The sequence below is a fragment of the Lathamus discolor genome, chromosome Z, assembly GCF_037157495.1.
Source record: "Lathamus discolor isolate bLatDis1 chromosome Z, bLatDis1.hap1, whole genome shotgun sequence".
Taxonomy (NCBI): Eukaryota; Metazoa; Chordata; class Aves; order Psittaciformes; family Psittacidae; genus Lathamus; species Lathamus discolor.
The window spans coordinates 93,186,445-93,258,533 of NC_088909.1; the positions used below are offsets into that span (position 1 = coordinate 93,186,445).

Consider the following 72,089-nt stretch of genomic DNA (forward strand, 5'->3'; position numbering starts at 1 on the left):
CAGCATTGCCAAGGTCAAGTGTCCTGGATATATACATGCCGTGATTTTTAACTCAAACAAGTGAGCTTAAATAAGTAGTTTTTAATTGAGTTCTCTTTCTTTCCTATGTTCTGGTTTTGAGACGACAATCATGTTTTCAGTTCTTTCCACAGAATAATGACATTTTGCAAGCTGAGATTCTGGTATGATGTCTGGATTCCAGTAGCTGGTGTTTTAAGGACATCAAAAATGTCCTTGATAGAGACACTAGAATTTCCAACTACAAAATTCAGGTCTGCAAGGTATGGGGCCGTGCTGGCCTTGAAAGATGTGAAAGCACAATAGCAAAAGTGGCCTACTTTGTGGAAATACGACTGTCAGAGAAAGACACTTTTCTTCATATTAATTTACAGAAATTCAAGAGCTTTTGGAGCAGTGGGGGGAGCGAAGTGAAAGAAATATGGGGTAAATAATGGATTAATTAGAACCTTCAGAGAGAACATTAAAGTATAGAATAAAAAAACCAAACCAACATAAAACCAGACCCCAAACCTGAAATAAAAACCTTGTGCTATTGGTGTTCATGGTACTTTGGTAGAGGGAAAAAATAAAAGGATCTTGTCAGTAAACAGATAGTAAGGGAGGTTTTGAAAATCAACTTGAAAATATGAAGATACGTAATTTAAAACAATGTTCAGTGCTTGGACTAGATGATCTTAAGGTCCTTTCCAACCCTAGCTATTCTATGATTCTACTGCAGACTGACATATCTACAAGGAATTAATAAAAAAAGAGAGACCTCTTGAGGACTAAGGATGAATTCCATTAGCTCCACTCTTAGGCGTCTTTGATGTATGTGTAACTTGCTCACCTGTTGATAAAATGAAGGAACACAGAATAAAGAAAAGCATTCCTAAGACGTAAGTCAAAACTGATTTCACATCCTTTAGGTGGGAACATTCACAGCAAGGTAAATGCTTTACCCACAAAATTTTGAAGCATGCTTTAGTGACTTGCTACAAGTAAACCAAAAATCTTTAAAAGAATTCACTCTGAAGTATCTCAGAGAGGAAGACATAACAAATCTAGACAGTAAGAGAGTAATTTTTGCATCAGACTCTGCATGCTATTTGGCTTACACCGAAATATCCCAAAATTCAATACTGCAAGTGACTCTTTTGAGGGAAATAACAGCATACCAACAATGTAACTTGCAATGTCTGGAACCACTTACAAATGAAATAAATGTACTATTTTTAACCTGTCTTGTTTAAAGATGCACATAACTTTTAAGATCTTCCACCAGCCTCCTAAAAACTCTTCTTTCAGCTTCCTAAAAGCGGGCTTATCACTTTTATGCTGCAGCAGGACAGATGCAGATATTTTTTGTCTTTTGCTAGAATATTCTAACAAGTATAAGGGTGTTGATTGTATTAATCTTACTTAAAAAAAAAAAAAAAGATAAAAACTCCAAAATATTCTTGGAGCTTTCCAGAGATTAAATTATATTCTTTTTATGGAAAAGGGAGACCAAATCCCAGAGAGGTTCCAATCCGAAATTCAAAACCAGTAACAGCTCAACACAGAGATGAATGGTCACAAATGAAACTATGTCTGGGTGTAGCAAGAGAAGGTAGGTAGTTGGGGTTTATTTGCAATAAACTTTTTTCTTTAGCATTTTAGTATTTTGCTTAAAGTGTTAGGATATTTGTAATTCAATTACAGCAATGTCCTTTTAGATGCAAAATCGAGATTATCTTCAAATATGATCTCTTTTTTTTTTTTTTTTTTTTTGAGCATTTTGAGCATTCCTGTTCAGACGAGATGCACAGGTAGAGGTGATGCATGTTACCGACCCATCACTTTCTCAGTTACGTGGTTATCATGCATGGCCTGTTATTTCAGCCATAATCTTCTGCAAGAATTCATTTTTCTTAATGCTGTAATCATGCTTTATTTTCAAAAAAGTAATTCTTCTGTATGTTAGAGAAGAAGTGGCATAATTTAGAGCCTTCTTTGATTTAATGTCTTACAACTGGTCAAATTTTCTTGTTGCATTGGCAGCAACCCCAGACTGAGTTGTAGGGGCAGATTTGAAAGCTCAGAGACAGAGGCAGGGGAAAAAGATAACATTTAGGGGTTTTAAGCTTCATAAGTTGTTTCTGCAAGACAAAGCAGTGGTGCAAATTAGAGCCTTTACCCTTTTATTTGAACAGTGAAAATCAGCATTACACTGGGGTAGACCACACCATCCTGCCTGTAACTGCTGCCTGCTTAGACTTGTTCTTTAGGCATAACCCTCTAGTGGAACAGGATGGGATTTCAGTCGCACGTGGGAAATATCTCCAGTGTTTTCCAAACAGCATGTCACGAGGGCTGCACCACTCTGAAACCATCCTGATCCTATCCAAGATCTGATGCCCTGAGAGGTGCTGCAGGAAGACAGATGTTTAGAAGACAGCTATCTAGATGGGCATTAGTGCTGTGTTCCTTGAGGAAAATTCCCACCGAGTCCATGGGAACTTCGTGGTCTGAGGTCTATGAGATGTGCTGCGCTCTTCAATGTCCTGTTTCTTCTTGGGTAAGTCGTATCACCTCGAGGATTACACGTGCTTGCTCTAGATTCCCTCATGAAGCCTCACCTGCTTTGCTGTGGCCATTCTCCTTTTTGGAAAAAACAGAAATTAGCAAACTTTTATTAACCCGAATTCCTTGCAAAGTAAGTAAATAAAAGTCAGCTGCAGAGGTCCAGGGTGAAAGACAAATGGAAACTCTAGGGTGTTTTTTTAGGGAGGTGAGTGGAGGGACATCTTCAGGATCACAAAAGTGATTCCTTTTAAATTCATATTGTCAGTAGCTACTTCTTTTGTCTCCCTTCTCCATGAGTTTCACCAGATGACCTTTTCACACTATGATAACATCTTATTTTGTTCCTGGCTTCCTTTCCCCAGGTATCTGCTCTCAGGAAAGACAGAATTTGACGTACACACATCAGTTGCTTTCAGGAAATAATTGTTACCACTGACTGTGTATATTAGCTGCTGCCAGATTTAAAGGGATTATTCATCCCATAAGAAATAGTTGGGAACCAAAGAAACAGGTTTTAGTTCTTCAGGGTCTTAGGCAGTTAAGTATTTTGCAAGAATACCTTCAGGAATCCACTGCTAAAGCAATAAAATATTGGATATAAATGGACTGACATTGCACATGCAAGGTTAATTTGCGAAGGAGAAAGATGAATTTGGGGTTAATAAAAGAGCATAGTGGTTGGTCTTGTGTCATTCTGAGAAACTAATTTAATTTGTTTTGTTCTAGGTCACTGTAAATTTACGGTAATATACATGCATGTTGTAATCTGAGTACAATTATGAATGAAATATTTGGTCCTGGGCTATTTTGAAGCTTTGCTGTCAAACACAGAATGTGCACCAGGTAGCTGCAGGGAAAATGCAGCCACCAGTGCTGGGATTGCCTGTCTGATAACCTGGTCGAGGGAGGACCCACCTGTGCTCTGCGCTGGAGGTGGAACGGGAGCCTGCGGCTGGGGACGGGAGGGACATGCTGCCTGTCAATAGCACACCATCTCTGCTGTCACAGCCTAGCAGTTCTAGTGAAATGTGCTGAAATAGTGCACAAATGGCTTTTGCCTCATGGTTTTCCCCTCAGCTACTTGCCAACTGTGGGGCAGAAGGAAAGGGGAGAAAGACAGGTATCTGTGCAGGGGAAGTTACAAACCAAGCAAGTGGAGGCATGTAGTAACTTTCCTTGCTGCTCCTGAAATCAAGATCGACTGACTGTGCAAGCAGCTGCACCTCTGCTATTGATATTTTACTCCTGAACAGTTCAGTGCTAGCACCAGTCCTTACCTGTCCCAAGCCTCTGTTTGATTTACTTTTTCCTCTTCAGGCGGGATACTCATTCTAGTGTTGTTCAGGGCTTTGTTTCTCAATCTAACTTCTGTCAGTATTTTTAGGTTTCAAGGAAACCTGCAAAATACCTGTGCAATTTGTTCTTATTGTGTGGGGGATGTAGAACGAAAGACTTTGAATACCTGTGCTGTCATCCAAGAGTGAAGCTTCTGACATAAGTCACCCATTCTACAGGTAGGTCAGTAATTAAAGAAAAGGCAAGAATCTTAGTCAATGAACAGATTTTAAGATGCAATGTACAGTCAGGCATGGTGGTTAAAATTAACATTTCAACATGACCTAGCTACCTATATATTTCATTAAGCAAAACTTGTAAAGGGCCTTGTGGAAGCACCATCTGCTTATTCCCAATAAAACTGCAAATGCCGTGGAAACTTTCTGCTGTTTGTTCTATGTTGAAAATGGGCTCAGTCCTAAATGCTAAACTCAAGGCACTTCCAGCTTGGATTCAGATTCGAATCAGAATGAGTTGTTTATGTTGCTCTGTAGTTTATGGAGTGCTTTTCTTTACTATGTGAGTTAGAAGAAAAAAACTACTACAACCTGAACTTCTCCTCTGCTTTCCAGACCATGTGATGTATCATCTACAGGATTTTCCTGGTACTTTTAATAATGACTCTTCGTAATATTTATAAACATCCTAGGAGATTCCACTTCCTGATTACTTAGAAGATAATTATACAAAACCAAACCACCTAGGTCTAGTACAAGGCCAATATACAGTATGCCAGTTGTACACACTGGAGTCAAAGGCAGTGGCTTATTTACAGACCTGTTCTCCACAGTCATTTATAAATAAAAGGATAAAATATTGTCAAAGAAATAGTGGTTGAATGGATTTTTATAATACTTTCTAGGTAGAATGACATAGAATATGTTAAACCCAGAAAGCATGAAGGGGATATGGTATTTTACTATACTGAATTATGTGAGAAGAGCAAGTGCATCCTACTGCATTATCAGTTTTTTTTTTATGTGTGGACGACTCTACTTCATCTTACAGGATGTAATCTGAAGATCTCAAGAGCAGGACACACAGTGTACTTCAGCATTAATGAGAATACTGTAAGTAATGGTGAGAGCTGCTGCATAATGCTGTAGAAAAGTTTCACAGAGAAGGTAAAGCATGACTGTCTTCCTCAGACTACTTGATAAATAAAGTTTGTATGACTGCTAACATGAGGAGAGTGAGAAATATTTGACCCAGAATCTTATATATCAAATAGCTTTACATATTATTAACAATCTATAAAGTTGGACATAAAAATGTGACTTATTAATGCCAAACTCATGTCATGTGGAATAGGAAGAGAAAGAACAGTCTTACCTTTATGGTTTGTCAAGACCTTTTTCAATAAATTGGTAAGTGGCCCATGGTCGTAAGTGCATATTATAAATTAGCTTGAAGGCAGGTGTTTCTGTGCCTGCAGGAAAACTAGTGCCAGCATGTATTCACAGACTGTATCCACAATATTCACACTAAAAGTAAGTGCCAGTACTTGCAATAGATAACAAATGGAGGTAAGCTTACGATGCTGGAACAAATTTCCTAAATTTACTGAAACTAAAACTGCAACCATAAATACTACAGCTGGAAGATTATTTTTGATCTCTGCCACCATTAAGATAACCATCTCAGATGTTTTGCTTGTAATAGTTCTGTTTCAATATGTGCAAGCATAAAAGATAGCGATTTTTTCCTCTCTTTTATTTGTTCATCTCTGTCTCTCTCACACACGAAGATAAAGGGTAAAAGAAAGGAAAAAAGTGTCAGTTCTTTATCTGGGACACAGAAATGATGATGCTGAGTGGGCTGATGGCTGAGTGCAGTAGACTATCTCTGACAGAGATCACCTCTGCCAGAAGCCTATGAAAGGACTGAGAAACCCCAGGGCAGGCAAATACAGAATAATGTGACCACAGGGAAGATTCTTCATTGTGGTAGTCAGTTAGTGGTCAGCTCTGTGTCTGAAATGTGCACAAATGCTCTCGCTCTTACAGAGAGAGGGTCTGTTTGCCATATGTAACTGCAGCGGTTTTGACCTGTCACAGAGTCTAAGCCTTTTGAATCCCCATAAATGCTGTGCCTGGGTTTTTATCTTGTAGCAATGAGTTTAACACTTAAATAAGCAGGTCTTTTCATCACTCCTAAAAATAACTCCTATTTTGGTGGAAATGTGAATTAGAAACATGTAATTCAGGACCACAGCCATTTAGATTCTTATTTCTGATCATTTCCAGCATTGAATTCTCCAGAAAAGAGTGTGGAGAAAGATATGATGTATGACAGAAAATGTTTGGCGTACTAGTTGGAAACATTTGGAGCTCTATGCTTTGGTGCTGCTTCTTTGTCGCCATGAGATGCTTGGGGTGGCTGTGTGCCAAGGGAGGATCCTGGTGATGGTTGGAGGGAGTGGGGGAGCTTCAGCCTCACTTTCTGCACTGGCAATCCCTTGTAGTGTCCCAAGCAAACCAGAGAAAAGTAGAAAAGGGTCCTTTCCAAAGACAAGCTTGCTGTCCTCTTTGGCAGCCTGTGTTCATGTCAGGGTGGTGTCTGAAAATGTCACACGGTTGGGCTGCAGCAGGGCTGGGTGACATACTTGCTGAAAGGCAGCTTGCTCCCGTATCTGTTGACCTCCTGGGTGAGCAGAGAATGCTTCCCAGGGGTGCATGAGCCACCGAACTGCCACGCTTGCGGCCATGTTACAGGATCATTTCCTTTTAAATGGGTTGCTTTTTAAATTTAATTGTCTCCTTCTTGTTTTATGAGGATAAAGGGTATAAAAGATTATTTTTTGTTTGTTATGGAATTGCCAAGTGACCATCTGGGGGCCTTGTTGTGGTAGCCATTGTTCAGATTCTGAGTAATAGACAGTTCCCTGATTCTTGTGTCACAACATCTAGATAGACCAGACAGATGAAGTGTAAGAAAAATGTCAAGAAAATCACACAAAATCGGAGTATTCAGTTTACATCCTTCATAGTATTTTATTTGATGGTGTATGTTTTGCACTAAGGCTGCTAGTTTTTATATATTTCCAAGCTAAATAGTCCTAACAACTCAAGAGTATGGATTCCTTCTCACGGCTTTAACATGCTTGTCAGCTGTCTCCAATCACTTTTTGTTTCTCTTAAATCCTTGCTTAGGTGGAGTAATCAGAACAGAACATAATATTCAACATGAAGGCATACCATTGATTTGCATAACAGCATTCAGATATTTTCAGTATTTCTCCTTATTGCTTGCTGACCAAGGCAATTGGAACAGATGTTTCCTCCGAGCTGTACACAATGACATCTAGCTGTTTTTCTTGAGTGTATAAGCAATGCAGAAGTGGTTCAAATTATGCTTACCATTGTATATTACTTCCTGAATTAGTGTAGTAATATTATTTATTATCTGCTCATGCTCTGCCAAAAAAAAAAAAGAACAACCAACCAACCCACTTTTCACAATGGGCTATGTAAATGGGGGTGGTGGAAAGCTTTGTTTCTGTGAGACTGCAAAAATCATCCCTTTTTCATGAATATATTACTAAAACTTTTCTTTGCTGAATTTTTTGACAGGGAGAAGTTTCCAATAGCTGGGAATGGCTGTAGAGTGCCAAGACCTGGGAGGTTGTGTAATTACCACGCACTCCTCATATTTCATAAGACAGGCTTATCTACAAACTGCAATTCTGCATGAGCCGAATTGGTAACTGACTTCTGCTGCCTCCCTTTCTCTTTTCTGGAGCTCTGCCTGAAGGATAGCCAGCCACACTTTCTGTGGTGACTGCTAAGGGTGACTTTCTTCTGACCCTTTTTAAACAGACACCTCAAGAAGTTTTAAATGTAAATAATTTAATAGACTCTAGCCAGCAATTCCTAAGGCTAATGCAACCATAGCATCTTGTTTGTAAAATAACCAAGCCAAATGCATTCAGTCATGAGGTTTTTACCAGGATATGCACATGTGATTTAATGACGTCCCCCAGGAATGGTGCATAACAAAACAATTGCTAACATGTACTTGTGTACCTGCAGACATCTAGAATAAAGAGTTTCCCAAGTAGTGTAGCACAGATAACATTTGTTGTCACAATATTTGTGATTTTTTTTTTTTTTGAGAGAGTAATTTTGTGTGCGAGAAGGATTTATCAAGAAGGTGAATATTGTTGAGTTGTGCCTTATGCCTTATTGTCAAGTAACAGAAGCACATCAACTACTGCACCTGCACATACCCTTTATTTTATGTTTTGAGGCATGAAAAGGAACAATTCTGTGGTATCCCACATTGAGACGTATGGAGCTGCCTTCCAGGCAGTGCAGACCTGTATGAAATGAGAAAGTTTCTTTGTGAACTTTTATAGAGGATCAGAAGAAAGCTGTTTGGCACAGGTGTTTCTGTAATTGTGATACACTGGAAAAATTCAGCATGTTCAAGGGCACTTATGCTGTGGCTACAGCTGTTCTAACTCATACTCTGCATGGACTATGTGGTGTTTTAGTGTTAGCACACTTGGTTGTGTAATATAAAACAAGTAGGAAAGGGAACGTTAGTTAAAACAAGGTGGTACTTTTTTTTTTTTGTTGTTGTTTGTTATGTTTTGTTGTTGTTGTTGTTTTATGAGGTTTTATCCCGTATCATAGAAATGACACTGGCAAAAATTGTGTCATCACAAAGTGACTGGGGTGGAGAATGGCCAGATATTTCCTAACACTTCTGCTTCTCCCTGATGTTCATCTTCATGCACCAGTTGGTTTCCCTGGACTAGGAAGCATAAAGCAGTAATGCGGAGGGAGAAACCAGGATGGGGATGTTTTGAATCTCTCGGTCAGTGCTGATGTATGCCAGTGTAAGTTATTCTTTTGCTGTCTGGCTTGCAGTTTGCTTCTGTGCATTTAAAACAAAGGGGGTCTTGAACTCAAAGGGTTGGACAGAACTGGTTTCAAATCTATCAAGGCTGTACTGTGTGTATGTGGTGATCTGAATTAATTTCAAAACAGGCACTGACATTAACATTGCTGCTAGTATCTAACCTTTCTATATAAGGCAACAGGTCTATTTCACACAGAGAATGAGGATATGGTCCTTAACCTGCAGGAGAGTGCATTTATGCAGCCTATACTCTGAGCTTGCAGTCTGCTGCTGCTGCTGGGATGGGTGCTGGCTCAGGAAGACCTGTCTGAGTGGCAAGTTTGATCTTCTACCTATCTGGCTTCTCTGGATGATAGTGGGGTTACTCTTCAGCATATTAATCCCAAAATAAGGTTGTGCATCTGTAGCCACTTAGGCATTTCCCCAGCAGTTTGAGAGAAATTTAACAGCAGGTGGTAGACTTTATTCCTAGTAGGTCTATGAACAGTGAAGCTACTGAAATACATTTTCTTACAGAGCCGTATTTTGTGGTTATATTCCCTAGTGTCTAATAAGTTACAGACTCATACCACAAGTTTTCCATGGACACTGATAGGAGCTACTGTCTCATTTTGGCTATCTGTTTTCAGGAAGCTCATAGAAACTTGACGTGTTTGAGGGTAACTCCCTTCTGCCATGTTGGTTAATTAAACTGGGTAATAGCTTCAAAAGCTTTGAAGGATGGCCAGAGTCAGTGAGAGAGAAATACACTGATGCATAAGCATGCACACGGAAAAACACATGCACAGAATGCTCTCTGTAATTAGGCTAATAAGTTTAATTTTGCTAGGAAGAGAGGCTCAAAATATAAAAAGAGAATGAGGAACAAAGTTGGTGGAATTAATGAGGAAAATTCTGTAACAAACAAAAATTCAGCTTGAGTTAAATCTGATTTCCTGGTGTTTCTGGCTCTTTTTTTTTTTTTTTTTTTTTTATTAGTTCTGATGTTTTGATAATAATTTCAGTTTCATTTATTGCCTTATTCACTGTGCTGTAAGCGAACAATCAATCAGACCCAGTGGGACGAACAGAATATCTCTTCATAAGGGATTTCACTGTAACCATAAGTGGGCAGACATACTGCAAGGGTACATTTTTACTGGACAGTTTTAATATTCAATCCACTTTCATTTTGGAGGACGAGCCTTTTGCAGGAACTTCAGATGCCAGTTTATGTCAGACACCAAGCAAATGAAGAGCTTTAGCTTACCAGTTCTAGCACTCTCCTTGTTTATAATTTTCGTTATACCTACAGTGACACTTGACAGACTTCAGATGATGGTTGGAATTAATATCACCTGGCTTTTCTTTTAAAAATTTACATGTTTAGTATGCATTAGGTGGCTAGCCTCCCAGGGGAGACAAAGAGGAAGAGGGTAGTCATTTTACTGATGATTTTGGGATGGAAGAAATTGCACTTTTTAAGCAACCTAGACTAGAAACTCAAGTACACTGCACTTGAATTGCTAACATGTGGTAAGATGAATATTAGCAGAGCCTCTGCTGACATGCATGGACTATGTTGAAAAGGTTTTAACCAGAGATTACCATGCTTAATATGTCTTGAATCTTCTTACTACTTACAAAGTGTCTTCCTAGTATCATGAATTGCTTTTGTTGATGTTGGTTTCACTAGGAAAAAGTTTATGTCATTGATGTGTTCTTCTCGTGTATCTAAATCACCCTTCACAAGATATTCATAGTAGCCAAATATTTGTACAGTTTTGGGTACGAATAGCTGTGTATTACTTTTCCCATTGACCTGTTATAAAGTGGGGAAACTTTGAGAAACTTTTTTTGACACAATATTGTCTCTCCTTTAAACAATGTTGCTCATTAGATGGTTCCATCAATCTTCTTATAGAGGGGTGATAGTATCTTATCACAACACACAGAAGGTAACATCCAGTTCTGTCTCATGATTCATACCATTTGTATTCACAGTTTCAGTGAGGTTAGAGGTTGACAGATACAGAATTAGACTTTTTCTAAAAAGGCATCAAGTTTTGTTATTTAGATAGGACAGAATCATATTGTGTTTATTTAATAGGCATTTATTTTGTCAAATCTTCTGTATTTTCTCTTAAATGATCATGTAAGCAGGTACAATTGTAAGACCTCATACACAACTTACAATAACTTAGCAAAAGTTAAGAATAATAGCTTATCACTTATCAAGCCTGTAAAAAACACAGCAGACTGGTAATCTTACTGCTGATGACAAATTGAACTTTTCCATTTCTACTACTACACTAATAAAAAAGAAGAGTTAAGGACCAGACACTACATGGGCTGAAAATTTTACCCTTTCCTGAACAGGAAATATGTTATTTTCTATTCTTATTCCTTTAGCAGACATGCGTATAAAAAGGCTACCTCTTATTTTATGAAGGTATGGTTGGTGCACACATCTGTTCACTTAACTATACTGTTCTATTGTCCCACAGCTGTCTCTGGGGCACTACGTTAAAGCAAAATCAGTCCTGCAAAACCAGCTTACTCCATTTGCTTCTTTCCTCTCAGAGTTTTCTTCATGTTCTGTATCTATCTTCTAGACTTACTGGATTATTTAAGTTCATTCAAAGCTAAACTTTATTGTCAGATATTTTTCAGGCATCCCACAATAAAGGATCCTGGTGTATTTGACATCCATATGAATATGGCAAATCAGCATTTTATTTAGTACAGCAAAGTTCTTTGTTAGTTTTCCTAGAATGATTATTTTTTTAATTAAAAAAAGGAAAAAATTCAGAAATTGAACTTAATATCTTATCAGACAGTAAAATCAAAGCTAACTGGTCTGTAAGCAGGTTTGTGAGGATTCAGAGACCTATGTTGTAGATCCCAATCTAGTAAACAGTTACAATAGTACTAAGATATTTGCCCATGGGCATTTAAAAGAGGTGCAGATGTAGCTGACCTTCCTTTCTCCTCTTGTGTGCCATGACATTCTGGAAGAATCAATGAAGTGAGCAGTAGCAAAGCCAGAGAGCAGAAACCTGACCTCAGAGATGATAAGCATGCTATGAATGCTTTGATAGAAAGACAGAGAGGCAGACAGAGTTCAGATATAAAGAGTTTCATGGGCGGAAGGCTGCAGGCAAAACTGAAAAGAGAATCCAGAGAAGACAATTAGGAAGAAATGTTGTCAGCATTGACACTGAACGGAGAAGGAGAGACGCAATAGCTATGAGGAATGGAAGGGATACAAAATCCCAATGCTGCATATGAGATATTCAGATTAGGCTGTAAACTGGGAGACAGAGCCTGGATTATCAAAGAGTTCTAGCAATTGCAGCAGTGGTAGACGTTGGCAGTGGTTTTGCCAATGGTGTGTGAGTAAACAGGATGAAATGAAGGAAGACAAGTGATTCAGCTATCAGTAGGATTTAATAGTGAGGAAAGAATGTTTTTTTTCTTTTTCTTTAGGTGCACTGTTGACAAAACAGAAACCATTCAAACAACAACTACTGTTCAGAGACAGCTGGAGAAAGAGTGGGTGAAAATGTTATACTCCAAAAAGCCAGGTGATGGGGTATATTATGAACATCTTACTGAGCCATAAAGGAACACAGGTAGAAAGACATTCAGAAGGAACAAGCATAGATGAAGATAAAGTTTCTAAAAGAACAGCAAAGATTAAAATTACTATGATGCTTTGCCCTTAGAGCATACTGAGGTAAAGGTTTATGGTATGAATTGGGGTCTGAGGAGGAGCACTGTCTCTGAAGCTGCAAATTTCCTTCAGTGCCTGAGTTTACCTTGCTTCCAAGCTGCTGGGTCTCAAGTTGTATGTTCAGAAGCCCAGACTCATCTTGCCTAAACATGGGTAGGCAGTATTTGTGACAATGCCAAACTGAGGCTCTAAGTCAGGGATCCCATCAATTTGCATTCTCTTTTCAGTCAAAATAAATGAGAGATTACAGTTAATATAAATGGTAATGAATTAGGGCCAATGTCTCGGTTCTGTATGGAGGGGGCATGGACAAGACTTGATATTGTGCATTTGTCTGTCATTTATGTACAAGTCTTGAGATCATGCTTCTGCCTTTCATACTTTAAAGGAGATCTGGCTGTTTAAATATATCTTGTAGTGCGGTTTCACTATAATAATTGAGTTAGTTATACACTCTACTATAAGAAATTTTGGATCTATAATTTGTTAGAAATGACCAACAGACAATATGTCACTTCCCAAGTTCATAAAGGCTGGAAGGCGTTTTAAATCGAAATCAGCAGAAAAAGGGGAATAGGGGCAGAAACAGTGAGAAAACACCAAGAAATATTTCACAAAGAGGTAAGAAATAAACTCCTAGCCACATAGCTATGAAGACAATTCTGTCCATAGTGAATTACCAGGGTCCCACATTATTGTTGAAGGCAAGAAAGAATAACTCTAATATTACACAACACATTTGTTTTCACATATTTAATTAGATTTTGTAGAAATGGAAAAATAATTTGTTTTTATGGAACTACTATCAGTCTGTAACCCAAAACGTCTTTCAATATTTAAATGTTTTAATATAAACCATTCATGCTGGACTAAGTAAAAAAATATGTTCAAAATGGAAATAATCCAGATAATATGGTCTGCTTTCTTTTACAAGCCTCAAATAGCTTCCATTTTACTAACAGTTTTATATCTGTATAAATGTAGGTAGGAAATGTTTGTAACATAAAGATGTATGGCCACTTTTTACATTACTGAATAGGTTGTATGCCAGCAGTATGTTAGGCACATTATACTTCAATCTGACTGCCTGTAGTGTTGATTTCTTTGTAGAGTCATCAGAGAGTTACAGAAAGCCATCTTCTGAAAGCCATCGAGGATCACTTTGTCATCAGACCAGTTGGATCTCATCTGGGCTGCTTGTCATCAGCTCAGTGCAACATTTATTGTGTTGTCACAAGCACAGGCAACCTTTTCTGAGGTTTGGCCTTTAGCTGTTTGTAGCCTTCTCTGTTAATCCAGCAGAGGACTGAGAGAGGGCTGATCTGAACTGGTAAGCAGTTAGAGCTTTGTATTGAGGAGAATATCAGAAGCTAAGGATGCTCTAGGCACTATTTTGCAAAACATTAAAATGGGTTTCTTTGGAACCTGTCAAATCACAGGTCAAAATTTTTTAAAATGTTAATAAATTCACCCCACACTGAACATTACCTTATACTGAATGCAGTTCCATGGAAGCAAGTGATACTGTCTGTAGGGCCAAATGCAGGTACTTCAGGGCTGGTTGGTGGCAACTGTGCAATCACCTATATACTGTTTTATAAGGCCTCTGAGTTGGCTCACACGGGTCTTGTGGGTGACAATTGTATCTGAAATCACAGCATGCATGTGGATGCACATTGAAAATCATTCTTGGAGTCCTGAGTAATGTTTCAGAAAAAGGACTTCCTTCTCCTGAGCACAAACAGTATTTGTATTTTAAGACACATATCTGACTTCCTGGCAGAAGTCAGACTGGGTAAGCCTACCAAATGAATAGCTAGAGTAGACATTTTTTATTTGGAAGTACAGCTACTGTCTACTTGTCATACATTCCCTGGGCACCTAGAAGGCCCAAAAGTGCTGTCCCAAAATATATTTTTCTTGCCAGTCTAGACTGTCTTGATTATCCTTATCCTTACACAGTATACTAGTTTAACTTCTCATAAAAAATAATAGTATAAACCTGAGACATTGTTGTAAGACTGTAGGAGTCAACGATTATCCATACTGTGAAATATCACAATATATGAGGAACTCTACCTGAAAATACCCCATATTGTTAGGCAGGAGAAGCCAAAGGAAGTGTTTGGGTACATGAGAAGGAAAAGACATTTAAAAAACCTCTCCATAGAAGGAGCCTTTGGATTGCAGCCTTGACTGACTCTGGAGTCTCAAATAGTGATCACCAGTAGAAAAGGTCTCTGCCAGGTGTGCCTCAGCCCAGGAAGACTGTGGTAGTCCATGCAAGGTGCACACACCAAGAATGGGAGGGCCATCCAAACCAAGCCGATGACAGCGACAAATGCTTCTTAGGGATTCTGAATAGCTCTCAGATCTTGTGATATCCATATATTAGTACTACCTTCCATCATTCTTCTCTTCCCTTCAAACATTTCCCCCCCCCCCCCCCAAATGCATCTAATGGCAAATGTTAAACAACATTCTCTGCTTTTAAAGGTGGGGAAAGGTTAATGCCTCATGTATCTGATCAAAACAGAGTGGGTAGGAAGAACAAGCAAGCTGGAAGTATACAGTTTATACTACTCAATCGTTAAAATCAGCCTGGATGCAAAATTTACAGTTTTTTTACACTTTAACTTACATTTGCAACATCTTTTGAGGTCTTCAGCAACATATTTCTATTACAAATTATTTAAAGCCTAAACCTTGATACCATATTATTGCTACATTTGAAAGATCTTAGTTGTTTAGGAACAATTATTTGAGAAATACTTTTTTGGCTTTCAAGTAGAAGATAAGATTTTGTGGAAGATATTTCTTGAACTGCTGTATTATCTTCAGAAGTTTTGTTTTTCCTTGTCTATGTTTTCAGTGAGGGAGGGCAGGAAGTCAGAAATGATTCATACCATTTTGGGATGTGCTGCTTTCTCTGACGACGTATGATTACAAAGCTGGGCCCACTTGTTAGCAAGAACATCACAGAGGATGTTTTCAGCTCCATACTGTTATTAATCACTTCTTAGTTCTTGTAAATAATCTACGCAAGTACATCCTTAATACGTCATAGGCACTCTGATGAATAACTGGCAGTTCAGCTTTGAGAACTGTAGCCCAGAAATTTTTATAAGTACTTTCTCACCATTGTGGCCCTTTTCTTTCCATTCTATTTAATTCGTCTGAGGCAATTGTTTTGAATTTTAGAGCCTTGAGTCCAAACACTAATTTTTCTCACTTATTTTAAAATATATTTCCACCCCCAAAAGAGGGGTTTATGCAGAGAAGCAGACTTTTAAAAATCAGGAAATATGTATAAAAAGGAGATCTATTAAACAATGTTTGTCTGGGTTCCCATTGATATTTTTACTGCAATTTTTAGAAACTGTTGGTATTTTAATGAGTTTTTTTCCATCCATCTGCTTCTTCAGTTTGATTTTTGCAGAAAAGATATAAATCCCACATTTATGACATCACAATTTGTTGCCATGGAATTTACTTTACTATCACAAACACACTGTTATGATTACATGACAGTTTCAAATCAGAGGATAAAATACATTCCAAGTGAGAAAACATGTCTCTAATTCAAGAAAATATAAATGGGAGAAATAAATCTTCTGGGGTAGAGAGCACCAGTGTGATGGTACACAAGCACGGAATGAGCCTTTTGTTTTTTTCACTTCACAGATCTCCAAACCTGGTGCAGACAGAAGCATTACAGTGGTGGCCTGCAATATGCATGGCAGGAATATAGAGTTCAACCAGATATGATACCAACAGTTGTTGCAGGTGTGTTGGAGAAATGGGCTGGTGAGAAAGAGGTTGGAGAGCTACTGAAGTTAGAGGTACTTCATGCACTTCAGAAGCAAGGTGAGCTAAGAAAAAATAGGGTGAGCTCATATTTGCAAACACAAAGCTGTTCTATCAGCATGAACAAGTGACTGAAGTGTGGGATGTGCTTCCAGGGAGTTGGAGAGGGCGGGAAAGCAGTTGGAGGAGTCTGGGCAGGACAAAAAGCACTGAGAGTGGATATTAGGGCAGAGGTGTAACCACAGCTCTGTTATACAAACTTTGAAGGGCTGACTGCACCCTGGCACAGAAGGGGTTCTGATGAGTTCAAACGGATGAGCACTGCGTTCTTGAATAGTGAGGATAGGAAACGAGTCTGGGCAAATGAGAACAAAGAGAAAGAGGGTAAGAGAGAAAGATTGTGGAAGTCAGTGTGATGAGTGACTAAGGCACAAGTAAGGCTTCAGTGCTAGAAATGAGAAACGAAGGATAAATATTGGAAGAACATGAAGGAAAAACAATAAATTTTTTTTTCAGGAGTTTGTCTACAGAGGGAATTCAGGTAGAGATGCACAGAACGTGAGCCCTCTCATGCAGATGTAAGCAGAACTACAAAGGTATAAGCTTACTGAAGGCTTGGGATCCTGTCTGAGAATCCAAGAGAGTGGTAAAATAAGATACTGATTAAAATACTGGCAAGTGTGAAAGCAGTGGATGGAAAACTAAGGCAAGCTATATTGGAGATGGTAACCAGGAAATAGTCAGGGAGATGTCAGTGTGGCAATGCAGAGAAGTGGTAATGATGGGCAATTAGGAAAGGAGGTACCTGAGTATCTGGAAGAGGAGCTCTGGGCCCAGCTGCCCCCTCCAGGTGGATAGAGCATGATGTCTCTATCCGTGCCATTTTCTAGCTGGCACTACTATTATTATGGTGAGTTCAGCAATTCCCTTGGGAAACAGAGTTCCCAACTAGGGAGTTAAAAGTCTACTGTGTATTGACACAATTGAAAACAGAAGTGGCGGGACTGTACTGTACATTGCACATGCATTACATACAGATACACATGCCAGGCAGCAGGGTCTTTCTTCCCTCCTGTTCATAAGTAGGTTCATAATAAAGCTTCTTCTTCTGTGTCAGGAATTATTCACCTTGGTGCTAAACAACTTTTATTAGTGTGGAATGCTGAAACTATTTGCTAATACTTTTTATGCAGCTAATGCAGAAAGCTGTAAACATTTAGCATGAATAAACCAGGCTACTCTTGTTGAAAACCTCTGACTTGGTTCAAAGCACACAGACTGCTTTACAGTGTCAGACTTTCCCCAGCTTCATGTGGTAGTGGCACTGCCACAGCCATGTAGGGACAGCTCTTAGCTGCTGTGAGCTAATCGTTGGTTCAAGAAATTTAGCTACAGCTCTGCCAAGTCAAAAGAGGAAAGAATCAGATCTACCGTAACTATACATTTACAGATTTTGGTGATGGAACTGTGTATGCTTCCTCCACCCACCAGCTCTTGCAGTGGGAAGTGAATTTGCACACAGTGCTCAGTTCTTGTAGCCTCAGAGTTACCTTGAAAACTTACTGGACAAGATGCACAAAATTAACTTGCCTGTCCCCTGTTACCCCAAGGATGGTAACACATGAAAAAGAGTTGTGTTCTTTACTAGTGACATATAATCAGAGGCAAACATAATGTTTTGCAGGGCTATTGAAATACTTCTGTAATACCTTTTTTTTTAAAACAACAACAAAAAAGCATTTGCTATGCTTGGTCTCATGTTAGCAACACATTCAAATGCTGGCACAAATTATTATTAATTCCTTTGGTGTTTTTGTAACAATGTTAACCATGATGAATTCATTTGGTACCAATATGGATGTCATAAGTACTTTATCAGATTTCCAGCTCAATTCATGACTAGTTACCTTTACCATTATTTTAAGGAGTTAACCAGATGTGCTTATGATAGCATTAAGGTAAACAATGACTGATGCTCAGAGGTTATGATTAGAGCAGCTCTACACAATTTGACAAAACCTCATGTGCCTTTCAATATAAAGCACCTGCCAAACCACATGTGCACCAGATTTCTCAAATTCCTTGTCACTCATTAATGCAGATGTAGCCCATATTTTAAAAGTCAATTTGTAGAAAGGAGACTTTTTTTCCCAAGAACCCAGGCTGGCTTCCGCTTCAAAACCCACAAACTCTGTAACTGAAATTTTTAGTGTTTGCTGGTTGAAATACTGTTATATGATCTACATTTTTTTTCCCACCCACTTCAGTATACCACTTTAACGTAGAAATAACATGCCTAAGGATGTACTTTCACAAAATAGTACAATTTAAAAGCAAAGAAAAGCCTATTACCTCAAACTATCCAGCTTCCTGCCTTTGTCAGCTTGTTTCCTACTTTAAAGTCTCTAGGGTTTAGTAGGGTTAGTTCATTCCATTTTTGAAACTCTCCAAGGAGCCTAACCACTTCTCCAGGGGAACTATTCCAAAACCTAATACGTCACAATGTCAGTACATAATTCAGCCTAATTACTGCGTATTTGGTGTTTACATCCTTTGGATACTTGAAGACGTTTACTAGTGGTTGTTCTGCTTCTGATGTCTGCAGGCAAGTGGGTGGGAATTTTAATAAATAATTTAATAAATATCAGACAATTTTGTTTACAAACTATCTGGGGAACATCTGATACCTTTTGCTAACTACGTATTTGGGTTATGTGGTGGAAGAAGGCCAGGGTGTGTGTGCGTTTGCAGGGGGAAGATTACTGGGGGTAGAATGACCAGTTTGCTACAGTTAAAAGGGTGTATCCAGCTCATCAAAGAGTGAGGAGGAGAAAAAGCTTCTGTGTTTACTTTCAGCTTTAGTCCTGGATTTCAAAGGTGTAGGAAGTCTAGACTTTGCAGGCTGCCTAACTTGAAAGGACTGTGAACACAGCCCATCTAGAAACCTGGCCATCATTCTCATTTTGTGCTGCCATGCACCTTCTATTATGAGAAGTGAGACATGAAGAATTAGGTGGTTTTTAAGCACCTAAATGCTGATCATGTGCGATAGAAAAAAATTTGTCTGACTAATAAAAACTGCAGTCCTGATCAATAGTCAGTGGGACCATATGGTGATCCAGGGCTTCACCTGCATTTTAACATATATAATTTCTGCTCACAAAATTAGTAGCGTAATTTCTTGCATCTAAAGTCTTTAGGTGATTGAGGTATCTATTTTATCCATGCTCAGAATACCTGCAAGGCACTTTTCCTCTTTGATAGTGCCTTGTACAAAACCATTGAATCACATAATTACTCGATATAATGTCGGGCAAGTGTATAGGGTGCAGAGTACTAGATGTGAGTGCTAAAAATGAATCCCATATTTACTTCAGTGCTCTATTCTATTCTTTCATATATCTGGGACTTATGTGGCATGCATATCTAAGTACCAGTTTGGCTTACATGCTTTGATGCTTTGCAAAATCCTTTGTCTCCACTTTTAAATGCTTAAAAAAAAATTAAAAATCAAACTAAAAAACTACTCCTTAATTAATCTTACCAGCATTTTTTACATACTAATCTGTTTTGATCTCTTTCTCTTCTCACATGACTTTTTTTTTTTTCCTTTTTATTTGTGGTGTTTACAGGGTCAAAGGTAAACTGGAATAAACACATCCTACAGGAAATAAAATTGTCCTGACGTTTCTTCTACATGTGTTGTTTCCTATTATTGTGCTGCAGTATTCAGTACTGTATTGAATGAAGCAGGTGATTATAGAGACTTAAGTGATCCATAAATTACTTGTTTGTATTTTAGCTTTTAAATGTAACAATTTCTTTTTAAAAACGTGAAAGTACTGTGAATGCTTTGAAAATCGAGTATTTTTCAAATATTTTGTTACAGTACTGTGGCAGTGCAGTTGCCCAGCTCCTCTTGGTCCTGGTGCACACGTTGCCTGTGATGGGCACCTGAGCAGTGGTAGTTCCTGCATATGCAATTCTTGAAGGATTAATGGGATCTGGATGTATTCTTGCTAATGCTCTTCTGGCTAGGATTATACAAACCTAATATTTGTTTAACTAGGGCTCTAAACCCCCTCTACTGCCCCAGGAAAACAGGCCACATGGTCTAGTTTCAGAGTTCCTTTGCATGACCTTGTATCTTGCTCTTTTCCCAGTCACTTTCTTCGTCTGTCCCTAGTTTGTATTTAGCAAAAGCCGTAAATGTCTTAAAACGGGAGATTGTACATTTCTGAACAATACAAATGATCCAAATGCCATTTTTCCACTCCAGCAGTTTCCACTTCAGGTTTTCCTTAGCTAATAACCAAGGTTTGGAAGGGTTAGGGTATGGTTTGTGCGATGGAATGTGGTGCTAATAAACCACCAAGGAATGGGATGTGTTGGGACTTGCCCCACTGTTGATGTTTTAGAGCCTAGCCAGCTGTTGAGCCTATTCACTGTCCCATCAGACTCAGAGCTGGTCTTGGGACATTTTATTGATCCCTTGACTTCAAAAACCTGGTTAGTTGAAATTAAGATAAGAATCTTTCCTGGATTTCTGGGTGATACTTTTGAAACCTTAGATCTGGTCACTTGTTAGGAAAACTGCTGCTATTATATCTTCATTTTGCATTGGGCACAGAATCACAGAATGGTTGAGGTTGAAAAGGACCACTGGGGATCATCTATTCCAACCCCTCTGCTCAAGCAGGGTCATCTAGAGTACATTACTCAGGATTGTGTCCAGGTAGCTCTTGAATATCTTGAACCTCTCTGAGCAACCTATTCCAGTCACCCTCACAGTAAATAAGTCCTTCCTCATGTTCAGGTAGAACTTTTTGTGCTTAAGTGCATGACCATTGCCTCCTGTCCTATTGCCTAGCACCATAGAGAAGAGTCTGGTCCCATCCTCTTGACATTCCCCCTTCAGATAATATGCACATTGATCAGATCTCCCCTGAACCTTCTCTTCCCTGGAGTAAGCAGGCATAGCTCCTGCAGCCTTTCACTGGACTTGCACCAGGAGCTCCATGTTTCCCTTGCACTGAGGAGCCCAGAAATGGACACAGTATTCCAGGTGAGGTCTCATCAGGGCTGAGCAGAGAGGGAGGATTACCTCCTTCCACCTGCTGGCAGTGCTTGTCCTAATGCAGCCCAGGGTACCATTAGTCATTTTGGCCACTTTTCAAACCAGTTTATGAGAGAGCGCCATCATGCTGTAGTGAACAAAGATCACCACTACAGTTTGCAGTGAGGTATAGAAGCATCTGACAATCCAGATTCTCCCCTCTGAGGGTTACAGATGTGCTAGAGAAATACTGTGATTACTCTGTCTTACTACAGTTCTGTGGCTGGCTCAGTGCCGTTTGAGGTGGCTGACTGCCAGTGAGGTCTGTGATCTCTTGATTTTCTTCTCAGTGTGAACCATCTGCTCCTTGAGTCCTTGCTGCAACTCAACTCTAAGCAAGTTCAAAGTTGGCTGCACCTTTCTCTGTGTCCCTTGTTTTCCAGGAAACCCTCTGATCCACAACACCCAGTTTGCTGTTATCTTTTTGATTTATTTCTACTGCTGAATGATGGGAACATTGTTATTGCTCTTCCTAATAAATCTAGACAATTTGTCACTGAGAGACTGAGGTGTTTTCACCCCCTTTTTTTTTTTTTCAGTTTTTCTCCAAGCGCTTCCTGGGAAGTTTCCAGATGCTGTTTTAATTCCTTTTGCAAAGTTTCAGCCTCTGACTAAAAAGTGTCTTTGGCTATCTCGGACTTTAGCAAGCCCAAAAGAAATTTCAGCTCACAATTTCTTCCCCTGGGGAAGTCTTCAGTTTCCTCTTCAAAAAGGATCTCACTACTCACACCATTGTTGCTGTTTTTATAGGGTAGGTAGCCAACATTCATCATTTTGCAGACTGTTTCTATTATGACAGAAGATACATTATATAGCCATATATTTTTTGATGTGATCCTGTTTATTCACAAGGTGTACAAAGTAAAAACATTCACATTCCAGAAAGTGAGTTAAGATCATACAAGAAAAAGCATTTTCTTTGCTCAGAGGTACAAAAACTTTTTCATGCAATGCTCTGTCCCCCAAATTCACGAGTTGGCTTTCTTTCAAAAAGTGCTTGTCTTACTGGGTTTTTTTGGCTTCTTTGCTTGCATCTGGCTGTTCCTGCCCATAAACACGCACAATTTTACCAAACAGTATGCAGTTTAGATGAATTTATGGACATGTCCCAGCAAAAGTCCTCCACCATATAGCTAAGCTTCTGATTCGGCCCGCATATGGCTGGAGTTTTGGGTAAGGACTATAATTGCTTCTTCTGTTTGCCCTATGCGAGGAGGCTTGTTAACAGCATTGGTGATGTCTCACCCAGCCTTCACCATAATACTAAATCTGTGCTTAAGGAGAACTGGATTACCTTGCAACAGATCACAGCTGCCATAAAACCACAACACAGTTTTATTTATGCCTTATGAATTTCCATCCTACCGGTTTTCTTGAAGACGCTCTTGGAAAAGAACTTCTGTGGCATCAAGTAAACAGGGAAGTATTTCTGAGTTAAAGTTCTCCATTTACTTTTTCTGCAAGGCATGGGTTAATGGACACAACTGTTTCTTGTTCTGCCAGTTACTTGATCTGTCAATGAGATGTGAAATTACCAATAAATGTAGCTTCACACTCTTTTATTTCATCACTTCCCATGTCAGTAAGGTATTGTGTCAGCTGTAGGTGGCAAGATGTTGGTAGGGGGATTGCGGTGTGGCCTCTGTGGGAAGAATCCAGGGGCTGCCCCTAGCCCAGCTGGTGCCAATGGACACATGGCAGGACACAGCTGAGCCCATCAAGCCACCAGACAAACTTGTGGCACCTCTGGAAAATATGTTTAAGAAAGGGTAAAATCAGTGTATAGGCAGAGGAGAAGGGAACCAAAGAGTGAGAAACATCAAAGGGAACACTGTGTCCTTGAGCCTAAATTTATCATACCAAATTGCACCTGTATTCCTGTATGGGGAGCATCCTGTTGGCTAGAAAGTCATCTGTATAATAAGGCATGGGGAGCAGTGGGGGTAAGGGGTGAGCTGTTCACTGCCATGTGCTTGGAAACAAAAGACAAAGGCTTTTAGGCAGAATCAGAACAGCTGAGTCTCCAGTCATAGCGCTGCATGGTTTACTTCCTGCAGTTCTTCTGGATTTGTATTGGTGAAAGAAGATAATTAAATTTTACCTACATGTATGCTATAGAGACATGACTTTTCAGTAGGTGCAGAAAACACGTTTTCTTCTGTGTGTGCAGACAAATAACTTCTATAGGAGGGCCTTGGCCAGGATGTAAGATCTTAATGCTTTCAGACTGTGGAAATAGAGATCTATAGATCTATTTATATTATCCTAACTTACATTGTAGTTATAACCAGCAAGAAAGAGGTCAGAATGTCAGATGCAAAAGGTTTATATATGGCACAGAATAGTTTGAATTTAACACTTATGTTTTAGGTTAAAAATAAAATTCATGTTACATACCGATCAGCAATTGTGAAACAAGCACTCCTTCCCAATAAGATTGTGTATTTTATTGATTGTTATCCCTTAAAGTATATTTGAAAAGAGTTATATAATTGTTAGTTATGAAAATATACACATTCTTTTTCAAGGAATCTGTGCAGAGCATCCTTGAAACTTTAGTGAAACTGCTGCATGTTCTTTTCCTGAACATACATTTATTTGTGACACTTACCTCCAACCCCAATGTGACTTCTCTTTTTTTTCACTATGAAGAATTCAATTGCACAAGTTCAGTGGGAACCTAAATGAACTCTCCCTGCAGATGGAATAGTTCTGAGAATGTCTTTATCCCCTGAGCTGGGACACTGGCCTATGTAATTTTTTGAATTAAGTCTGTTTACTTTTGCCTTAACAATTCTGGAACTTTTGCTCAGGCCAAAACCAAATCAACGCCATTCAGACCCCCCCCTTTTTTTTTTTTCTTTTCTTTCTTTTTCTCTTTCTCTTTCTTTTTTCTTTCTTTATCTTTCTCTTTTCTTTTTTCCTCTTTCTTTTTCTATTTTTTGTTTCATTTTCTGATGGTCCTGTAATGAAACAGAAAAGGCTTTTCAAAAATCTGTTTGTTATTATAACTTCACCCTAATTCCTCCCATACAGGAGATGGATCTCAGTGTCTCAAAACACAGAAAGTTCCTAAAGATCTCAGGGATTTAAAGGAATTAACAGTGCCTTTAAAATACCTAGCCAGCCTTTCTATACAAAGAAAACAAAAATAAACGAAGTGCTTTAAGATGTCTATAATAATGGGAACCTCTTCCTTTTTTTTTTTTTCTTCCTTCATCCAGACTTTATCCTATTTCTTCTTTCCAAAAGAAGAGCTGAAATAACAGCACGGAAAATATTTGTGTGTTACCTTAGCAAACTCCGAGCAACATACCAAATTCAGTTCTACAGAGTGTAGCACAATGTAAGGAATGGGACAGAAGTTCAGTTTTCCTATCCTTCTTTTTTTGTTGCTAAGGCTACTTCCTGACTTTATTTTCTCCTGCCTCATGTTTTGTGTTCTGAGCACTGAAAAGACTTCTAAGTTTAAGAGACACATCAAGTAAAAAATCAGAAGCTCCAGTGTCACTGTGCATCTGTGGTATCACAGTTGTTTGGTTATCCACTTAGTACACCTACCTAGAAAACATATGGTTCAGTCATCACAGTATGTAAGACAAACAATCAAATTATGGCAGATAATTTAGAGATCCACTTTATGGATGAGAAATAAATAATGCGGTTTCTTCTGTCATCAAGACTTGTGGTGAGAACAGTGATAGACCTGCCAGTTTTTCAGTTTCATGGCAGGTTGAGCTAAAGATTTTTACTTGTATTTACCAGTTTTGAGTTAAAGCAAAAGCAAAGCACAAAATAAATGATGAATTTTATTGATTATTCTTAATTATTCTTAATTAAACCCCATACAATGAGATAATTTTAAGACAGTTTCTAGATAAAAATGAGTAACAGTGATCAGGGGAACTGATAAAAAGGACTTTGATTTTTATGGTAGAGCTCTTCTGAATTCTGTGTTGGTGGTTCAGAAAAGCATATACCTGCCGCTTACAGGTTTCGTTAACGTTTTACAAATCCAGTGGTTTTAATGAGAAAATCACATCTGCACAACTTGATTTGGTGGGATAATTTTAAACATAATTTCTAAGTTTCTAAGGGCCTTTGAATATTAATAGTCTGATCTATCCTTACATAGTACTGTTGCATGGTCCTCAGGTGGTTTCACGGTACCCATCTTTCATGCTAATTTCAATTCTTTTTGGTAGAATTTTTATATTTCTCAAACTTAGCTGTGCATCATTCCTAAAGCATCTCTGTTGGTCAGGATAAAGGTGACATCCAACATGAGTAATGGCAAAAGAATCAGCCCTGAGCATTAAAAACAGTAGTATGATACAGGCCCTATTAATGAAACTCTAGAAATATAAGGGACACAATATTAAATGCTATTCGGGAAGAAAAAAACCCCACCATATTATTCAAGAGAGAGTAAGAAGAATAAAACACTAGAAACTTCCAATGTGTCTCAGTTAAGCAGCTTATGCTGATGATTTTAGCTGTAGAAAGATAAGTTGTTCAAAATTCTAAAAGAATTTAAGAATAATTCACCCTAAAATTAACAAAAACCCTTGATTTCAAAGTACGTAATTCTATTTGTGCAGTGTTCATCAAGATGGTATCTTCATCTCTGATGTGGTTGGAAATGCAATCAATTAATAGCAATATATAAATTATTTCAATGTTATTTTCATATACATAATAACAAGAAGGTAGCATCCAAAATCCCATTCAAACTGGGACTTAGATAAAATCTGTCTATGTTGCAGATAATACAACAATCACTGTGTTTTCCCATCACTGTCGAGGTACATTAATCTAATAAGCTTCTCCCTGACTGGTCTGCAAGTTTCATGGGCCTAATTTCAGTTGTCTACATCTGCTCACAGTTGGGCACAAGTGCCCATGTCTTGCTGTAACTATCCTGCTGTATATAGCTTCAGTGGAAAGGCTGCCTACGTTTTCTTTAAGCAATCAAAGCTGTCTTGTAATTAGTTATGTCTTTGTGCTTGATTTTAGTAAGTATCTATCTTTGTAAAGAGACCTCTTGCTTAAGAGGTTGTTCTCATGCTTTCCTGATCCTCAGAAGGTATTTGAATATGTAGTAATTTGGGTGCAATGCTCTTTTCTCATATTTGAATATGCATTGCATACATGGATCCAGAAGATCAGGATATAAGGCTCTAATTCAAACCTGAGAATGGATAAAGGCTTTTTATACTTACTCCTAGCTGGATTCTTCCATTTTAGTTTTGTGCATATCCAGTCTCCCCTCTGAGGGGAGAGACATTTGTTCTTTTAGCCCATTTACTTACGTAGTTTTCCAAAGGTGGGGAGTGCATGCTTGAACCTTCTGGGTTCAGGTGACTTGCCTGGGTTATGGGAGCTGTGACTCAAACCTCTCAGCTTGACATGGGCCCAGGTCCTTTCTCCAGCTGGAAACAGATCCCATGAGAATGCGTGGTTATGGTATCTCCAGGATCAGTGGAGACACAGACAGATATTTTGGCTGGATTAAATCCCTTACAAGATTTCTTTATGACCCCAACTTTTCTCCATTGATTTTATGGGAATGTGGACAGTTATTTTTGAAGGACAGCATAACCCCTCCCAGAGCTGAGTGACTAACATTGCAATTCGTAAGCAAGGCACCACTGAAACCCACCCGGTGCTAACAACATTAAGAGATCTGGGAGCAAACACTATTTTTGTGGTATTTCAGTGTGACATACTGCATCATATTCACTGAGTCACAAATGGCAAATGTTTATTGGTACCTTTCAAAAAATATGCTTTCCAGTTTATTATTAGTTTATGATAATTTTCCAAATTATTTATTTCATTATTTATTGCTTTTTTTGTTCAATGAGAAAAACAGAGGTGGAAATTCCTCAGCTGAGTTCAGCAGTGCCATTTTATGAGTGGATGAGCTTACAAGTCACTGTGCATGTGCTTCAAATGACGTAGCATTTCCAACCCCTTTCTTGGAACTAAGGGTGGTGACTGAGCAATGGGCACAGCACCACGAGCTGTCTGATGGCGAGAACCCTTCCCTGTGCTGTATTGCATACAAAGTGCTGCGTTGTCATACTGTCAGCTTCCTTTGATCTGCCCTGGAACTTGAATTCCCCTATGGAGAACACCCAGATATGATCATCCAACCTCCAGATTTGTATCTGGAAAATTCTTAATTAGGGCAAAATATCCCTGTGTGTCTGCCCCATGCAGCTCTTACTGACGTGGATAGGTACTGCATATTTTAAATGCCTGTAGCCAGTGACTAAAGAATGAAGGCTGAGCCCCTTTTCCCTGTCTACTTTCTTTAGCAGATACAGGCCTGCTGTGTCACATGAACAGACTGACTCAGCTATAGCTTGACCCTGAATTGACCCTACAGTGCTCAGTCTGAAGGAAACAGTTAAGTAATAACTAAAACACACTAAAAATGTATCTGCTTACTGGATTATTTTGCCCAGACTTACAGTTCTTAAGAACCATCAAGTATTTTTCTTCAACAGAGAATACAATTATATTATTAAAATAGTAGTGAGGGATCCTTTTTTCACAAGCTGTATGTGCTTTTCTCCTACTGTTGACTGAAATGGAGGCCAGAGGAACAGTCATTGCTTGGCTGCAGTTTCTCTTTAGGTTTGTTATGTGGACTTTTATAGTTTCTTTCCTGTTGGAATTAGTCACATTGCATGGGGAGACCAAAAGCAGTAGGTCCCTGCTCTTTTGCCTGTTGCCCATATGGCAGTTAAGGTAGCAGGCAATAGCATCCTGCATCATCAGGCAGCACATGGATGGGAATGTGGGGGACTGGTTTTGACAGCCAACTAGATGGGAGGGTAGTTGTTGTAAGAGGGAAATCATATGACCTAAGCATCAATGAGTAGTAGCACGTAACTTTTCTCTGGGAGTAAAAACTACCCTTACCTGTAATGTAATGGACTTTCCTTTAGCAAAGGCCAAATTTACAGTGCCCCTGAAAGACAGTGGAGCTGCCTTTTCCTGAGGAAAGATCTACCTTACCAAAACCAATGCTGATACTTGCATCTGTGCAGCCTTTAGCTGACGGACTGTTAAAGGACTTATGGCTGCTGCTCTGGAAATTTGATGGTAAATACATTTTCTGTACGTTCACACACTTACAAACTGCGGCACTGCAGATTTTTTCTATACTTTTCTCTCCAGGATGAGTGAGCCTTGACTTGAAGCAGCTGGATTCAGGGATTACTTCTTTCACCATATGCGGGCCACAAGTCTGTGGTGTGGCCTCTCTGCTGAAACTGCCAACAGGAACACAACTAGCTATGCAAATCATAATGCCATGACTTGAAGTGGTGTATTCTCACCATGTCAGCAAATGTTTCAGGCTTTATAATATGGTCATATGTAAAGTGGGCTGAGATTGCTACTTTATTTCATAAAAATCAGCAATTACTTATGTTCATCATCCAAAAGCTGCAGAAGCCTGAGTGACTGTTGGAAATGCTGCTGGCCATTCCCTGCAGTTCTCTGGACCACCACACAGGCCACTGCGAAGTGCTTGATAGCAGCCAGCACCCCACAGCATGTGTGAGACAGAGGAAGCCTTGGTGGGCATGGAAAGGTACAGGGAGCCACATCTCAGAGAATGAAAGAAAAGCTTTAACACCAATTGGGCACCTACCTACATGCCTAAGAACTTACCCCTCATTGGTTTCAGCAGGAATTAGGCTGTCTTGCATCTGTTCGAGTTTTAGCAGCTGCAGTACTGAAGAAGAAGGCAAAAGCATCTCATCCTGCAGTGATAATCAGGTTGCCTGGCTTCCTGGGGTTAATCCTCTGATATCAGCAAAGTTTCACGTAGACAAAAGGACCTGCTGCTAGATATGCCTACAGAATCAGGGCCTCTGAGGGGGAAAAGCTGAAGGAAAGGACTGGACACAGTACAAACAGGGAATCCTACTCCCAGCTGCCAAAACTGCAAATCTGGAAGCATTATTCGTGACTCAGAATTACTCATTATCCAGACGTTCTTCACATGTGCTGCATATACTCCTAGGGTGGAGGTTTTAAAATGGGGAGAGGGAAACCTGAACATTTCCTGGGGTTCACTGGAAAGGAAAGTTTATTAGAGTTTTTATTTATTATTCTTGAATAATACATCTTTAGCAAAAAGCTATCCCTGAAAACACATTAAATGCAAACAGAAGATGAAAAGATAGGGAAAAAAAGGAGAGCGAACAGCTGAAAAAAGTATGGGTCATCGCAGCTGTGTTGGAATCAGAATGGCTCTGTGATGGACTAATGAAAGATATGTGAATAATTCGTTTCATATTGATCTACTTTAAGGTCATGTACAACATCTATTATCATAACATTTGAGCTTCTCACAGTCGCTGTTGTATCTTCACATTTCCCTTGTCAGATCCTATTATTTCCATTGTACAGCTGAGCAATCAAATCAGCCAGCAGCCCAGGAAGGATTTACCCTGCTTTTATGCCATTTATAGCACCTAAGACAGAAACTCAGCCCCTGTGAGGATGGCCTGTCCTCAGGAGGGGAAGTCAGGCATTGCCAGAAGGTGCTTCAGATGTGCCTGGATTTTATCACCATCCAGGACAGCCCGTTTCTATACGCCTCTGAGGGCTGTAGGGCAGCTGGACTCCAGGGAAGACTTGATTGAGTGCTGTGGGCTGGATGAGATGAAAGTGAATCTTGGGGATTTGCCCATGATCAGACAAGACACATGAAAACAGTGCACCCTCTTCGTTCTGTATTGCTAACCTAGCTGCTTCTGCTAGCTGCTTTCAGAGAGAAATATGTCCTTTCATAAAGCTCAGCACAATCTATACATATTATTAGCTTGCCCAGACACCTTTGAATTGGCACTGGTACAGAGACAGGAGAACATAATAAGCTGTTCTCCAGCTAGCAGACTATATGCTGTTGCCAATATATGTTATTCAGTATAATTCAGCATCTCGGTACGGCTGGAAGTCTGTTACTGGCTTGCACACAGTGTGTGTCTTTTTAAAGGCAAATAAACTGTAGGCTGCTCAGATTTTATAAACATGTTTTCTTCTTCCCAGCTGAAATAGAAGATGGCCAAAATTCAGGCTTACAGAGACACCAATTTAAGTCCCAAATAAGTCTTCAAGTTATGTTGCTTCAGATTTGCATGCATGTAATCAGCAGCAGAATTTAGATTATTATGGTTAATCTAGCTTGACTTTTTCTAATTCTTTCCTGGTGGGAGGATATTAAAGCTTTCAAGAGTCAGTCTTCGTTCCATCTTTTTGGTGTACCCATGGTAGGTTTATAATTTTAATGTTTCATCCAATTGGAATGACAACCACATGCTGTAGGATTTTTCCCCTCATTACACAAACCTTCACTATGTACTCTGCTGAGCAAATATCTCATCTTGTATCAGGTGAGTAAAACTTAATGAGTTAAAGTATAAGTCCCAACTTGCTTAGGCTGATTCAAAAACCCCTTTTCCAATTTATGTAGTTTGACTTTGCCATTGCTTGTGACTTCCCAAAATTCCTTACAAGTTTTGCAAGGCTGGACTTCTTTTCTGTATTGCTTGTACTGATGGCTTTTGACAGATTAGGCTTTTGAAAATAAAAATACTTTGCATGAATATAGCTTTTACATTTTAACTGTTCTTAGCTTACAGTTTAAGTGACTTGCTCAAGGCAACAGAGTTAGAGATAAAACTGGATTAGACACAAAGCGTTTCTGGCTCATTGACTCACACCTCTAGACAAATTTTTTCTTTCCAGAACGGTAAAGTTGCTCTTTCAGTATTAGAAAAGAAGTCCAGCAAATAAACTTCCAAAACCTGTAAACTGAGCTCATCAAGATTTGACTTGGAATTTCCCAGGTGGTGATATACAACAGCATCATCTTTCCCTGCCTAGCACTTAATTGTTATTTAATTTGTGTTTTTTTCCTGTTGTCTTCCTTGTTTTATATGATGCAGAAAGTCACGATGTTAATATTTGATTAATTTTCCTAAGATGCTGCCATTTTAATTAACTTCACTGTTAAAAGTGTGTTACTTATTTCTATTCTGAATTTCTTCTGTCTTCTAATGCAGTCTCTTACACTGGTGTCTATTAAACTGAAGAGTTAATGGTTGTTGGTATGTTGTGGTTTTACAGAATATGATCAAACTGACTCTTAATTTTCTTTTGGTAGGCATGTGCTCCTACACTCCCTCAATATAAAGTAAATTTTCCAATTATCTGTTCATCCTTATGGTTCTTTCTGCAATATTCTGGGAAATATCTATCTTCTTTTCAGAACTGTGTGCACTGGGAAAGACCTGGTAAGTGGGAGCAAACTGACCAAATGTGGCCTGCTCACTCAAGAATCTGTATTTCACTGAAGAGAGACAAGTTACTTTCAGCATGGAATTAATCTGAGATTTCAGACGACTGCCTCACATGAATCACACCATAAAAGTGCCTAATTCTCACTTGTTACTGTAAGGAAATCCATGGTGAGTAATTCTATGTGGATGATCTAAGTTGTGTGGTATAAGTCCTATTAAATAGTCCAAAAAATGGGCACACTAATTTCAGAATAAATAAAATAACTTCCTGCTGGTGATTCCTTTAGTAATATATTCAAGGATCAAGTTATGACTTTTAGCACTGCAGGAGAGCTCAGCCCATGTCTTGTGGGGTGTTTTCAGCCTTGTGGAGGATAACTTCAGTTGGGGAGCAGAAGCTTAATGCCTCTGGGCGGAAGTGCCTCCCAGCAATGCTGTGTGCACAGCTGCCCAGCACTCCCCCAGATCTCCACATTCTTGTGTCTGCTTGTCTCAGCCTACTTGCTGTGCTTGTGCCTGCTCATCCTGTCCGTTTGGCAGGTAAGGCTGCTGTAGTAGCAGTTCTTTTCTGTTATTCACAAAAGGTGAATGTATGCTGGCGATAACTTGGATGCTGCTGTCTACCCCAACAGCTGATTTATTCTTTTTTTCAGTTGCTGCTTATCAAACTGGAATCTCCGTCTCATTTAAATGTGGCCTATGTTCTCTTCTTAAACATGTATGATTTTGTATTTGGCTGTATACACACAGTTTTCTAGCTCATGCAGAACCAAATAATAAAGAATTTGTTTGCGTCAATGACATCTCTGTTTCTGGCATTTATCACTGCTCCAGTATTTGCATGGGCTGTAAGTTTTAAAGGTAGGAGATTTATGTTTCACTTCAAGTTAATGACAGAAGATGTCTAATGAGAGGAACAGCAAAGAGACTGCAGTGACAGAGAATCCTCCTGTTCAGAAGGAACAGTGATTGTCTGATTACACTTGCAGGTTAATACTTATCAGTCAACCCATTTTAATCTGTGTAGGCCACACTTCTTTCTTTTCTCAATCACAAGTTATGTAGCAGCATATCAAATGTCTTCCAGAACTACCAAATAGAGCTTCTGTGTTTTAAACAATTGCTTATGAACGGAAAGCAGACAGACACACAAAATATTCACATTTTCCTATAATTACTTGGATTTGGAGGGAAAAAATGTTCAGTGTCTTAATAGACAAATTACCATTCTCTCTACAACCAACTTAATAGCATCCAATTATTTAAAACAAAACAAAAAAACCAAACCAAACACAACCCTTTGCGGTGTAAACAAAATCCAGATAATGGAACTGCTGGTTTTATTTCCACAGTCTGGCTGGTACAGTCATCATGAAGAAGCAAGGAGTAAAATTGTAGTGATAAACATTATTTTATATGTAATAACATGAGTCCTCTGGTTTACTGAGATTATACAATATACTTGAACCCTTGCATCTGTACTCTTACCTTCCGATTGCATTAATATAGCTGCTGAATTCAATTAACATCTGAAACTACTTGACTAGCCAGACATTACACAAATATTTTTAGTGAGAATCTGAAGTCTTCAGACAAATTGTAGTTCAGACTTGGTCTTCCTGAAATGCAACAAACTGTGTCCCATACCTCTAATTTCCATTAGCTACAGTGTGAGTGAATCAAAGTCCTCATAGCCTTTCAGCTAGTGCTAAACTTCCGGAACCGAGTCCTGCAAGTCTGTCTCAAATCTGGACTGGGAACTGAGCAGCTCAGTTGAGGGCTCACAGACATCTTTATTTTTCTAGAGGTTAAAATCTTTATAAACATTCTTTCCCATTCTCTTGCCTTCCCTACTGATGTTGTAGTTGGTCATTTTATAAAAGTCTGTGCATCTGGAAAAGTTATATATTCTACATGTAAAAGCATAACTCTGCCATTCTTAATGATATTGGAACTAATCAGAACTATTTCCCAAAAATCTCTGAGCATGATTAAACAGAGCGCACTGAGGAATTTTTCATGCAGATTGGGAGACGGTTCAAAGCACTGTCAAAGTAAAGCTACTGCTTCAAAAGGAACAGATGGGAAATGTATATTTGATTTCCACATGGAATGGAATGAGGAACTGAGCCATCCCAGGACCAGCCCTAAGCTGGAGGCAGGATCAATAGCACTGCACTTCCAGGTATGTCTATCTGATGTGCTTGTGCTTCCCCTATCTTTCCACCATCTGTAGTGAGAGTGCTAAGGAGTCTGGTATTATTTACAGCATGCTTGCTACACCTGTCATAGATTCAATGGAGATTTAATTCTAATACAAGCCAGCACAGGTAGAATGTAAACAGGAGAGAAACATTACAACTGCTTCTTCTTGACAGACAGCCTCCCAAGTGAATTTGGACGGCTGTCCTAACTCTAGCCTGATCCACTTGGTACAGAGGTTTTTTAGTGACACACTAGCAACGTGCTGTTTAAAGAAGAAAGAAAAAGAGAGAAGCAAAATCTGGTGGTTTTGTCACTGTGCTCATTATACCAATGAACATTACTGGGCAATTGTTAATCAACTCAAAATTTGCTACATGTCAACTGATAGCACTCCTTTAAGGTTGATGCCTGGTTTTGCTGCACAAAGGTTTTGCAGAATCAAAAGCTCTTAGTGCAGGAGATGATAGATACAAAGATGTTTGAGACTTTTGGTCATTTGGGTAGTGACAACTCCCTCTCTCCTCTTATTCCTCATTCCGTAATTGTCCTTCCCTGGAGGTTGCACAAGTATATCCGTCTCAGTGCTAATTTCGCATCTTTTGGCAGGATCTTGTATGATGCAGTCTACATTCCAGAAAAAGAAAAACACTGGTATTTATAATTGCAATTTTGATGAGCTGTGTGGCAGCTAAAATCATTACGGGTGAAATCTGATCTCAGCTTCCAGACCACAGAAATAAAGTGTCTACATTTAAGTAGGGAGGGGAACACTGATTCATATGAAATGCTGCTTGAATCATACAAGACTGGATGCTTCCTGAAGACTTACAAAGTTAAGTTAATTATTCACTTTTAGTGTGCATTTTGATTTCCCGTGGGGTTAGGAAAATGTAGAAATACTGTCCTAACCACAATAATACTTGTCTTCACCATGTTTCTAGCCCACAGAAACACAAGATGTCTCCTTGAGAATCCTTATTCCACCAGACTTCCAGCCTTGTTTCCAGAGAGTGGAGGGCAGGTAGGTCTGCATAACTTTCAAGGTTTGTATGCCTGTTGAAACCAGCTGCAAAATCTGTAGATGATGTAAATCAGTATAGTCCCACTGATTTAAACAGACCTGCATCAACATTCACCAGCTGAGCATCTGGCTCCTCATCTCAACTCTTATCCCAAACATGTGTGCACTAAATATTTCACTGTATCTTTCTGACATTAATAAAGTTTTTCCTCTTACCCTGTCTCTCACTGTGTTTTCTAAAGGAACTCTCTTACATGTGTTTGTACTTTGCAACTGTCATTTCCATATAATACCCATTATTTGTATCTTAACTATCAAGCTGTTTTTAAGAGTACATAAGAATCATTTAGCTGGGTGGGGGGGAAGTGCCATACCAGATTCTTTTATTACTTTTGACACTGGTCTACAGCTTTAAGTCATATTGCTATTATGCTTTCATTAAAAAAAGCAGATAATTTTTTTCCTCCACAATACATGAGTGTTTTCTTAAAATGTGTATCATTGCAGACTAATACAATTATATTTACCAGTTGGCCAAATGACATAAAAATTAGCAAATTTCCTTTAAAATGTCTTACAGTTCTGAACACACACTTTTTCTCAGCTGGTCTTACCCCTGTGGAAGACTAACTCATCTCATTTCATACCCTAGTTACAATACGATTTGGAAGGAGTTCAGGAACAGATTCCCATTCTTAAGATCTGTATCCCAAAGCAGCACTCTCACATTAATGTGAAGCATGTGGCTAAATCCCTTGAATGACTCTGAAAACTTCAACCACCATCTTTTTTTTTTTTTTTCATTTATTTTTTTTTTAGCTCTGGCTTAGCTCCTTTTGTTAATCAGAAAATACAGTTTTTCTCTTTCTTAAAAGTGTCCTCCCAGAACATAAATAATAATGTGAAATCTAGATGAATGGGATTCCTCGGATAGTGTTCAGATTTTGTTCTTCCAAAATTTCATTATCTACCCTTAAGGATTCAGTCCATACCCAGCTCCACAATAGGGCTGCAGTGCTAGCAGTGCATAACCTAACTCAGTTAAAGCCATTTCAGTTGGGCTGACAAGCTTTAATATCCCACTTTTACTGCAGTGTAGGCACACCCACAATGTGGGAGAGGAAACAGAAGTAAAGCAATATGCCCAAGATTACAGAGGGAGCCTGCAGCAGAGCCAGCAAGGAACTCTAGACTTGTGGCTTCAGGACCAGCGCCTTTTCTTCACTTCCAGGAATCTGTAGGATGTATTCTACCTTCCAAATTTCAGGCATAATGGGATTTATAGTCTTGGAACTTATGATATATTGTGCTTTGATTCCTCTCATATTCTGCCTTTTTTTTGTTTTTTAATCACAAGAAGTGTTTGTGGATAGATTCTCTTATCATGAACTGCGGATGTTGGATGCCTGCAGATTTTTTTTTTTTCCCTGCATTTTTTTTATTATATACATATTCAAGACTGAAATATTTTCTTGCTGCTTTTTGTGTTTATGAGGCCTGAGTCATCACTGCACTACTGTAGTTTCAGGTTGTAAATAATCCTTTCCTCCATTTTTCACTATCATTAGTGAATTAGAACCAGTGTTTATGTGCAATTAGAAAAAAAATGATAAAACTAAAACAATCTAGAGTGGCTCTTGGGGATGATAGGAAAAAGTAGTAAGGAGTCATCCTCAGAGATTGTTTCAGTGTGATGTAATTTTGCTGGTACTCAGACACCATGGGAAGGAAAACCTTGGAAATACTTAAATATAAAGCTCCAGTTCATTTTAAGAGAGATTGCACATTAGGGTGGAATTTGGACATTCTAATTCACAGTGGTCTTATGATCAGACTCAGGCTTATTTCAGCTCCAGCTACACACTCTCCCTCTCCAAAGGCTTGCACCGTGATCCTTTCCAGGCCTGCGCAGGAGGGGCATTTATAATGCAAAGCGAGGCACTGCGGCATGGTTTATTCCCAGAGCTGCCATTGTCTACCTGAATGACCTCAAGCAAGTCACTTTACCTCCTGAGTTTTTCCATCTGCACAGCACTTAGAGATCTGCAGATGAAAAGTTCTGTATGAAAGTAAGGAATTATTATGGGCATGGCTTAATGAAGTTATTTGTTTGCAATCTGTTGCTTGTATCACACAGTATGTTTAGATTGCCTCTTTACACTTCCCAGCAACGTTTTCACTGTCAGTACTAAGAACAGGGAGGACGTGACTAGGAAGATGACTCAGATGATCCTCTGGGATACAGAAATGATATCAATTATGCCTGCTAATCCTCATTATACCTGTCTCAGCCTTCTGGGAAAGAAAACTCCTGTTTTAGTTGGTCTTTTCTTAAGCAGTGGGAATTTCCCAAGTAATGTTATTTAAATACCATCTCTCAATATCCATGCTAGTTCCCAAGACTGCCATTTGTTCTGAGGGTACAAACAGCACAGCACATGCATTTCTCTGGATCAAAGCAAAGAAATGCCTAAAGGTTTAGTTTACTGGCATTACTTAGGTTGTTCTGACTCTCCAGTTTCCTGAGCGGGTGAACTTGCAGTAGGCAGACTGCCTGGGAGACCACAGGATGTGGAAATATATAGTGCAAAGCAATGCTATTGTTATGGAACAGCATAATTATTTTTATTTAGGGATGCTTGGCAGGCAGAGATTTAGGGGGCAAAGTGTTCAGCCATACACCTTCTTCCTAACTAACTCACAGTGTGGCCAGCAATAACAGAGCTCTGAAAGAGACTCCACTAGCCAACAGATCTTACTGAGAAAAAGAAAGGGCGTGTGGCTCAGCAAAAAATAAGGCCTTCATAAAATTATTTTATTTGGATCCTTGCCTACAAAATCTCAAAAATAGTTGATATTCCCACCTGCCCCTTTGGTCACTAAGATAATATCCAATCTCGTTTAAAGTCGTTCTCACTAGGAGAATGGTTTTTCTCTCATCCCGCAGGGGACCATTTCACAGTCTGATACACCTCATTCTCACATTCATCCTCCTTTCCTATTCCTAGAATTTTGGTTGTCCTAAAATAATTCCTTTCCCATTAGACACCTTTTAAATATTTATCCATGTGGCCTTTTTTTTTCGAGCTAACCAAATTTGACAGATTTAGTACTTAATCTTACCTATTAAAATCAATTCCGTGCACCCCTGCTCATTTTATTGTTCCCTTAATGCTTTCCAATACACTGTTTTTTTTTTTTTTTCAGGACATAAGTTCCTAAAATGTAGTGGATTGTTGTTAATGGAATAATACCCACAATGTTCAGAAAAGGACTTTGCCACCCTTCCCAATGAGGGTGTTACTCTTGCCTATGCATTTCACAGCTGCAATACCCTTTTGGATGTTGTATGTTTGTAATACATGTCTAACTTTCTGTCCACTGTCACCTCTTGACTTCTTTAAAATGATTGTTTTCCAAATTCCTCTCTTCCTCTGAATGTGTTTTCCCTTATATTCATGGGCTTTTTTTAAAGACTGACCCTTTATTTCTTTTCTCCTGTTCTTTTTTCAAATCTCCCTGGATCCATTAACGTTATTTTATATCGTCAGTATTTGTAACACTTCCTTTAATATTACTTGGGCTCATATATGGGTTCTGTTAGACAGAATGCCTATGATCAGCAAAGAACAAAGTTATTTTAAGTTATAAAATTAATCACAATGAAAAATCCCAATTATATTATCCTTGATGAAGTTTGAAAGTTTGCAAAGCTCACACTATGCAAATTAGTAGCATCTTCTCGCTACAGACAAGAACACTAATATTCAAGATGAAAATCCTCTATGAAAGTGGTTTGAAGCAGAGGTATTTTTCTGATGAATTCTTTATGTTTAGGGAGTGGTTTTGTGAACAGGCAGCTCTTGTTAATCTTTTTGGGACACTTCTCAAGCTAAAAGCAGTATAGTCAGACAGTTAATATGTCAATTACATTCATATTGAGAGATTTTAGCTTCTGGATATTCCCAACATATTCAAAACTAAGGAACGGTTCAGAAGTATTTGTTAAAAAGGTTTGGGGAAAAGATCACATTGCATGCAGCAGCTGTTTGTGTGGATTACCTAGTCTAGCCATTCTGTCAAGGCTAAAAAAAATACTGTCTGAGCTGCAGAGAGAAAACAAGTCACTGAAATACCAGTTGAAGTAAGAGCGTGTTACAAGCAGGACGGCAAGACTTCCGCAGGGGTCAAGCTCCAGCTTGGACAAGTAACTGGGGCAATTCTAAACAAAGACGTCGCTTGAATGTCCTATTTAGAGGTATTATTGGAGTGAACAAGCTGAAATCATTATTATGGTGCACTACAGAGCCTTCAGATCTGTGTCACTTCTCACTGAATGTTTATGATCAAATAGAACAAAATACATATCAAAGATAAGAGCTTAATTATATACAAAGCTGGGACTTGGCTTGACTTTGCTGGGCTATCTGTGTTCTCCCTCCCTCCCTCCCTTTTCCCCTCCATTCCTCCTGAAACCATCCATCCCTCTCTCCCTCTCACCACCCCTCTCTCCCTCTCTCCCTCCCTTCCTCCCTCCTCACCTCTCCCTCCCTCGCTCCCTTCCTCCCCTCCCTCCCTCCCTCCTTCCCTCCTTCCTTCCTCCCTCCCTCCCTCCCTCCCTCCCTTCCTCCCTTCCTTCCTTCCTTCCTTCCTTCCTTCCTCCCTCCCTCCCTCCCTCCCTCCCTCCCTCCCTTCCCCCCTCCGTCCCTTCCCCCCTCCCCTCCATCATCATCCTTTCTTTTATTGCTAAGCACTGCCTTTTCTACTTTTAGCGGAAAAAAACCCAAACATCACAACTGGTCACTGGATTTCTGCAGCAGATCTGGATCATGTGCAGTAATGAACTGAAGATATAATGATGACAAAGCAATAATTAAAACATACCCAATGACAAGCTGTTTACCCTGTGAAGAGCACGTGGAAATCTGGAGTTGTTTTCTCTTTTATAGTTGCTAATTATTCAGCACTGCAATAACCAGAATTAATACCTTCTAATGAGGATTAAGATCTGATGAGCAGCTTTGAATCGGACTACTGTTTATGTTCTTTTATTTCCTCTTTTTCTTTTTCCTATTGAATGTTATATTTCATTGTGTACTGATTACAAACTCTCTCTGCCGAGATAATGGAGGAGGCATGGCTCCTTGGAATTTCAACCAGTCTTTGCAAGTTTTTAAACAGTCTTTGCAAGTTTTATTCTTTGTTTAGCCCCTCCCCAAACTCTAAGAAACTCCTCATTCACTTACTCAGGTCATTTGCTTCCCCTTGCACAGCGAGTTGGCTTCATTTCTCACTGAGGACACACAAATGCAGCTCCCTAGTGAGTCACTCGATACTTCTGAACTGGCTGGAGGAAAGAAAAAACCCAAGAGGTGCTCCTTCTATCAGAACATGACTGTATGTGATACATTGACATGACACATGAGGCTGATGTCCCTCTATGCCTGTCATGCTGTGGAGCCAATTAGCCCTGAACCCCCAGATGGGAACAGTAATATCAGATCTATCAACATTTTAATTGGAGGGAGGAGAAGGCATAGAGTCACTTGTCTTTTGCAGCGTTTAGTAGAGAATGATCCATGGGCATTGCCTATAAGCCACTTTTTGAACTTGAATCATCTGCAGAGCCCTAAAAATCTGCAGTCCCAGAAGAAGCAGCAAGGGCACTCCTTTGTGCCTTGTGCAGGAGCCAAGGACTCCAGTCTCTTTTCTCTGTGTATGAGGAAGAGTGATTTATACTGCCTTTCTCACATGGGCGCAGTTAATATACGCAAAGATTTGTCAAGTTTAGACCAGCATTTAAGCTTTCTGGATTTGCAGACTGCTGGAGATTTCCAGTGGATATTCAAACCCTTCATAAAAAAAAATCTACCCGCAGTTTTTTAGGTCACCTAGCAGCAGGCTTATTTTTCATATTTTTCATTTCTGGACCCCTCCCTCCATCCCAAGAGGCAACAGTATGAGCATGACTGGATGTAGCAAAAAGTTAATTCCCACCTTGACTGTATCTGATTTTAGATACTGGGGTTGGAACTAGATGATTTTGAAGTCCTTTCCAACCCTAACGATTCTGTGATTCTGTAATGTTGTCAGTTAAAACTGACACGTTCTTTTCCTTCTTGCCTAAGCCTCAGCATCAGACTCAGGAAATTTCATATGCCTAGAAAAAAATTCTCATCCTGAAGCACTGATGAGTTGTATGCACAAAATCAGCTATTTTCTTAGAGGTGCATTTAGACCAACTCCCTTCCCGAGGTTTTTGGGGCACAGATCATCAGTGTCTCACTAGAACTGTCAGGACACATATAGATTTCCCTCTTATTGTTCATTACAAGATAACATAGCTCTAAATTGGGCTAGTGACTCATCTCCCCCTGAGGGGCTGCAGTTATAAGAGAGTTAATTATTCACCTTTCAGCCGTGGAAAGATTCCATGCAGCTGTTGGTATGGGTCTGGCTTTTCTTCACCCAACCACACCTACGGAACATCAAGGAACTTACAGGGGAAAGGGGTTGGGGGTTTCTTTTTTTCTTTCTTTGTTTTTCTTGCTGATTTTTTTTCAGCTGACCAAACAAGATCCTCATCTGTATGTGACTCAATAGCTTGACTATGAACTCAGGTTTCATGAATGTGGAGAAATCTCACTGAACTTTCACTTACCTCCCTGAACTTATGCTCCCTCTCTCTGTTTTAAAAGAAACCAAACAAATCAAAACATATTTTGCACTGGATGTGGCTAACATTCCCTGGTCTGATCTGGTCTGCAGTACACATTTTGAGTAAGAGGCACATGCGATATTAGGCTCCACTCAACAGGATATATTTCTAGGTCTGTAAAGTCATGCATTACCCTTCATGTTTCTCTCTCCTTCTTCAGCACTAGCTGTCCACCTAACAACTCACCAAGCTGTTGTTAGCAAAAAAACCCCAACCCAAACAACCTATGTTTTAATTTTAATTTGCACTGCACAGCCAACTCTCCCTATCAACCCTCTGTTCAAAGATGCAGAACCCCTCCATTCTGACCTGCGTTTCCAACAGTACCACACCAGTTCCAGCACAGGTAATAATCTCCACCACGCACACCAGCACATGCATAGGCGAGCCCTACATTGTTTTGTTCTTATTTCTACCCGTGTCAGCTGTGTCTGCTTTCACTCAGCACGTAACTCTTTCCCCATCGGCACCAAACCTAATGATCGTTTAATGGCAAGTACAGAAACAGGCCTAGGAGCAGAGGTCAAAATCTGTGAGTTTCTCACAGGCACTAGGCTGCAGAAACATGCTTTCCCTTGTGCTCTACCTCTTTGGCTAAGTTAGTCTTAGACCCCTTCTAAGTCTGCTTAGTGACAACAGCTTTGTAAAGACAACCATTTCCTTCCAGGTGATTTGCAGTTTAGATCTAGTGACTAAAGTATTGTGCAAATATGGTTGCCATCACTGAAGGAATGCACCTGTCTGGGGAAAGAATTCTGAAGAAGATGGTTGGAATGTGAATAGGGATGTCCTAACCTCAGAGAAAAGTATTTACCATGTCCTGCTGGCAGATCCGACCTCAGAAGAGTATCCTCTGTAAACCCTGTTTCTAGTAGTTTGGCTTTCCCCTGATCTGTATTGGCTTCTTTGAGGTATGCTTCTGGATGCGGTGCGGGGGGGACAGGCACGTACATGCTTGGTGCCTCCTGCCTCGGCTGTGTCTGGCCCCTGCACCTCTGCTGTGCCAGTCCCCTGGAACGGAACCTGTCTGGGCTGTATTTCCACACAGGACATAAGCCAAGCATTAAGAAGGAAGGTTAAAGTGTTTGTTGGAGTAAGACAATACTATACTGAGCTTTATAAAGAGCAGGAAGTGAAATGAAGACTTACTGTAGCAGAGTATTAGATACTTCCCTGGGAGTCATATTCAAGCCCTGTTTCCCAAATCAAGAAGAAAGGATTTAAAAATCAGTCTTCCATATTCATATCACAGCCCACTTGTGAACTACATTAAGGTGTTCAACCATACCAGCCAGGCAGAAAGTCTTGCTTCTGGTTTCCTTTTGTGTCAGGACTAGTCCCACCTGTGTGCTCTGAACGTACCTGCCATCTAGGCCCTGCATAAAGGGAAGAAGAGAGAACATTCTAATGCTAAGTTGAAGCAGGGTTCAGGTAGCTCAGGCATATCAGAAGTTTTACATATGAGCAGAACCCCACTAGCACGTCATTAGACACCTGCCCTGGGATTTTGAAGCTTCTTGTGATACCTGCATATTATACTTGAGTGACTGACCTGGTGGGAAGGTATCAAAGTACTTTTTTTCTAAAGTTAACTCCACAAAGTCAGATTTTCAAAGGTATTTTGTTGCCTGAAGAAACAAATAGGCCTTTCAGAAATGTCAGTTGGGATTAAACGATTTGAAAACTCCACCATTATGGGAATCACCCAAAATGGCTGGTGGTCACAAAGTATTTTTGTAGTGGTAAAGGATCTGTAAAATGATGTTTCTGAATGTTGTTAATTCTGCAGAAGTATGCATATTATCCTGTTTACACGGGGCATACACAAGTCTTTTCACCATTTTGGTTTTTTAGCTTTATTTATTGCTACTACCTTCTGTTTATAGCTCCAGTGTAACCTTCGAGGACAAGCCGACTGACCATCTAAACTGACTGTTAAATACTTAGAGGCACTTCAGTACAGAACACTCTTATGAATTCATGTTATCTCAAGACACTAGAAAACATCACCTGGCAGCCTGCTATTCTGGTAACACAGAGTATAATAAACAAAGATGAAGGATATCATAAGTTGATTCCCGTAAAAATGTGTCTACAGAACTTCATCTCTAAGTTGCCATGAAGCATGTTCATGCTTAGATTCAGTGTCATCTCATTTTCTCTTCCACATATATAGGTAGTATATTTTTCTACACAAATAAAAACAGATATATGGAACATATGGCATGCTGGGAAATAAAAGTATAAATGACTGTAAATGTCTTCATTATTATTGTGCTTCCATTGGAAGGTTCAAACTCCAGAATAAAAGTGTATACAAGATAAATAGCTAGAATTTCTGCTCCAGCTGCACTTTCAGCAATAAATAATTCTGGCCCTTGTATTTCATTATATGGATCAGGCTGAGGGTCTGATTTATCAAAATACTTTAGCTCTTGACTGTCTTTAATTTTTACTAATTTTATGGACTTCTAAGGAGCTACTCGCAGCTATGTATTTGTATATACATATACATATGTATGAAGGTTTATATACATAATCATAAAATGTATATATAACATACATATATACACATACTTAAACATCTGCATTTAAATATATCCATTAATAAACATCAATATACATTAATGTATTTGCAGAATTTGATCCTTAAAAAGTGAAGGAAATTGATATTGCATTTCAAAAGGAGTGTTTGTTAGAAGTTAGATGAAGATTCATGAACATTTTAGACTAGTGACGAGCATTTCTTGTCGAGCGCAACTGGTTTTTACTGCAATTACTGAAAAGGGACATCACTAAATTTGCTTGACGATTCTGACTTTTCTAAGCCACAACCAGAAAAAAATTGTCAATTAGATAGTTTTTACTGTTTGCTGTGGTTGCAGACATGGTAAAAGTTTGGAAACCACGAGTATAAAGGCATTTAAGTCTTGACAGATGACTCATATGACTGAGTGGAAGTGGAATTTGTGTTACCAGATATGCACTGGTAAAGCCACTGTTAACTCTTCTCCTTTCTTCTGCTGTAACGATTTCTGCTACAGTGCCAGCGAGAAGTGAATCAGTTAATGATGGTTTAAGAAGATGACTGGGAGAGGTAGCAATTTTTTAAATATTTTTTTTCTACACTAATAACTGAAAGCACATATTGGCTTGTAAGAATGTTATATTTTACTGAACATCTCAAATTCAAAGAGCTTAGGAGTAGGCTATGCCCAATGGACATTCTAAACACTCTTCCCACTTAGGGCGGGTACCATTCTTAGCCTTTCTCAGTTATTCCCATGTCAAGAGAGTAATCTTGCTAGTCTCTTTCCAGTAGGGTCCATGTATGATGTAGGTGCTCATACACAGATTCAGACTCACCTACTAGTTGAACTGTGCAAAGATCTCGAGAACTCTCAAGAACTCAAGGGCTCGTTGAGAATGTGGTGCTCCAGGGCAGCCTTGGATGCAGCGATCACGAGATGGTCAAATTTGAGATCCTCAGGACAGTGAGAAGAGTGTGTTGCCCTGGACTTCAAAAGAGCAGACTTTGGCCTCTTCAGGAACCTGCTTAGTAAGGTTCCATGGGATATAGCCCTGGAGGGCAGGGGGCCCAAGACTCTTGGTTGATATTCAAGGATCACCTGCTACAAGCTCAGGAGTGCTGCATCCCAACTAGAAGGAAGTGCGGCAGGAGGGCCAGGAGACCTCCTTGGATGGATAAGGAGCTGCTGAGGAAAATTCAAAGGAAAAAAGAGGCTTGTAAAAAATGGAAGCAAGGACAGGCGGCCTGGGTAGAGTACAGGGATGTTGTCCGGGAAGCTAGGGACTGGGTTAGGAAGACTAAGGCCCAGTTAGAATTAAACTTGGCTAGGGATGTTAAGGATAACAGGAAGGAATTCTACAGCTACATAGCAAACAAAAAACAGACTAGGGACAAAATAGGCCCCCTGAGGAAGCTCTTGGGAGAACGGGCTACACAGCATTTGGAGAAGGCTGAGGTTCTGAATGACTTCTTTGCCTCGGTCTTCACTGGCAAATGCTCTGACTGCACCACCCAAGTCTTAGAAGGTAGATGCAGGGACTGTGAGAATGAAGACCTTGGGCCCACTGTAGGAGAGGATCTGGTTCGAGACCATCTTGAAAATCTGAACGTGCACATGTCCATGGGACCTGATGGAATCCATCCGCGGGTCCTGAAGGAGCTGGCGAATGAAGTTGCTAAGCCACTGGCCATCATATTTGAAAAATCATGGCAGTCAGGTGAAGTTCCTGACGACTGGAAAAAGGGAAATATAACCCCCATTTTCAAGAAGGGGAAAATGGAAGACCCGGGGAATTACAGACCAGTCAGTCTCACCTCTGTGCCAACCAAAATCTTGGAACACATTCTCCTAGAAGGCATGCTAAGGCACATGAAAAACAACAAGGTGCTTGGTGACAGCCAGCATGGCTTCACTAAGGGGAAATCCTGCCTGACCAATTTGGTGGCCTTCTATGATGGGGCTACACAACTGATATGAATGATGTCATCTACCTGGACTTGTACAAAGCGTTTGACACTGTCCCACACGACATCCTTCTCTCTAAATTGGAGAGACATCAATTTGATGGATGGACCACTCGGTGGATAAAGAACTGGCTGGATGGCCACATGCAAACAGTTGTGGTCAATGGCTCCATGTCAGGCTGGACACCAGTAACAAGTGGTGTCCCTCAGGGATCGGTGTTGGGACCGGTCTTGTTTAACATCTTCATCGCTGACATGGACAGTGGGATTGAGTGCACCCTCAGCAAGTTTGCCGATGACACCAAGCTGTGTGGTCCGGTTGATATGCTGGAGGGAAGGGATGCCATCCAGAGGGACCTTGACACACTTGTGAGGTGGGCTGATGCCATCCTTATGAAGTTCAACCATGACAAGTGCAAGGTTCTACACCTGGGTTTGAGCAATCCCAGGCACAGCTACAGATTGGGTAAAGAAGAGATTCAGAGCGGCCCTGTGGAGAAGGACTTGGGGGTGCTGGTCGATGAGAAAATGAACATGAGCTGGCTTCAGTGTGCGCTTGCAGCCCAGAAAGCCAACCCTATCCTGGGCTGCATCAAAAGAAGTGTGACCAGCAGGTCGAAGGAGGTGATCCTGCCCCTCTGCTCTGCTCTTGTGAGACCTCACTTGGAGCATTGTGTGCAGTTCTGGTGTCCTCAACATAAAAAGGACATGGAACTGTTGGAACAAGTCCAGAGGAGGGCCACGAGGATGATCAGGGGACTGGAGCACCTCCCGTATGAAGACAGGCTGAGAAAGTTGGGGCTGTTCAGCCTGCAGAAGAGAAGGCTGTGTGGAGACCTCATAGCAGCCTTCCAGTATCTGAAGAGGGCCTATAGGGATGCTGGGGAGGGACTCTTCATCAGGGACTGTAGTGACAGGACAAAGTGTAATGGGTTAAATCTTAAACAGGGGAAGTTTAGATTGGATATAAGGAGGAAATTCTTTCCTGTTAGGGTGGTGAGGCACTGGAATGGGTTGCCCAGGGAGGCTGTGAGTGCTCCATCCCTGGCGGTGTTCAAGGTCAGGTTGGATGAGGCCTTGTGTGGGATGATTTAGTGTGAGGCGTCCCTGCCCGTGGCAGGAGGGCTGGGACTAGGTGATCTTGAGGTCCTTTCGCACTCTAACTATTCTATGATTCTATGATTCTAACTCAAAGAATTCTCAAGAACTTGAATACTGTCCCCTGGTTCAAGCCCTGCTGCAAACAAACAGCAATGGTTTCCCTAAGACCTTGCCTGGGATGCACTGTTTCACCAAAATTAAAACCCAGCTGACCTTGCTTGAAGGTATCAAGTGGAGATTCTGAACAATGTCACTGCCTGGCCATTGCAAGACTCTTCAAAAAGATTTTTCTTGACATCTTCATTTACAGATAAATATAACTGTATATATAATGGTAACTAGTGATCAACAAATTCTTCTTCTGACCAGAGAATTCTGCTGCCTTTCCTTTAATTACCTCCCCATACAGGCTAAATAAGTGTTGTGCCTTTTATCCCCTGATTTCTTCTTATGAACGATGACAGCTTTCCTATGAATTAATTGTCAGAGACTTCCCTACCAGCCAAAAATGGGATCTCTGCCAGAGGCATCTCTCTACAGTGACTCAGTTTTTATCTTGATGTGTTATTATTATGCTATAATACGTAACAATGACGATATAGTGATAATAGCAGGGCTGATAATAATGATAGTAATGATAGAAGCAGTAATAACAACAACAAGGAAAAAAAACAGTAAGCAATAAAGCACCATCTCTGGAATAATATGATTTAAAAAACCCCCATACTTACTTGAAATAAGAAACCATGCAAAGATTAGCAAAGAACATACATTTGCTGAAAATAAGCATTTATACAACTTCCTCATATCTGGAGACAGAAGTAGTCAACTCAAGAGCTACTCATGTCCCAGGCAGACAGTAGAATAAAAGTAGAAAACAGAAAGTAGAAAATATTTATGAAGAACTTAAAACTTGCTTTTGAGCAGGAAATTTCCCAGTAGCTCTGAGCTATTGTTCACTAAGTAAAGTATGTTCCAGTGGTGGTATCGCCATAGTAGGGGATGGTCATTAAGACCTGAATACAGATGGTAGATCCATGTTGTCAGTCTGAGAAGCTGCAAGGCCAGGCATGAATTGTTTTATGTCTGATACAAAAGTTTGGGAGGCTGTTTCAAAGCACAAACGGGAAGTTTTATGTATCTCTACTCAATATTAACAAATATAAACAGTTAGCTAAATCTCAGTTATGATGGCATGTTTCCCCTTCACATATATGTTACGTTATTTCTTCTAATGATTGTTTGAGGTGGATGGGGAAAAACTTGTTTAGATTAGATAGACCGGTTAGATTAGAGATAACACAAGGTCCTCCTAGGTTATGGGAGATAGCAAGCAGACAAAATCAGTCTTTCTTGACTTATGAGTAGGTTTGTATTACAGTCAGGATGTGGAGGCTGTAAACATACATATGGAACCAAATCTAAATTAATCTGGTGAACTGTGAAGATGTGCTGACACAGACTTCAGTTTAGGCTATGCAAACCTGTCTGGGGCCTTCTGTGCTTACTTTGGTGGGTAACAACACATCCTGAAGTTAACGATGCAACTGCTATTAGTTCAAATAACACACAGTCTGTCAGCCAGCCAAGGCACGACAGGTTGTGTCTGGGGAACACTGCACCCCAGTGATCTGCAGCTAGCATAAAAAGCTGGTTGGAAAACAGCAGCACTCAGAGAGTTCCAAAGTTACACCGCGTAATAAACCCGTCCTGACAGTCCCAGAGACCATGAGAGGACAAAAGTGTCTTAGACTTACTATTACTGCTACCCTTCTTTCTCAGCTTTGTTTCAAAGTCCAAAGTTAAAACAAGTTTAACAGAGCCCAGAACCACTGTGAAGAAGTAAAACCGAGAATTAAAGGCTCCAGTATACTGTGTGAACTACCCTCACTGAAGCCTGATACAAGTTTCTCAAAACTTGCAGGTTTGCACCATTTTTCTTCTGCCTTTTGTTCTTCAATGCTGCAAACCACTGAAGAGTGCAGTGATAAAAGGCAAAAAGTGACTGAACACAGCAATACAGGGTTACTTGTGGAAGTTTAGGAACTGTGTGTACACACAACGCATTTTAGCCTCACTTGTCCTGTCCACTTTGCCCCAAACTATTTCTTTCTTGCACTTTCACAAGTTGTTTTTCTGCCTACATTAATTTTCTTGTTTTTAACCACAATGTATATTTGCTGAAGCCTGGACAGTCCCAGTACACTTGAACATGGTAAATACAGCATTTCACAACACTCTCTGTGCTTGGATATAGAAAACATGATATTTCCTGAAAAGTTGGTTTCACTAAACTAAACCGTGTGGAGTACAGGAAAAACCCCAGCCATGCAAGGGCCCAGAGAAATGTAGGTCAGGCTGAAATATTTCTTTTCTGCTTGTTATTGATGAAAATTACTCTCTTTGCAAAAGACTGGTTTTGTCCTTCTGCTGGGTATAAAGATATAAGCCAGAAATATTAATAGCCAAGATATTACTGTTGTGTAGTAATTAGGCTTCTGTACGTATCTACAAAGCAACTGTGAATCAGGTACATACAAATAAGTTGTAAAAGATTCACCATGTTTTTAATGGATATTGTGCTCTCAGCAACGATTTCACAGACACAGTTGCTGAAGATTGCCATGTTTTGTTTTGCTGGAGCTTGACATAAACTTTTCTTTCTCATTTCCTGATTTTCACTTCAGTTTTTATGAGTGCTCAAAGTCACGTCAGCCAAAACCCACTGGATCTGTCTGATGATAAACTGAAGCGGTGCGAAACCTCTGAGCTTTGCGGAGTTACAAGCTGGAAGAAAAGCTGGGCTAAGTGCTGTCTGCAGTTCAGTGAAGGCTGGTGTTCTATGGTGAGCTGGCTGGGTGCTAGAGTGGTCAGCCACCATGTGCCTGCATTGCACTGTATGGGTCCTGCTTCATTTGGGCACCAAGAGCAGCATACGGAGCACAACGCAATTGAAAATATTTTGTTACAGATAATCTTCATGGCATGTTGCGCACTTTTGTTTCTTTTCCTACTGTTCTGTATACACATAACAATGCTGCTTTTCAAAGTCTAAGAACTGACATTTTTTTCCCTCTAAAATGGACCTTTACACTGAAAATTTTCCCTGTCCTTCCTTTTGTAAAGCAGGGGTGGGCACACAACTATCTGTAAATGAAAATTTGCTTCACTAGGAGGGAAAAACCATAAATGCAGAATTGGTGCAGGCTGTTGCATGTAGTCAGAAATCACACTAGCACTAGTACTATTATAAGCAGTCTATATTTTAGAGATTTAAGCTCTGGGAATGTAACAGCATGGAAAAAGTTAAGAAGAACTGGAATATGGTCTAGGACATTTCTGTGGGTTTTTTTTTTTTTTGAAAAGCAAAATCTTGCTGTCTATCTGTTAATTGTCCCCAGAGAATGGTCCTAAACAAAATGCTAAGTTTTCATTTCAGCAGTTTAAATGCGCAAGAATAGGAAAATAAATCAAAATGAGATCAATATGAAATATGAAGTATATGTCCACATAAGGTACAGTCCATATTGAACGCAGCTTCTGAAGAAGGGACACGCTTGGATAAATGGTGCTTAACTGAAGCTCAAGGATTCCTGGACTGGCAGGTAACCCGTCCTCATTCCTCCTTTGTCCCTGTCCTCCAGGTTGCCTTGCTCTGCCCTTGTACCCGTTTCGGGGTTTCGTTCTGCCTCCGAGGTGGTTAGTGGACTGAGCTTAGGACGAGGGGGAACCCTCACATGACTGGATGCCTCTTCTTGCAGTCTTACAGCACACATTAATTCGTAACACACTATATATCATAAAGATATAATTACTGTTCACAAGTTACTGTTTTTGTGACTGCTGTACAGGAATTTAGCCATGACCTTCATAAGATCCTCAGATGAGAAGGGCCCTTTCTGCCTACTGAATCCACAGTCACCCTGAGACTGAAGGCAACCAAGTCCTAAAATCGCTGGTGAGTGTTACTTTAATTGAAGCAAGAGTGAGTCTTAGCCACAGGATATGTACCCTAAGACCATCAATATAATTTCAGATCCTCAACCCATCCCTTTCCAAATTACTCACAAGGCCTTTCATACATCTTTATTTTGATCAGAAGGCAGCAGCTATTCAGGAGTACAGCAGCAATAGAGTACTCAATAGTTTAAGACACCAAATAAACTCAAGTAACACATGTCCAGGCAAAATTTCCAGGAGTATTCACCTGTCAGGGCATCTGTTCCCAGACTTTCCTGGAGGACACACATGAAGATCCACAGCTAAACTGATAAAATACCAGTAACAATGCTCAAGACGGTTCTGCAAAACTGAGTAAAATGCATCATTTCAAGGTGAAATATCATGACATTTTTTGAAAATCCCCAAACTCTAGCTTGGCTTGGAGCAGACATTTTCTATATATCTCGAACAGCACAACAGTCAAAACAGAGCCATTCTGGTCACACCGATGTCAGGCTGAGGGCTCAGACTCTGAGGAGAATGGAAGGTTTGGGGACCACCTGCAGTTTCCCAGCATTTTCCTTCCTGAACTTCCAGTCAAATATAGAATGTCCTCATGTTTCCCAGCCTACAAAGCTGATCACAAACAATAAAAATAAATACAGCAGTTGGATTCTGGTAGTGCTCTGTGTGTGCTTGGGCCTTTCTAAACATACAACCACACACAGACCTGGCCGCAAGGCAGTCGTAATCAAGACAACATGATGAGACAGAGCAAGGGTAAATTAAGCATCATTACAGAAAGGGAAGCAGGCAGCTTGTAGAACCTGTCATTATTTACTGATAATCTCTTATTAGAACAGAGGGACACACAGTGTGCAGGAAAGGATCAGGACAAGGAAGGTGGTAGTTTTGCAGGTCAACACCCTTATTTTCCTCCTTGCTTAAAATAGCTATCCTGGTACACAGGAGTGATGCCTCAGTTTCTGCTTTCTTTTGGATAAAAAAAGGTAGGCTGTTTCTATTTTAGCAGTTTCTGAATTCTTCCAAAATAATCTATATTAAAGTCTATATGACTAACTTCCCAATGAAAGCAGATTGGGCCTTAGATTTGAAAAGTGAAAAAACTTGAGAACGAAATATTTCTGTTGCCTTTTGCCAATGTGTTCTTGGGTGGGTGGTGGTATGGGGGGGGGGTAGGCAGGTGGAGGGCACTTGATGAAGGTAAACATGGATTTCCAGCACTGTACATTATGCAGCTTTTGAGTCCACTGTGTTGAAATTGTCTTGGCAATGAGAACTTACTGTGGGATGAGTTTTAACCTTTATTTGGAAGAAACTACAGATAAGAACTGTACCAATGCATGCTTTGAAGGCAGAAAGGCTCCTATCCTTTTGTGGCACATCTGCTCCTGGACCTCTGCCTGGAGATGGAATCTCTTCTGGACTATCAAAGGTATCTTGTGTACAACCTACAGTTACTCCCAAGAACCAGTTTGTTCTCCCCAAGATGTTGAGCCCAGTTTTGTTTCTTTGGAAATCTAAGAAATTCTTAATAATCTTCTGTATTTATCATTCTGATCTCCATTACAGTTTCTTTGCCAAACAAAACACAGACTCACAGGGCAATAGAGTTAGCATTGGATGATAAATTTTTGTAAAAAGTCATTTCACACATTTGGCCCCAGCCAGTTTAAACAACATATGTCTGATCAAGATTCTGGGAGACATAAGAAAACCTCTGGCAATAAAGGCGAGATTATTTTAGCCAGGTTCTTTAGAAGCTGGGAGACAGCAGGTAAGCAAGAGGCCCTAAGAAGAGGTTTTATGGGTTGGGGTCTTTTTTGAGATCATCGAAAAGGAAAATTGATCCTTTGCATTTGGAAAGAAAGAGGTATTCAAAGGCTCATTTGGGAAGGCTTTTGTTCTAACTAATGTTTTTATGATAATGACTTAAAGAATGGTAAGTGAAATGCATATTCCTGACACTGAAAACCAATTATTTGCAGAATTAATACTTTTCTTTCCAGAATGAGCTGGTAGAAAATCTGAACACTGAAGTGATGTGCTTTTAAAGACTTAAAGCCAAACTTCCTCATGCAGACATATATATTTCACTGTAAATTATTGAAAAACTAGTGCATTTAGCTATGTGTATAAGAAATGTCTGGCAAGCAGAGCATCTCAGTACACATGCCAGCTGAAGGAAGGAAGCCCAGACTACAGACAAGAAAGAAGAAAAATACCAAATTGCAGGCATTGAGCAGGGAGTCAGAAATTTAGATTTTAAGCAGTCCCTAACCTAATGGGCCTTGATCATGGGTGGGAGCTGTAGCTATTTTTCTAAAACAATTAAAAAATTACATAGGAAAATAGAAGATGGCAGGAATTTCACCACACAAAAGGGTTAGAGCAATCTGTTTCCATTGCTTGGGAGCACTGCAACAACAGTGTGCATAGGTTGTGATGTAAAGGTAGATGACATACCAATCTACCTACACACATGACAGGAAGGTATAGAGGCACTTGACAAAACGTCCTTCTGATGGCCAAAATATTCTAATGAGGCAATCAGAACTTCCTGGTAATAGTGAAAATAGGTTAAAGCCAACTCTGTGGGATACTATGTCCTGCCAAAGATCTTACATTGATTTCACAGGGGGGAATTAGCAATATGCCTAGCTGCAGTTAATGCTTATTCCAGACGAACAAAGTGGTACTATATGACAATGGTTTTGGCAGCTAAGACAATACAAAGTATATGTTTCATATCATCTTGCATAAGGAAATCATATGGGACTGTGACTATCATCTGGGACTTGATTTTTTTTCTCCCCAGGGAATATAAGATTTTCCCCAATGATCCCTGCCACTTTAGCTTAGCACTTAGCACCACATTAGCAAAACTCATATAAAAGCATTAACAGAGAAACACAGGTGAAGCCCTTAAAATACTGCAAAATTTCTCTAGTTAAAGGTCAATATCACAGATCACTAGAGAGAAAATATCATCAGAGTAATTTTTATAGTACTGCTTTATTCTTATATGCTAAGACAAGATGCATCTAAGAAAACCCAACAAACCAATAACCAAGAGATAGGAAACTCACAGAGTAAGAAATTGAAAAAAAGGCTTCTCAGGGGTATGTAAAATATTAATACTTTATTGACCAGCTACTACTAGGTAAAGGATTTCTTTTCTTATTCACATCCTAGTCAAAGGCAGTTTATGGTCTGTCCAGGGCTTAATGAGACTGCTGAGCAGAAATACTGACATCAAGAGCATCAGTCAGGAGCAAATGTTATGGTCAACACAAAAATTGTTTTAGAAACATATGAATATTCAGGTCAAAACAAAACACATAGCTGTGGACTAGTCTGCAAAACTCCTAATAAATCGGGCTTGCAGTCTTGCAGTCTCTGAAGCATCCATCAGAATGCAATTATACAGTCACATCATCCTTCACAGAGGCTGCAGCACAAAGCACTGATTTGGAATAGTGGTCTCTGAGGGTGAAGCATTCTTATTTCAGGAACTTGTTACTGAACTCCTTACTGGAAGTGATCAATCTGAACCCAAACTGACAGTGTTTAGATCAAACCGTAACCTGTTCCAGGAACATGTTCCATCCTAGGAAGGATGTCTGTGAATAAATTCCATCAAATGAAAGACTGCAGGATGCAATTGTTCATGCATGACTATATGTAATTCTTAAAAATGAAGGCTATTGGTAGCTAATAAATGCCTAAAAGCAGTTTGAACGCATTCAAACTGAGATAAATGATTTCCAAGTATTCTTTGTCTTAAATGCCCACATAATTTTAAAAATTGCAATTAATTAATTTTGTAATTGTTATAAAGATATCTCATGCTGCATTAGCCGAGTCTGTTCACAAACCTTACAAAGCTACTTCATATTCTTCCTGCTAATTTTCTTCTTTAAAACAACCAAAATTCATTTATCATTGGACCAGTCAAGGATTACATCCTAAGGCTCGATGAAGGCTTTTCTGGTGATGTGTTAAGGAAACATATGAACATAGACCTCAACAACTACCACACAGGCAGGTTTGCACACTGACACTCCTGGCAAAAAGGAGAACCTAACTTGGCCTTTTACTTTCCTCCTGCAGGATTTGGGCTCTGTACCCCCATTAATCATCCCCATGTAGCTGCATCTTTGGTGCAGAATCTCCTTCCTTGTGTCTCAGACTTCCTGAACTCACACTTTGTTTCTACTGCTTTAGATTATACAGTGACTGCTTGTAAGTCAGTGTGGAATGAAGCTGTTATTAGAAAGAGATGCTCTTTTGATTCAGTATTGCTTTAGCAAGTGGCTAAAAACAGACATTTAAATGTGCAACAGATGAATGAATGTGTCTTGGGATAAATATCTCATGAACTGGAAATCATCATCCTGTTCTTTCCAAACAACATTTCTATCTGCTTATGCGGTAAACTCCTGTGGTTTGTGGGTAGCTGATTTGGTAGGAGTTACGAAAAGCTCACAGATAAAGTTAGCATTTAATCTTCATTGCCTCACAGCCTTTATACAGATGTTCATTTTTACGTATTTTGTGGATATATGACCAATGGACATGCAGCATTTTAGACCAAATGTCTATGTAAAGATTGTGTGATGAAGATTGTATTTTGATAACAACTGATACCTTACAAATTTTAAATGGAAATGTCTTAGGCTTGAAGAGATCACTGAGAGTGTAAAGTCAATAGCAGGCAGATGCTTCCATTTTTTATATTCAAGTATTCTGGAATCTCAGAGATATTTCATTTTTTTAATAATGTTACTGTTTTATAGATTTCTTTTCAACTTAACTAGTTGAAGTTGCTGATCTCCATATCCTTTAGAGATGCTATTTCTGCTGTTTGTGCATGTCCAGATCCTGTTACAAGTTTGTTGATGTGTACGGACAAATTGCTTAAAATAGAATTTTCAAAGGTTTTAAGATACTTCCAATGCAAAACAGCATCAAATTAGATTTTCAAAAGATCCAAAGCCAATTTAGGATCTAACTCTCTTGGATACTGAGCCCTATTAGGGTGCACAATCATCTTCATATATTTGCCATTCCTTAGACTACCTGACTCAGTTTGCCTGTGCTCATGGGGACACCAGGATTAGCCAGCATGTGGAGATACTAGCAACATACTAGGGTATGTCCCTAGTGATACTGGGCTGAGAGTCACATAAACGCTCAGTCCAGCTGTCTGCCCTGGGAGCCAGCTTCATCATGCACATACATTGTGATATTCAGTTCATTATTGCCAGGGAAACTTTACAGATGCTCAAAAGTAAAGAGGAGAGAGTAGTATAGAAAATACACTGCATGATTATTGTATTTAGTTAACATTAAACGTAGATCCTGTTAATCTAAAATGCATTACTAAGAGACTATAGTATCTGCATCAAGTTATAGAATAATATTATAATGATTTCAGTTTCCAAAACAAATGAGGAAACTCATTAGTTAGGTCTGTCTTTGGCCTGTAAAATATACCTTGAGTTGTTTCACATGTTCTTTAATTAATCAAATTTTGGATCTTTACTCTTTGTGATTCATATTTAATACTTTGAATAAATTCTGAGAAACAAATACTTCTCTAGCACTTTGTTACAAGACCAGGTACCGACCACTGTTACGTCACATTAGTGATTCATTAGTCAGACTTCTGATGCTGAAGCCAATCTTGTGACATTTGTAGGGAAAACTTCTGTTCTTTGTTGGTACAGTAGCTCAAAAGTTCAGTACACTCCAGTTTTCATTTAACGTAACATTAGCGACTGATTTGTCTTTTCAGTTTTAAGTTTGTCAGGGATTCATGAATGGTGTTCTCACCTTGTAATTTGGTTTCTCTAAATTGCTTTCTGTCTTTGCAGACAATGGTTGCTATATTCCAACATGAATGTCCAACTTTATGTTGGAAGGAAACCCACCATTTGAAAATGGGGCAGATGAGGGGGCACAGCAGCTTTAGGGAAGCAGCTTTTTGTTTATATGCCTGCAAAGAGGCTCATTGGAGTAGCACTTTGACTACACATTCACAAATGTATTAAAACATAGAAGCTGCAATGGCAACAAAGGCAGGTCAGGGAGTCACAAAGATGATAAAAAGAAGGTGCTAGTTTCAAACTTTGAGAGGTCTTTTTGGTTTAGTCTACTTCACTCCAACAGCACATAGCTGCTTCTTTTTCTTCCTGTGCAGAGTAGAGGAAGGGAGAGACATGACAGCACAAATGCAGCAAAACGAAAGGAGCTCATGGACTTAAATGGCTCAAAAGGATTCAGGGAACATACCATAAGATTTACAAGGATGTGTAGTTTTGGGGTAAGCATATCAAAAGTACTAAACACAGTCAATAGCTCTTCACGGCAGTCCATACAGAAGCCTCTGATTTACAATTTGGACTTTACTAATCAGAAGTTCCAGATGTTAACAATTACTTTGTGCCAGCTAATGCAAAGCATTTCACTCTGATTCCTCCAAAGACCAGAAAGCAGAAAGTTCTAACACAGGTGTTAGTCACCTGTGGCTTGTGCAAAAGAGTGGAGGATATTTGTTTTGCTTTTGTTAGATCTTGCTCTGATTTGACTTTTTCTATGGGAGTGTTAGAAAGTATGATTACCATTATTTATATTATCATTCAGGGTAGACTGTTTATTTTGTCCTGACTGAAAATAATTATTGACACAATGGTTCAATAATTCAAAGGTTATTGTGAAAAACTGAAATGGAAAAGACTCGGAACAATTTGAGAAAAACTGAAAATGAGCAGATTTGTCCTCCAAAGTTTTCCAGACATGGAACCCATAAACCCAGAAACTTAAATGCACTTTTTGTGCTTTCTCTGGCATTATATAAAACATAACACTAAATGTATTTTATATTATACAGTTCATCCAAAATATACCCTAAAGCAAGTCATAAAATGGAATGCACTTAGACACACCCAATTACACTATAAAACCAGAATGTTATATAGCAATTAATCCAAGGTAATTCATAAATCTAAGCAAAACCACTGAGAATAAAGTAAATTAAACATGATAATTTTGATTTGGCATTTAAAATATAGTAAAAACAAAATATAAAACTCTCAGGCTGCATTTTGAAAACTCATCCTTTTGACTTGTACCTGTAAATTACAGAACTAAGTCACTGAAGTAAAAGCAAATTGTACTAAAATAAGTTATGCCACAAATATGTTTCCTTTGAATGTTTAACTACCATGCTGGGCTGGCATATCAAATATGTAGATGAGTAAATAGCATACATTGCAGCGGTTTTCTTTTTTAATGTTTTTTGTCATGAGCAAATGTCACCTTTTGATATTTGCCACCCTACATGAACCTGCAAAACAGAGACATCTGAAATCCCAGAGAACGGCATGTTTGGGCCAAAGTCCATTGGGGTCAATGAATATCTAACCATTGACTTTTATACACATCAGATCAAACTACAGGTGACCTAAATGGCAAGAGCAAGTTGCTTCAGGAGCACTGTTGAAGCCAGACCCTGTGGCTATGCCTAAGCTGGTAAATATGTGCAAGCTTCAAAACATTCCCAGACAGCAGGACATGGATGCAGCAGTCCTGGTCATGAACCTGGCCTATCTACCTCATGCTCTTCTGAGCAGTTCCTAGGCACAGTTTGGAAGTTCAGTGATCCAGGGATTGTTTCCAAGAGGCAGTCTTCCTGCACCCAACCTGTTTTGGAGGGAAAGGCATAGTCTTGATCCACTTGGTGCCAGCTGGCTTTAGTGCCTGGAAGGCTCCTAGACATGACTGTAGATGGAACTCCTGTGGGTCAAGAAGTGACTTGCAGAGGGTACAATAATGCAGCCCTGATCCAAATGTTTCTTAGGACTCTGTGTCTCAGGGTCATGCAACCAGCATTTCAGCAATGCTGGCTAATAAGTAAAGTGAAACTTGCCATGGGAACAGTATCCCCCTTAGTGCAAAAGATGTAGTAAAAATATGTATTAAGAAACTGAAGAATACAATGTTGAAATGTTGTGTAACCTGCTTGAACAATGTATATCTTTGTGTAAAGGATGTGGAAAATTAGCATATAATAGTTTGTTGGTACACAGCGCAACATGCAAAGATAAGAAAGTATGCAAAGCATGCAGTGGCTGGGAAAAGCCGATCATAATATATCTGTTAAAAATGGGAGAGGTCTGGCTTGTAGTACTGAATCAGCTACATTTACACAGTGAGAAACTTGTGATAGCAGTTAAGTTTAACTGCAGTGACTGAGCCTACTTGCTGCAAAAGGCATGCAACAATAGCTCCATCACAGCAGGCAAAACCTGCATTTGGTGTATATATATGAACCATGTAGGGCAATCCATAAGTATAATTCATCAGGATCCCTTATTTCCATCTCTGGTGCCTTTATGTGTATGAATTAATGTTTTGATCACTCTAGGAAAGCAGCAACACAAGCAGATTAACACACTGTTTTGAACTGCAGACAAAGATTTGTGTGAGAACACTCTGCACACCTTCACTGGAAGTTGAGCACTGTAACCACCAGGGAGGAGGCTGGTCAGCTGCAGGTGGATGGGGTACAAGCGTCCCATGGGCTGAAACCATCAAACCCCCCTGAGCTCTGCAAGGGTAAGGTGGTGCTGCCATGCAGACTGGGCTTCACAAGTGTTGGAGAATGATGGGTCTGATATTGCAAATGGTGGAACTTAACCACTAAATGGAGTTTAGAGAGTTCATCATTTCAATAGGAGAAGGTAAGGACTGAGAATACGGGGAGCTGACAGTCAGATTTACCAAATCAGATGTTGAAGGCAAGTATTTCGTGATTCCCCTATTTAGATAGAACACTTTTTTTTAACAAATTAATTAGATTATTAGGATATGGGCCTAAAATAAAAATGTATCTCTTGGCAAGTGGTTAGACATGGGTAGAAAAACACCTGACTGACATCTGCCAAATTTATTTTGGAGAATGGTTCAAGAGCACTCTGCCAGATACTGATGCTGGCTGGCACTCAGAGGTAGAAGTGCCAAAAAAAACAGAGAAAATTTTTGCTTTCCATTCCTTTTTTTTTTTTTTTTTTTTAATGTAAAGGATTCTTGGCAGTAATTAGAGAAAGACAACACAACAAATTGCCTTTACAATTTCACTGATCAATCCTATTTATTGCTTTGATCAGCAATGATACCCTGAGTATTTTGCACAGGTAATATGAGAGGAACTTATAGCACTGTTAGGAATAAAAAATTGTGTCTGTCTGCTTTGAAACAGGTGGTATAAATATGTTTCCAGTAATTCCATGGTAGTATAAATTGTAACGTAATTATAGTGTTCTTTAAATTGTCACAGCTTTATGAAGTATCATTTGTGGATTTGTTTAAAACAAATGCCTCCCTCTAGTAAGAGAAAAACCTTCTGAAATAACTGCTGAGCACATGTGTCTGCTGAAGTCTGCAGCAGACGAAGATATTTGAGGGCTGTGATTTCATAGGTGACCATTTTACCATAGGCAACAAGCTAACATTTTGACAATTTTCTCCTAATATTGCATCCATTTATCTTCTCATTGCCATGAAAAGTTGATGAGTGGTGACAGCTGAAAATCACCCTTCTGTCTTTAAAAGAGGAAAAGGGTATGAGACACCACTGGCAGCTACTTTGTTGATACCAAATATCATGGAGATCCCCAGCTTTTCACAGAGATTTTATCTTTCCATAAGCAACACTCATATTAATTATTTAAAACCTGCAATTATTTTGTGAGCACTATATGAGCTGGCAATATGCTAGTGAAGCACAAGATGGGAGCAACAATAATTTAACCTAAGCTAGGAAAAGTCTTCAGAGTGATCATACAAGTTTTTAGCATGGTCTATCCCTTTGTGCAGGCAAAAATCTGACTTTGCTAGGCTATGCTGTGTTGGCGTGATTGCTTCCCTGCTTTACATGCAGATGTAGCACCAGTCATATAGAGCTCCTCTTCACAGTTTTGTTTACAGCTGCTCTTCAGCATAGGTTCTTATTTAGAAGAAGCAGGTGACCTTATACTCTTTGTACAACAGTGAACATGAAGTTTCTCCACCTCTGATGTAACTATGGGAGCTGAGAGCTTTTTCAAGGTAAAAAAAAAAAAAATCATTAAAAGTGAGAGCTGTTCTGAATGAAAAAAGCTACATCTCATCTCAGGAAAGGGTGTCTGGTGGCCTGCAGGATCCTATCTCCAATCCAGCAATGCTACTTGCTTCTGTCAGAAAAAGCGAGACAAGGTCATACCTCCCAGCTACTCTTGCTTTTCTCTCTTTCATCCCCCACCCACTAACAGAGAAGAAGCTTTAGCCAGCCTTAATAGAGGCGTATTTAGTAAAATGGAAATTGTCATCTGGAAAGCAGATAACTGAATTTGACCTATCACTCCCTTAAATGCTAAAAGCAGACACTGAATATCTCATTTAGCTTTCTAAATTGTGTTTGCTTTATATTGATTTTGGAGTGTGGCTTCAGGGTGCTTTACACATGTAGATGTAATTATCAACTAATGCTAGCAAGGGAAATACTCACTGGTTTTGAGATGGCTCTTTGACAGATACATACACAAGGTGCTGCAACCACCAACAACGACAGCTGATCCAGCCACATCATCAATCTTTGGCTTGTCTGTGGGGGATATCTTTTTATGATTCCAGGACAGGAAGCTTTTAATTATGCTGCCCCTTCTAAGATAATACAGTAATGGGCAGACATTGAAAGAAGGAACTCATACAACAGGAAGTAGAAAGCAGAAGTGAGCAAGGTGCAACACAGGAGTCACCCATCCTCTCCACACCTTACAGTGAGCAGTGAGTCCATTGGTTCAGTAACCCAAATACTGTCAGCAGAGTCCTAACAAATGCTGCAATATGGATTTCACTGGATTACCAGCTCAATACTAAACCACTAATTACCAAGGGTTTGTTTTCACAGACATGAAGCACACGGGTGTCTGCTGCCTATGCTGCCCTACATATCTCAAAGCCACAAAGACAAATATTCAATGAATAGGCTAGAAAAGAGGTCAGAGAAAAGGAGGTCACTGTAAAATTACCTTGAAGCATTCTTTGGTTCAAAGACTACGGCAAATACACGTTTGTCATGAGTAGAGGTTAAAAACCTGGACATAGGATCAGAATATGTAAAAGAGACAAATAAAAATATTGGGGCGAGCAACTAGTGTCAGGTCTGGGTTTAGTCTACGAGCCAATGTTTCTCTTCTACAGAATAACAGCTATGGAGACAAACTTACAGGCAGCAAAAAGACTTCTGTAGGAAGCCCCCATGGGCTCATGCGGGACTCAGGAAGGGATTTGCCACACCAGCCAGATGGAAGTGCCTAGCTGGAGCCATACATGAGTTGTGATTTACTCAGATACAAATTAGTAGGCTTAATACAAGGGTAACTTGGGGCAATTTAACAGCCTGTGACATAAAGAGAATGAACCTAGATGATCTAATGGTCCCCTTTGGCCCCATGTCCTGTGAAGGAAAAAAGTGGAAAATTTTACATTTCTATATAAAATTTTTATCTGGAAGAATGCCAGCTTTTTAGATTAATCACAGTAATAATCAGATTTAGGAATTAGGGTGTTCTGCTTGTTTTTAAAGAAGCATTTAAATGTGAACACTAAAAGTGTGTATGTGTATACATGTGTGTGTGCATCTGGAAGTACCACAGTTAGGAGTTAACTGAGACGTTAGGCTTAATGCCCAACATTTGATTTTCTTTCAAAGACTGATCTTCATTGACTTCAAAGTAGATCAGACCTCTGTGTTGCGTCTTGTCCAGATGAGATATGGTGCCTCCAGCATGCAACCGTGTGAGTGCTATAAGACACCAATTCAGCACTGAATCACTGACATAACTTCTCAAATCAAAGATGAACAGATCTGTGTGATACAGGTTTCTTTTATATTACTGCAGTTCACATAGGCTGGGGGTGGGAATTATTATGTACACACATTTCTCTGGCCCCCAAAATAAGAAAGCAAGTTGTACCCTGAGGTGGCAATTAGAGAGATGAACTCTAATGTTCAAAACAGAGTGCAAAACAGAGATCTAGGAAGAACTGGAAGGAAAACTGATGTTTGCTAATTTATTGCTGTGAAGAAGCCAGGAAACTTACCAGAAAAAAACTTAAAAGACCAAATTATGTTGCCTGGGATTTTTCTCATACATGCAGTAAGCACAAACCTTCAAATTACACTGAGAAGTGAATCCTCAGTATTAACAAAAGAGGCATTAAAGACCATTTGTAACTGGACCAATCTACTAAAGAGCGGTTTCAGTAAGAGTGCAAAACACCTGCCTTTCCCTCATGACATCAACAGTACCCTATGGGAAGTAAACTGAAATACATATGTCAACCTGCACCTCTGTAATTGTGACAGAAGATACCCAGTCACTTGAAATATAAGAAAAACCCTTGCATTCCAGAATGCAGAGGTTAAAAGGTCTGGGTCTAGGAACAAAGTCCAGGGATATTTTATCTATTACACAGAAGCATGATGGAAACAACTCTTAATGTTACCATGAGAAATGCTTGTCAAAGAATAATTTCTTAGAAAAAGCTCTTGCATGTCTTGTCCGTAGTGCCAAAGCTAATGCTGCAATTATTGGCTTGCTCTGACTAGGGTGGGAATTCTGCTACTTTTAGTGAATTACATACTGTAAAGTATTCCTATATATAGTTCTTATTACACACTTCTTCAAGTATGACGAGAAAAGAAACCAATCCAATCTAATACACTATTGTGCTGCACATTTATAGAAAACTTATAAAAGACAGCTGGGCAAAGGACCTCATTACCATGTTTATCAATAAATGTGAGAATGGTATTTTAGCTACATAGTCACTTAACAAATAATTTTTCCGGGATGCTAAGTGCTGGAAAACAAACATATGTGACAGAAAAGTCAGTTATATGTCCCTGAAAGCCAACAATCAGAAGTGAATGTTGAATATCTGCCTATTGAATTATGTTTTTACATGCTCTGTTGTACTGAAGCATACTAAACAAGGTGGGAATCTTCTCTTGGGTCAATATTCAGTCTCTTCCACTTCTAAATTGCTATTAAAAAATAAATTTGTTTTTTCTCTCTCTCTTCAATATGTCTGGCTAAAATTGTCCAGTGCTCTTGTAAGAATAAAGATGATGATAAACACTGAGTAATGCCGCCACAGGGATTCCTGACAGGATTTACGTTTTAAGTTGCAACATTCACGCTGAGATCAGAGGCAATGCATACAACTGACAGGGGACTTCAGAAAGGCTTCGGTGGGGCTGCAGTGTTTTCGGTAATGGGGGAAGGTCCACAGGCTATGGAAAAACAACAAAATTCTACCTGCAGCTGGGACTGCTTCACAGAACCACAGAGCTCAGGGCAGTGTTTGGCACCACCAAGACCTAGCAAAGGGTGGGTACCTTGGACTGGTGCATTTCCAGCTTGCTCCTGTATACCCGTAAGAGGAGGCTGGGTTTGGGTAAGGATAGTTCATTCATGTCAAGATTTTGCAGCGGTTTGAATGCAAGCAGTTAGTGATGTTCTTAATTAAGACCAAAGTAAATTAAAGTAACTAAATTAAGTAGTAGGAACAATTAAACATCAGGGAAGTCTTACTGATCTTGTACTGGTGCGTTAAATTGAGCAGGATGCATAGTCATTTGGAAAGAGACCTCTTCAAAGGGTAGGCGATGACTCAAAAAAAATTCAGTTCTGGACTATGAAAGTGCAAAGTCTAGCACTCCCAGCCCAAAAATGAGGTATTCCAGCTATGCAGGACCTTCAGATTTAAGCCACCCTGGATGCAATCCTGTATCTTCGCAGGTAGGTAGACACAAATTACATGAAGAATTCATTAGGCTGCTGGAAAGAGGAAAGTCATTAGTCTCCCAGCACAAAATGAATTAGAAACAATGCTTATGGTGGAGGAGAATTTTTTTGTGGATGTTCATCAAGGAAAATGTCAACTTGGGGAACACAAAATACAATTCAAGGTTTAACTCAAAATAGCAGTAAACTGCTTTGTTACTGACTAATGAAAGAATACAGGAGTATTGAGACTAATGGGAACACTGATGCACACAGTTAAAAGATCAAAATTTAGTTAAACAAACCCATGGCTTAATTAGCACACTAAGAGATAGAAAACACAATAACGTTAATTGTTCTGGGCCCTACTAATTTCCAAGTTGTCTATTGCAAGTAAAATTTTCATATAACTTTGTAGAACAGAATCTAATGTAGCAAATTGCGAGGGCCATTAGTGTTTTCTTAAAAGGCAAACACTGATTTACAGTAGTACAGATTTACTTTCCCCAATTTAAAAAAAAATTTTTCTTTTACCTTTTACTTTTTTAAGTGATCTCATTTTTAAGTTTCTTTAAAAAGAAATTTCTAATGATTAAAAAATACTCGGACTTATGTTCAGCATCTGATTTTAGTATGAGTGGTCCTCTACGCAATTTATTTAGTTATATTATGTTGCCCAATGTGCGTATAATAGCATCTTTCCAATTTGTCTTGACAGACATTCCTTATATTATTTATTCCTACCATTAGGAAGATTTATTTTTCTTTACTATGCTTAAAGTCAAGTTCTCATGACTTTCTGACTTAAATATGCCCTCAAACCTTATCTTTACTGCTCTTCTGAAATACCTGCTTTTGGGCCTGATGCATATAGAATGCAATGATATAATGATTTCTATAGACTTCAGTAGGCTATAGATCATATCTACAGGCTGCAACCAAAGATGATTTCTCTTCAACAGCATACGGAACATTAAGTCAACATTTGCTTTCAGCTGGTGTAACCATATTTTCTTATTATTCAGAGAAAAACACAAAGCTATCAGATGCTTCATGAAGCACAATGTGCAGATGGTATTTTAGGATTTTCACCTTCTATAAATATAAGCATAACATCACTAATTTTTTTGCACTTCATAATTATTATTCACTTGGTTTCACGTCTTACACATAATTCTATAAAGAAAAACAATGATGCCTTTGATGCCTTTTTGTTTTGTTTACATGTAGTAGGAATAATACGATGTATTATTTGTGAGATAGAAAAAGTGTTGTAATATTTGTGTCCAGCAAATTGCTTTTAGACAGGAGGTGTTACTGTCTGGATGGTAGTGCATATTCTTCAACCGCTGTGGTGTTTTAGCTGAAATTGAGTGGTCCCAGAAAAACTTGGTTGTAAAATGTTGTATACTTTCACACAGGGGATTAGGACTGCCCACATACTGTTTGTATTATGGGACAAAAGATGTTGTAGGGTTGCTGTTCTCCATCCGAACAGACACTCTTAAACTGGTTATATCTGGGCTTTTTCCCCATAACCACTAGGGCTAAAATCCTTTTTTTCCTTTAAAGTGTAAGTTGGTGTTGCAACAATAACCTCAGAAATAGTACCCAAATTACATGCTGGAGGAAGGAAAGAGAAAGAAAAAGCTATTAAATGGACAGCTTTAGCCAAAACCCACATGCATACACATTAGTGTGAACTGTGGAAGAAAGTTTTTAAACATTTTTCAGTTCCTGTCATTTCTACATGACAGCATGGTACTCTCCTCTAGCCTGAGATCTACCCACTCCTAACTTGAGATAATTTTTTCTTGTCTTGCCTAAGCAAAAGCTGCTAGTTATGACTCCAATACAAAATAACTTTAATAGCATTTCGGCACATCCATTATACTGGCACTCAAAAGCCAAATTCAGTGTTACTCAGATCAAGAGCAATTCATTTCAAACAGTTGTGTCTCCTTAGCTGCAGTGAAAGCATTTTAAGAAATACTTCCTGCTACACAGTTTTCATTCCCAGCCTGAAATGAAATAACAGAATACTTGTTTTCACTCTTCTAATGACATTAAGAGTGTAAAAATTCATATTATATGTTACATGAACTCCATGTCATTAATTTAGTTGCAGTTCTTACCTCTAAATGGGAATAAGATACTAATGAATACAGGTTGCTTCAGTAGCATGGTTACATGTGAGAAGTTTGGCTTTTTACTATATACAGATTCTCAGTGTTTTAAAAGCATTTGTATAGTTGATATTTTTCACTGGTAGTCCTATTTTTAAAGCATTTTATATCCTTGTTAATAACAAGTACTGGCATTTATCTTTTCTTGGCTCACATGTTAATAATGCTACAATAGACACATCAATAAGTTTCAACATCCCTATTTTGTTTGCTAAGCTGTTATGTTTCAATACCAACAATTTCAAGCATAAAAATAGTAAAAGCCCAAGTAGGATAACATATAACTTTATTTAAAGTATTTAAAATGTTTCTGAAAGCTTCACCCCAGACATTCTTCATTTAAAGAGGGAATGAAGAAAAAAGCGAAACAAAAAAAGAAAGTGTCTATGCAGGGCTCTCCTGTTCTTAATTTTGGTTGAAACCATGCATACCCCTTTGAAGTATTGGCTCTAGTAATACACACCTTATCCCTCTCTGTGCCAGCCATATGAACCTATTTACATTGTAAGATTAAGCCAGAGGCCAGGAAAGAGATATGTACAGTAATTCCAAACACAGTCTATAAGGAAGTGCCTCAAAGATTTTCATAAAAGTCAGTGACACCTATCAAATGGCATTAGAAACATGTAAGCAGGCATGGCCATGATTACCTCAAACTGACATGATAGTACCTGTCTCAAAGAAATTGCACTTTATTGAATTGTCTTTAAACATTTATATAAAGTAACAAAGTCAGCAAAGTAGTTTAAACTTCCATCAAAACAGATGTCTAAGAGTGACTATGCTTTGAAATATAAATGAAGTCAAGGGTCTTCTGTTGCTTTTGAGTAAGACAAGCTGACTGAAAAGCAAAACAATTTAAATGAAAAACATTGTTTTTCTGTTGTGGTACGTTTAGCCATAACTATCTATCTGTCTGTCTGTCTGTCTGTCTGCCTATCTAATAAAAGTAATCTGTGCTCTTAAAGAAAAAGAAATAAGACTGAAAATGCACTCCAAACCCAGCTTTTAGTAATTTGGAATAATGGGAAATATTGTTTTCTATCCCTGGATACCTCCTCAGTGTTGGGTACTGGATCCTCTTAGAAGGAATTACATAAATTTGAGCAGAACTTACTGAGTACCATCAATGCACATTCTAGGTATGATGCTAAATATTTTGGAGGTTACTTCAGTTATCTAGTTATGAAGAATGACAGTCTGGTGTATGCCATAAATCTACAGTAAATCATAAAACTGACATAAATTATCATAGTAGAAGGGGAATTGAGATAAAGTCATACACATTCAGAGGTAACAGCTTTGGATCACCACAGAACATATGTGTGTGCTTGACTTCAAGTACTGAAACCATCTACATTCTTAAAGGGAAATATGTGCTTGGGGGACTTTTTGCTTATATCACCAACCCCTTGGAAAAACTGTTCTTCAGAATTTTCCAGGACTGAATTTTCTGGTAGTTTTTTTCACATCATACAATATTGACAGCATTTGTCACTCTGTCACTGTCAACAACTGATTGGGCATAGATTCCTGGATACTCACTGCAGCGCTTCTCTATCGTGATCTCAGTCTGTGTACGAGCATGTGTTGAACACATTAAAATGAATCATCAAAAGGCGCCAGGTGCATAGACTGAACAGAGCCATATAAAAAAGCAAGAAAGTCGTAAGTGCTATCATGCCTTGTTTTCCATGAAATAAACAAGGGAATACTGTGCCATTCCATATTTATTATGGTTAAAGGTTCATTTAACTCACACAATAATCCAGACCATCCAACCCAAAAGAGTTTCATGTACTAAGATAGGGAAGATGATGGAACTAACTTAGAAAGTGCTAAATGTCCATCAAATAGTTTTGCTGCGGGCTATATCCATATGCAGTTTGTAACTCAGTCTCAAACTCCAGAATTATTTAATAGCGTTTCTGCTTACACTACAATGTCTCCAACTAGCATAAAATTTGTGTTCTGGAGCTTGACCCCCATTGTGTTAAGCTATTTGGCTTCCCCAAGGGTCTGGACGTTAACCAAGTTCTGACATTCTTGAATGTCCTTATGGACATAAAAGTTACCAGACGTAAAATTCCAACCAGTAACATCTCCTGTTCTTGCTCTGCACACATTGCTGGATCACAGGGATGTGCAAAGGTTCTGGATTTCCATCCCTGTCCTTTCAGCCTCACCTTTGGTTTCAATCTGTGTAGCAGTTGTGCTGAAAGGATGTTCTGTGTATTCTATACAGCTCTGGCCAGATCTCTGTCTTTTTACAGATGACCTCCCTCAGGTACTTCACCTGCTCTATCAAATGTCGATGTCCGATGTGGAAGCCAGCCATATCCAGAAGCCAGCTTTGTGTGAAAATACTGTGCTTCGTCCTACCTGACAGGGAAACAAGTCCCACTCCTTATGCCAGGAGCTCTGGAAGTGTTTTTTCAATGTTTTCTTAATTAATTTTCTGTTTACTACCTCAGCATTACTAAGATACCTCAAATGCTTAATCAAAGTAAAAATTAGAAATGCAGGATTAATTACTTTCTGAATTTTTTCTTCAAGTGTAAATAGTAAACTGGTGGCAAACAGCAATTTGACATTTCATTTGCATTTACACCAATACAAAAATCTACTGAAAGTAACCAAAGAAAATGTGTATTTGGTACTATCAAGAATATTCTAGCATTAATGCTGAAGGGTTAGAATATATCCTATTCACTTTGCTGGAAGCATAGTGAAATTTTCTGTGTCTGCATACTGAAAAGTGATTCTGAGAATTCTGGTAAAAAAACCCAAACTATTCGTTAGTATTATTACCACCAAATATTCCTATTATTATTATTACTGTTAATGCAATATGTTATTGTTGACAGCTAATATCACGGGCCTACCATCCAATACCAGAATTCAGAAGTGGCCAACACGCTTCTGGAAATTCCCTCAAATTCCCCAGTTTTAGCCTTTTGTACACACACCACACAGGATCTCTCTTGGTGTTCTCCAACATGAGGTCAACTGGATGCTGAGTAACCTTTGTTGGAGAGATGGGCAACAAATATCAGATGGACCATTCAGGTGTCAGTCACTCCTACAAGGAGCTTTCCCTGAGAGCCCTGCCTACATCATTCTGCCCTTTATGTGCAGACATATGCTGCCAGGTCTTGCTGAAATGTTGCCACTATAGTCAATTTGCTAGGGGAAGCTTTGAAAGAAGTCTTCTTTTCTAAACCATAAAAGTGAACCAAGTCATGCTCTCACAAAAGAACACAAAAGCAGCAGCTCATGTGAAGATAGGTGGAAGCACAGAAGTCAGAAAACTTGCCTTTCTGTTAGCAGACAGCTGTTAAGATCCCAGCCCTCGTGTGGGAAGGGCAGGGATCACCATTCCACTGCTGCGATAGCATAGCCAGCTGCTTGCCAGGCTGCCTGCCAGCCTGCCAAGCTCTGTGTGCCTTGTGCAAATGAGGGATTTGGCATCCCTGCGCTGTCTATCCTCACCTCCAGTGCAATATTGAGAGAGGGTAACCAACAGCCTTAGGGATAAGGTGCTGATCTGAAAATACAAGGTTTGGGCTTTACCACTTCAAAGGGCTGACAGTAATCCTGTGTGCTTCACTACCCATATTTCTGACACTTCATTTTTTTTATATCCCTGCTGGCAGACAGTTATTGTCCTGACCCTTCCCCTTTGCCATGAATTGCACAAGATCACACCACCCAGCATGAGGAGTAAGTCCCAAGCATGACAGATCCAGACCTTGGCCCCATTGCTTCTCCAGACAAATCAGCTAAATCCAGAGCTCTGCATGCTCTATGCATATTATCAGGCAGTGGTTGAACCACGAAGCCCAAATACGGGTGTGCCCATGTCACAAAGAGCCCTACAAATTAGATGTACCTGCTGTGTCCAAATGCTGTCAGTGGGAGGATGACAAGGAAAAAAGGCACATTCTGCTGTCATCCATAGGGCTGTATTCTGTGTTGTGCACCTTCAGACCTGTGGTTTGAGGGGACAACATTTGTAACCTGATGAAGAAAGATGGATAACAACAATGATAAGACTGCAATTGTAGCGGACCACTGTTGCATGGCAGCCTTTCCCCAGGTCTGAATCCATTTTTTTAAGCCTAAGTGAATCTGCAATCATAAAAATTACCTCATTAAAAATGGCTTAAAAATCAGACAGGGAACTGCACAAACCTGTGGCTGCTAGACCTTTTCTCTGCATGACCCCACCAGTTAGCAGGCAGGGCTGAAGCAAGCTTGTTACAGCCCAATATTAAATGAACAAAGAGACAGAGTCTGGCTGCAGTAGGGTGTGCTTTGGAAAGAGACAATGTGAAAAAGAAGTATTCTTTGACAACTTTCATTTAAATGAGCTTCAGTGGAAATTTAAAGAATTCATTGCATGTCGGTAGCAGAAATACGAATACGGTATTCAGTTGTACACCGTATTCAGTCGCACACCTTTCATTATATTTCTATTTCTAACATTTCATTGTTTCTCAGACAAAGCATTAGCATTTCTTTCACTTCTGTAATAATAAAACATGGTATTTATTACTAAGAGGTAGAGACTAGAGACAGAAGGTGGGAAGCTTTCATCCTGGGGGACAAGTGCTCTGTAAGAGCATTACTTAATGTGGAGCCATGACTCACATGCAATGTCATTTTAACAGCTTTCTGTGTTTAATTTCCTTTTCTTTAACCAGTAGCCTAACACAGAGGCACTCAGACTGTGGTCTATGGACCACCAGTGGTTTGTGGGGCTCTCCCAGGTGGTCTGGGGAATTAAACATTTTGGGAGCTACATCATACCCAACAGATCTTGGG

At 39.4% G+C, this 72,089-nt stretch overlaps 1 long non-coding RNA gene across 1 annotated transcript in view; it reads right to left on the bottom strand.

Annotated features, from left to right (window-relative positions):
* Window positions 1-71,160: 71,160 nt before the first annotated feature.
* The window catches only part of LOC136005593 (uncharacterized), an 18,022-nt gene continuing 17,093 nt past the window's right edge, over window positions 71,161-72,089 (bottom strand). Inside the window, exon 3 of the long non-coding RNA XR_010608810.1 lies at window positions 71,161-71,253. This is a non-coding gene — a long non-coding RNA (uncharacterized LOC136005593). The remainder of the gene's footprint in view (window positions 71,254-72,089) is intronic.